The sequence below is a fragment of the Centroberyx gerrardi genome, chromosome 19 (genome assembly GCF_048128805.1).
Source record: "Centroberyx gerrardi isolate f3 chromosome 19, fCenGer3.hap1.cur.20231027, whole genome shotgun sequence".
NCBI lineage: Eukaryota > Metazoa > Chordata > Actinopteri > Beryciformes > Berycidae > Centroberyx > Centroberyx gerrardi.
This window is the reverse complement of record NC_136015.1, coordinates 20665640-20732109: the sequence shown is the minus strand read 5'-3', so window position 1 is coordinate 20732109 and position 66470 is coordinate 20665640. Positions and strand designations below refer to the sequence as shown.

Below are 66470 nucleotides of genomic sequence, written 5' to 3'. Positions count from 1 at the left end.
GGACAGGTTGCCAAGCAACAGGTGGCCAGCCTGGACTCCAACGAGCCAATCCTGGGCTTTCGAGCAACCAATGAGAGACTGTTCGTCCTGACCTCCAGTAACCTCTTTGTTTTAAAGGTCAACAATAATTAGATTTGGGACTAGTTTTAATATTTCTTCTCCTTCCCCTCCATGAGCTCGACCATTCCAAAATGAAGATCTGTTATCCGGAATAATAACTCTCTTCCACTTGTGTAATTATGTGCTGCATCGGTCTGTACTGAGTTGTGTGTTGAGTTCTCATCATGTTTTCACTTCTTGTGTTACGATACATGTGTGTCCATATGTGCGGTGACACTAAGAAATAAGAAACCATATTCTGAATGTGACAGATAAATGATAAATAATGTTAATTTGTGCAGAATTTTCCCAGGAAATCCAATAAGAAATGAATGTAATGTAAATTCTCAAATAAAACCAATCCAGCAAACCACATCTTTGCATAAATGATTTAATTCAGCACATTAGGCCAGGCATTCTTAAGAATCATTCATTTAGCTGATAGTTGTTGACATTATACCAGGTGTTTCAAAGGTAAGTATACTTTTTTATATAGGCATCGTTAGTACTCACTGTATTATTAAGTATTAAGTGTTTCCAGGTGCACCTATTATTTATGACTACTGAATTGTTTTGTTAAAATGACTGAATGAATAAGTTGAACATGACTAAAATTATACAGCTTTGTTTTTCATTATGATGATTATTGTATTATACCTACTTTTAAAACACAATATGGCTTATAAGCACATTTGTTTATTTGTTTATTAGTTTATTATTAGGATCCCCATCAGCTGTTGGGGCATGCAGTCCACAGAGAAAGGAGAGAACGGACAAAAGAAAAATTAAAATATCACAATTGGCAAAAGGTGAAACTAAAAAAGAAGAAAGAAGGAAAACAGAACGGAAAGCACATGCTGATGAGTAGTTCTGTTGGATGGCTGGTTGGACTGATGCTCGGTTGTAGCATTGTGTCAGATGGTCAGTGGAAAGTGAAAAAAAGCCCAGTAAGGAAATCCCTCTCCTTGGCTCATTTTGCAATCATCACAGTGGAAGCATGAAAAAAAAAGAGAACATTAATTTCCATAAATTTACATGAGGACATTCCACACAGCCTCCTCCTGGAGGATTTAGCCTCAATCTTGGATGGATTTTTTGGACTTGAAGCCTAAAAATTCAATCAATTCACAATTTTTTTTACTTGCACTTTTCTTGTTTAGCTTTGTTGGATGAATGAATGTTGAAATGGAAATACTAAACTGCTAATATAAGCTGAGGAAGGTGTCAAACTTATGGCACTTAATGGCTTTGCAAGTATGATATTAGACCAATACACAGGGTTTGATGTAATTTTGCCTTGTGCCATTAAACTAGGGTCAATGCCTATGTAGAAATCTGGGTTTGGTGATGGAGAAAAGTTACGTTTTAAACTTCCGTATGTTTCTTCTAGCATCAAACATGAGAACAGCAAGCTTGGTTATACAGTTTGTGTTCACTATTGATCTCATCATCAGCAACACTCATTCTACTCAATACATTTTTCACGTCTTTGTGCTAAATTCAAAATCTCATCAGTAAACAAACGATTCTGCCTTGCTTGTTCAGCAGTGGCATTTTGTTTTTCCCTCATAAGAAAAAACCCTTTAAGAGCTTTTTCCCTCCTGAGAAACAAACACACTGTCCTGTAGATGGATGAGACACTAATGGACTCTCTTCTTTTTTGTAAAGAATGGCCAGTCCACTTCCTTTTTAATATTTCTTTCAGTGAAACAGAAGAAAAGCTGAGTGGGACACAAAGCAGAGGACACACAGGGTTGAAGGTTGTAACAGGATTAGATCCTCAGACAGCAGGAGTCTTAAACCCCGACACCGTCTCTGGCCACTACAATGTACAAATTAATTTAAATCAGTCCGTTTTCCTCTTTGAGCAAATGCAATGGTAAGTGGAACCCTGTCTGGTAAAAACGGCGAGTGATATTCTGAAATAACAGAAGGATTGTTGCTCCAATTTGAAATTTCCAGCATTACATGAACTGCAGCACACAAGGCATATTCTCTTGATATTCCTTTTGCAGTATAACTTATACTGAGAAAACTCATAAATATGAGTCACGGTTAATGTTTCTGGCAGTCTGGGGGTTTGATTGGGTTGACAATTCAACAGTTCTCGTTAGCTGGGCAATTTTGTGAAGACTCTGTCTGTGTTTGGTGTTCTCAGCTCCATCCAGTCCAAACAATTTCAGAGGCAATTTGCTTTCCTGTGCTGAGCCATGCTGTTGGTGATGGGTAATCACCCTTTTCTCTTGGCAGTCATTGTTTCGCTGAGGAAGATCTAGTTTCGCTCTCGGTTCTTATTTAATTATTGCTGTGCAATCGAATTGGCCTGCACTGCTTGTTTTTATTATCTGTACCAGCATCCCCAGATTAGTTGAAGGCCCGTCAGGCTCGCTGCTGCCTCTGAGGATCGGCTCTTTGTTTACTCAGACACAAAGCGCAGCGCGTCGCCGAGCCATCTGACCACAGAGAATTGGATAATGGTGGATAGTTATTGCTTCGGTTCTACATTTCCCAAACCTTCATATGGCTGCTGTCGGGTAAACACTTCATATCTTCAAAAAGTCCGCTTTTTGAGAACTTTATTAAAAGAGCGGTCTTTTCTAGATTGACAGACATGCATTTTTAAAATGTAATCAGCACTTTTGAATGGGTTTCATGGACTCTAGGGTCATGAAACCTGATCTAGCAAAAACTTCACCTGTTCTTCTGCGACAGCAGCGATATGTAGCCAATATAACCAATATTTCTATTTTCTTAATTGTGATGAGAACTGAGCAGCTGTAATGGTTTTTGTTTTGAATAAACAATTAGTTTGTGATTAGAGCTCAACATGTTAACGATTGCTCATGATGAGACAGCTTTCTTTCTGCAGGATTAATTGCACCATTTAAATGACTGAAGTAAAAATACGCACAACTTTCTCTAGTAAAAGATGGTGCAGGCACAATTAACCATTATTTGGTTGATTGCCCATTCTTTGGTAATGAATAGAATTTCTCCCTCATGGGATCACACACAGTGTAATTAGACACTGTGTGTGCAATACCTGATTTACAAGGAAGAGGTGCTTTTACAGCTTGGCCTTTATCTCTCTCACAGGCTCCAATGTGTCCTGTGAGCTGAGCTGCTGCTGCTGCTGTGGAGTTTCACTTGTCTCACAACTTTTTAAACAAGCGTCTTGAAGCAAGGCAGATCATTAGTATCAAGAAAAAGACACTTGAATGAAGAAAACTCTCGAAACAAGTTGATTTTCATTGACAGATTCATGGAAGTTTTGAGTTTAGAGATGTAAAATTTATTTATATGTAATTTTGGTTTGAGTTACTCTAGTGAGGATGTTTGTTTCCTCTCAGACTGATGGACGTTGGTAATATGTTGGAAACAAAGTAAAAACTGACCTTTATTTTGATTTATGATGGGTTCTGAAAGTTGCATGAAGTTTATTTCCCATCCATCTTTAATTCAAACTCCAAAAATCTCAGTGAATAATAAGATATGGCCAGATGCATTCTGGTTCGAGGGCTTTAAAGCACTTGGCTTCAGTCTTGTAACTGTATGGCATGAAAGAAGTGTAGTTTTCCTGTACAGATGTTGGAGAAAAGAAGCTTTCTCTGAGCATCCTGCTGCTGGAGTTTTCACATGATTGTGATGACAAGGTGACTCCCATATCAACAGCCACTCCACACTGCGCATCTCCTCCGTGCATAATTATTCATAAAAGCTGCGGCTGCTCCCTTGTTGCAGGCGAGCTGTAATTACACCGCGCTCGACTCTGTAGCTGTGTTGAACCCAGCGGCCGTAATGAGCGTTACCTTCTCATTATCACAGAACAACCGGCTTTTTATTGTGCTGAAACACATTCACTTCGGAGTTAATGAGCCAGAAAATCAGTTTCTTATTCCTACCTTTCTGCGTCTGCCTCCGCTGCAGCTCTACCTGCACCCATGTGACTTTCTCTGCTTCATCCTCCTCTTTCATTTTCTCTCTCTCGGACTGTTTCATGCTCTCTCTTTCTGTCTGTCGCTCTCTCTCTCAACCTTACTCTTCGTTCTTCAGTGTAATGCTTTGCACTTTGTCTGTTTTGGCATTTGATGAAGCTAAATTCAGGAGTTGATTTACTATTAATGCAATTACATATTGTGATCCTACTTCCCATGAAGGCCCTTATATGATACTGGATCTAAGTCAAGGTCTGAATCCACAGATAGCCTGCTAACTGTATCCTGTCATGGAGGAACATTATTTAAAGCAGTAATCCACAAGATTCTTGTTTTTTTTTCCATTTTGGTGACGTCTGTGGTGCTCAGCGCTCATTGCTGTGGTGTTTCTGCACTGCACTTCCCACAGATCACCTGTCAATCAAACAGTGTGTCCAGTACTCTTTTCCTTTTCTGTTGATGAAGTTTGAGTTTCTGTCCTAGTGGTGGCTGGGCTGCTCTGCTGTATGATGGTTAATGGAATTGTTTTTTTTTTTTTTCTTATTCGTACGCCAGATATAGTGTAGCTACTGCACATGGGTCGTGGGAAATCATCAAACACAGTAACGTTAGCTTCTGTTTATTCTAAGCTTGCAATCTCCAACTGAAGCTAACATGATACTAAATGCTTTCTGAAAAGCAGCCTGAGTCATATCTACAAACAGAACAAGCGCCTGTAGCTTCTGTTTATGCTAAACTTGTAATCGCCAACTGAAGCTAACGTTAGAGTAGCTATAACAATACTGCTGTATGTCTGTAGCGAGTGTGAGCCACTCCTCCAGGCCAAGGCGGTCTCACGGCAGTTCGTGAAATAGTCACGAAAATGTTATCTATCGATTCATGTACATGGACACGATTTTGCCATTTTTTTTGTGTGAAATGAACACGACCTAAAAAACGTGCCTCCACCACGACCTGAATTACGTTCCTCCACCACGAATTTGAAAACGGAAGTTTAGGCAAATAAAACAACTTGGTTAAGGTTAGAATGGTTTGGTCATGGTTAAATAAGAAAATTTAAATGTGGCTTACGGTTGAAATGTACTTTGAACACGCTGGGAATCAAAGCCCAGTCGTCGGCATCGAAGGCAAACGTATACGTCCATCCACCACCGTTTTATTTCAATATCACACTACTTCAGTCCCGACTGACAGGCACGAAAGGTACTTCCAATTGAAATACATTAGTTTGAAAGTCGTTCTGAGTGTCACGCAAAAAATGGCAAAATCGTGTCCATGTACACGAATCAATAGATTCAATTTCGTGACTATTTCACGAGCTGCCGTGAGACCGGGTTGTCCAGGCATGTGCACTTCAAAATGTTAAAGAGCAGGCAGGGCAACGGCAACATGTTAAACATCAAGGCAGTGCATGATGCTGAGCCTATATGGCCCAGCCTGAAAATAGATTTTTTTTTTTTAAATAAGAATTTAATACGGTGCAAGGTATGTTGCATGCTAAATACAGTCTCAGTGGCCTTTAAAATCTACACAGCAGGATAGAGATCAATACCACAACAACATAGAACACATCAAATCTTTACAAGTGGTGTTGTTACAAGTCCTTGGAAATACATTGGCATTGATTGATATCTCACACACACGCACACACACACACACACACACGGGGTATGGCCTCAAGGCTTTTTGTTAGAGCTGAATTAAAAAAAAGAAAAAAGAAATTGTTGCAGGTCGATGATGTTTGGATCAGTTCTTGTTTGCAGAGCACAATTGACGTCTGCAGACACAATAGTTTACCTGCGTTATATGTTTGCTTTTCTTGGGATTTATTTATTAAAAGTGCTAAGTTGGCCTAAACACAAGTGAGTCACAAGCTACTAGTGAGCATTATTACAGGCAGGGTGAAGGAGAGGAGAGGTTCGCTGTACCTGTGAGGCTGGGAGACCATGGCAGTGGTATAATATGGTGTAAGACAGACCTACAGTGGGCAGATCGGTATCTGTGGACGGAGATGTGGATACAGGAAGGGAAGGCTAGCATCAAAGCGTTACTTACACTCCAGAGAAATTGTATTAACCTGTTTAAAATTCCAGTCACAGAGTCTCGTCCTGGCAGTAGCATTAAATTAGCTGAAAATGTTCTCCGAGTTTATACGGCCGATACTGTAGGCGGTATGATGACAGAATCTGCATTTATTAGGTTATTTATGTCGTCATGTACGCTGTCAAGGTAAATGCCATGTAAGGAATTAGCTAATTTGAATGCATATGCGTGTTACTGTTAGGTCTAATGTATGCTGATGAGAACTGTGGTTTACACATTTCCATACTAAATGCCAGAAAATTTTCATACCATCAAAGTGCAGGTTAGTGAGCTGGTTAAATGGCTTTTTAACTTCAAACTTATCTTAGTGGGAATTTATTGGTTATATTGTCAAAGGCGCTGTATGTGAAAACCAACAAAACAGCTTATGGCATCTAACATATGGCAACAATTCATAATATCCAGCTTCACCCATGTCAGTCAACGGACAGATATTGTCTGGGTAAATAAACAATATAATAAGATAACAGCACTCAGTGAAGATTTCTTTTCCTTCTTCTTAAGGTTAAGGTTAACCTATTCCTGCCCCCCCCCCCGTCCCTCCTCCTTTAAGCCCTCTATAGATAAATGACTGTTTGCTTTCAGTCTCATATCTGTGTGTTTTTTTTTTTTTCTTTATCCACAGAATGTCAAAGAAATTTAATTTCAGGAACACAGGATTTGCCCTTTTTATCCTTCGCCCTCCTGTCATTTGGCTTGATGCTGCTTCCTGCTTTGTGTGGAGGAGGAAGAACAGACAGCTAATGGAAACAGAGCAGATGAAGAGAATTTTCCTTCGTGAGCCAATATATAAAACAGAAAAGAAAGATTGTCTTCCCTAAATGTGCACTGCTGTGCTCAGAAATACAAAATTGCACTGCGAGCTGTAATTTCAGAACCAACTTTATTTGGAACGTAAAATTTACAAATTAACAATTTCCAGATAACCATCAAGTGTATTCACAGAATCACATTCACTTTAAAAAGCAAGCAACAGTTTCCAAATAGTACATCACAAAATAATATTGACTCTGTATTGGTTTTAATGGGCAACCATGAAAGCAACAGCTCCATAAAAATATACAGTTAGCCTCTCCGTTACACCTGACGAACAAAACAGTTACATAACATCACTTTTCATACGTACACAGGGAACGGACACACAAGAAGGCATGAATCTACTAAAAGTTTACATCGGTACAATCATTAAATAAAAGCTGCAGCTATTACTCCACATTCCACATATTCCACATATTGAATGAAACCCTGTCAGAGGCGATTACAGAGCGAGAACTTTATCTTCCTCCGCCGTGGCTGCTGCACCAATTATGTTCCTTGCGTGGCGGGCGGCGCTCAGAAATTCACCAACAGCCATTGATCTGGCAGTAAACGCCACACAACATCAGTATATCTAAACATAGCATGTCCAACCAGCCATGTTCACCGGCTCGCTGAAAGGCTCGCTGAACTAAAAGCGGACGAGCGAAGCGATGGTTTGATTAAATCCACGGCACACGTGATACAGCACACTGACCAAAACCATCATGTCACTCTTGCCACAGCATGGAGGGGAATACTGAGCACTGGGAAGTTATAGTGCAGCACTTTAAATTTATGAACATATTTCATAGGTTACACTTAAATCTCTGTAACAATATATACAGTCTTTCATATTGGAAAATACTGAGGTTTGCAACCAGGGTCATTGCTCAAACTTTAAGAGTGATGGTTGATGGTGCAACTGCAAAAAACATCCATCTTAACAAGTCAGTTAGTCTCATATTCAGCCTTCAAATCTTATTTTTCTTAAACCAAGAGGAGAGATAACTCCACTTGTTTCCAATGCAGCTTCACTTGTTTCAGGAATTTTCTAGAAATAAGTGTCAGTATCTTGAAGCAAGTGAGAATAAGGCAGATCACTGCACTGCTATCAAGACAAAATTCTTAAAACAAGTTGATTTGCATTGGAAACAAGTGGAATTATCTAACGCCATTGGCAGAATTCTTCACTTTTTTTGAGAAAAGTACGATTTTAGTACTCAATAATAGACTAAATGACTCGTTAAGATGGAGATTTTTTGCAGTGTGGCGGGGGAATTACAACAATCAAAACTTTTGTGTGGCCCTTTCTGAAATAAAGTTACAAAGTGCTTTACATACTTTACTACAGCAGTATAACCACCACCGATCCTTCCTCCACATACAGTTACATCAAGACCTTATAGAGGTGAGCCCCTCTCTCCACAGTGAACAGCACAGTGTGTCTTGGCTCTCACATTGTGCTGGAGGCCATGCATGTCCTTCACAGAGAGAATACAGGCTGTTTATCACTGAGGGTTCAGGTGGGACTCGATGTTCACCCTGTAAAGGACTGCCTGCCTCAACGCAGCAGGAGCCAGGATCGCTTAAGGCAACACATACAGTTATTAAAGCTGCACAAGGCAACAGTTTTATGTTAAAATACACCTGTCTAATCAGCCTAAATCACAGATGGGGGGGCTGCAGCAGAGAAGAGAGTCCCATGCTTCTGGATTGAGACGTTGTAGATTTGCAGCATTTCCCCAAATTAAATTCTGGTGTCGGGTATGAACACTTCTCCGCCTACAGGATGTGACAAATCAGGATGTGACAAATCGAAACTTAGAAACAAAACGCAGCGCTCCGTCCAGAGAAAGCTGGACTCACCAACGTTAGATCTTTTCCGCTCTCGTTTCTTTGGTTTCCTTTGGTTTAAAGCATCACAGGTCGGCTGGGTTGGTAAACATGAGCGTGCTGTGTGCAGTTTACTGACGTCACCTTACAGGATTTCTGGGCATTGAAGGTTTTCAGACAGTTATCTCTCACTGCCATTTGGAGGAACCGACATATGAAGTTGCCTGGTGCAGCTTTAAAGAGAAGAAATGAGTCTCCACTAGATTGACACTCAGCTTCAGCAGATACTCAAAGTTGTGTACTTGGAATTGGCGATGGAGAAGTGGGAACGACTCATGTTCAGTATCTTATATGCTCAGGTCCCAGACAGCAGCTTTGTGATGAGACGGTCCTTACTGCCGCCGTCGTTTGTGTATTTACAACGTCTTGGATCATTCTTGTTGACGAAGAGCACGTTTGGCTCCGGGACTCAAACACTACCATCATGCATCAGTGGCAGTAATCGCTGTGTTTACATGTCAAGGACTGCAGCCTGGCTGGGAAAAGGTCAGACAGCAGGCACTCAGGAAAAACACCATTCCACTTGACAGACTCCATTAAGCAGCAGTTCCCAACTCTTGAGTTCTAACAAGATACTGCACACTGACTCCTGCGACGGCCCCTCCGGCCCTCATGTCGACTCCTTCCCAGCCTGAAGCCTCGCTCTGCACTCAGGCGTCGCTGAACGTCACCTTCCCATAGACACAAGGGTCTGGGAACATCATCTTCTTGTCAGGCAGCAGCTCGTCCGTGACCGTGAGCTCCTCCAGCTCCGTGGTGAAGTGGTCGGTGCTCTCCACCAGAGACGTGTCCTTGACGGCGCTGTAGGTGAGCGCCACGCTGTAGGCGGCCGGCTTGTCCGAGCCCTTCCGCCCGCAGCGGCAGATCTTGCGGAAAGCGGCGCGGAACTTCTGGGACATGGCGTTGTAGATGACCGGGTTGATGGCGCTGTTGAGGTAGATGCAGCTGCGGCAGAAGAGCAGGAACCAGCTGTCCAGGTAGGCCCGGTCCAGGAAGGAGTTGACCACCACTAAGGTGCGGTACGGCATCCACAGCATGGCGAACAGGATCACCACCACCGCCAGCATCTTGGTCACCTGCAGGGCCACAGGGGGAAATATGGCAGCTTTCATCGCAGTAAAGCTGCAGTAAAGCTCTCATGGCAGCACTTGTGGCAATAAAACCAGCCAGATCAATAATCTTAAACAAATAAATAATAGCAATAATTACAGATAGAGATCTAAACCTGCCATAGTGTATGGGGGAGCAGGATTGAAAGATTTTCCAACATGCATTTCAGTTCTTACTCTCTTGACTTCACATGGAAATCCATACGGACAATCAATTTTTTTATCAATAGCGAGGGAGTGTTGGCCATTTGTAATCTCAGATGTCAAAGAACCTTTAAGATGACGTAATGTAATTCTCAGAAGTTACTTGTTCAAAACTGTAATTTACAATTCTTAACCTGTTCTCCCTGGAAAATGAGGAACTGCAAAACAAAGGGTTACCCAAGAGTTTTATATTGTGTTTGTAGCCTGACCATGTAAATGTTCATTTCAACAAACCATTTATTCTAGCATTGATTTTTTAAACATTTTCTTGAATCAAGTGTCATTTCCATGACATTAGCGGAGTGATCTGCTTTGTTCTGCCTTGTTTCAAGACATTTCTAGTGAAACTGCGCTGGAAACAAGTGGCATTATCTCACCATTGGCAGAATTTTCCCTTTGTTTTAAGAAAAATAGGAGACTAAATGAAGATGGACATTTTTGCAGTGGGAGTCAGGGCAGCTGTGGGATGAGAGTCTAACACATTTTTGGCATAAAGAATGGTCGAGTGTGGTTGTGCCAGGCTCTCTCTCTCTCTCTCTCTCTCTCTCTCTCTCTCTCTCTCACACACACACACACACACACACACACACACACACTCACTCACTCACTCACTCACTCACTCACTCACTCACTCACTCACACACGCACACACACACCTGTCTGCGGGAGGTCGCAGTGGAGCTGGAGTGGCGAGAGTTTTTACAACTTGTCTTATTAGCCGCCATGTTGCCGTGTCCGTTTTTCTTCTTGTCCTTATGGTCGGATGGCAGCGGGTTGAGGAAGAGGATTCTGGCGATCAGTCCATACAGGATCGCAGAGAGCAGCAGTGGCAAAACAAAAAAGATGCCGAAATCAAAAAAGTAAATGGGCAGATAAAAGTGCCTGGGCACTTTGTAGCCGCAGGTGACGATGGTGACGTTGTCGTACACCAGCTCCTGGATGTCTGACAGGTAGAACCACATCACGCAGTACAGCGAGGTAAACACCCAAACAAACAAAATGATTTTCTTCGCCCTGGACAGCGTGCACAGAAACTGAGCTTTTATGGGATGGCAAATGGCGATGTATCTTTCTATGGTGAAAGCGGTTATGGAGCAAGACGAGGCGTTGATTCCCAGATACTGAAAGTAGGTGATGCAGAGGCAGCCGTAGTGTCCAAACACCCAAGATCCAAAGATACTGTCCGTTATACTCGGCAGACCAGCCGCTGTCAGCACCATCAGATCTGCCACAGCCAAACTCACAAGGTAGCAGTTGGTGGGAGTCCTCATGTGTTTGGTGGTGAGCACCACCAAGATGACCATCACGTTGCCAACGATCCCTAAGGCGCATATCAAGAAAAGCAATAAACTACTTAACACTTTGTATTGGATGCTGTGGTCCATCCAAGTCCCCAAAGTGTTGTTCAGTTCTTGAGCTGTAGTGAAGTTTTCCATCTTGGAAAAAAAAAACGCTGTATCGGAGGAGAACAGCGACTTCAGAGTGTGCGTTTAGCTTCCCGACGCATCGACCAGGTTTTACGCACGACGGAAGCGGCGACTCTAGCAGTTCTACAGGTCTGAAAAAGTGTGTGTCGCTGTCAAATGCCTCGAAACTGTATCCAGACGCGTGCTATGCATTAAACCGACACAAAATACCAAAGTGCTGGTCGTACACTCGCATAATACCCCGATAATTCATGGTCAAGTGGTGCGTAAAAGTGATGCGTCGCCGTGTTCTCGTCAGAATAAACTGTCTCTCGGACAGATAGCGGTTTTGATCCTTCTCTTATGGCACGAGCTCTCATTACGCATGCGAGCTGATCAGCCCATCATTGCCTTTTCCAGCTCAGACTTCGCTGTAAACAAAACTAGTTGCTCAAACGATAAAAAACTACTAAACTATCTGTGTTGTCTACCTGTTGTTAGATATAATCTGCTGGTAACATTTTTTTGCAGATTAATTACAAATACACTACAGAGAATGGCAAATAAATGTTACTGCTGAGCCTAAAGATGATTCATTTCCACTTGCAACTAGTCTGAGTCTTTCCTATTCTGTTAGTTAATTCATTTAGGTCTAACTCGGGTCTTACTTACGTCTTAGATCTTACTTTTATCTTGATTGTTGATCCGAATGTTCAAAGTGACTTTAGCCTAAATGCCAGAATTTGTGTGTTTTTACAGAGCGGTTAACCTCCGGTGCTTCCATCAGTCTGAAGTCTGGACCATCTCAACTCAACAGGCAACCACCTTTAATATACTTAATGGAAAGAACTGCAGGCTCTGCTATAAGATGAAGCTGATCGATATAACTGAACCTTTTATTTGTAGGTGTGTAGAACAACTCAAGGTTGACATATGGAGTCTATAGGATGCTTTGGAAGATTGCGCAGTAACCTAAAGGCAGTTTTGCAGTAACTCAACTGCAAATGTCATCAAGTAATCTTTTTTTTCTTTTTTCTTTTTTTTTTCTCAACAGTTGAATTTTTCTTACTCTATTCCCTGGTCATTGCTGATGCATGAAATCGTGGCAGCAAGCTGAGGTCAGGGAGGCGATTCCTGCTGGCAAGTGTTGGAGCCAAGTGCCCATATGGTCACTACATAGCCTAGAGAATGGCATGATGGGAAAATGGGAAAATGGTTGGTTTTGCCAACTGCAATTAAGATACTGAAGAGGGTTTCGTTTGTAATAAATAAGAATCAAAATTAGTTAAGAAAAGGGTTTAGTTTGTAAGAAAAAATAATTAAAATCAGTTAAGATTCGTTGTCAACAGGTAATTTGTTTTGCATTTTGTGATTTCCTTGCTTTCAATTATGTATAAGGATAACACATTGCGTTCATGTTATACCCTCAGGCCTTACATGTGTCGATAACATTTAACCTTACAATGGCTTTACTCCAGTGTATTAACCTGTGTTAATCTATGAGAAAGTATTGTGAGTATGCAATAAATCTGTGTACGTACTGACTGAAAATCTCCCCAAAACATAATATACTTACAACAACACAAAGTAAGTACAAACTTAAACATAAAAATATATATAAGATATATATATAAGAATTCCAGCACCTGACATCTGTGCTGCTGATGTGATGTACCAGCACTGCCTGTTATGTTCTTTACTGAAATAATTTAACGTGTCTCACTGAATTCTAAGGTGATAGGTTATTACATATGAGGTGACACATTATATTATTTGCCAGCAGAAAATAAAGCCAATAAACCAATAAACACAGTAAGGCTATTGCAAAGTGAACCATTCAGTGAGTAACAGACACAGATCTGCACTGTAACCTGCTTCCACTGCCATGCTGTCCTTTATGCATCTAACATGGGAATTTGCAGTTGCCTGTTCTCCACACAACACTGTGGAGGTGGGAAATCTCTCTCCTCCACACCAACTGTGCACATGCTACAGGAACTGAATGGTGACGATCACGCCAACACTTGACTTTATTCATGTGATTGTGTTATGAGCTTTGAGGTTGCCAGCAGTCCATTCTGAGCAACAGGTGGACCAGGGCTGCAGGGAATTACATAACGACGCCCCCTTTCTCCCTCGTCTCCCGTGCTCACACAGCCATGAAGAAGAAAGACTCGGCTTTCAGCTCAAGTGCCTTCATCCCTCTTTTCATCTGCTTTCTGATGACACAAATTATACACAAGCACTCAGCCTGGGTAAAAATTAAGTTTTTGCAAATAATAACATTTGTTTTAACGTGCTGAGAGCATCCAATCGGTCGGTTTACTGCATCAGGGCAATTCAGAGTGAGTTGGCAATCACAAAGAATAAGTATGCAAAGTTACTGTAGTTAACTGTAAATATTATTTTTGCACTACTGCATACATTTGTACTCTGTTTATATAATCTCACTCAGCATCCTGCACTGATGCCACATTAATGATGTCATTGTATGTGTATATATTGTCGTATCTGCATATATATGAATGTATGTGTATGTCTTAGCGTGGTATGGAAGTATACGTGTGGGGAAGGTGTTAGTGTTATGTATGTATTTTAACTTTTAACCCAAGTCAAATTCCTTTGTTTGTGTTGCATACTTGGCCAATAAAGCCTGATTCTGCTTTCAGTGTTTTTTCTGGCACATTTCTGTCTATTGTGCTCAATTTGCCAAGCAGGTTAAGACAAACACTGAGAATTATTTGCACATATTATTTGATACAAGTCTTGAACCAAGGTTTATTCTAACCTAGATTCGCTGATCTGAGTTCAGGGTTAACTATCCTTACTTTGGAGTGGGATTCATCTCTACTTTGGGATTCATCTCTACTTAACAATATGGATTTTAGAGCTTGTGCAGAGAGAAAAGCTCCTGTAGTTTCCTCAAAACAGCTGAAAACACCTTCTTTTCAAATTGTTTACGTTGCAGTATTCATGTTGATTCACAAGGGGAATAATTGGAGTTTCTTGGTCTTATGATGTCCAACTCCTGTGTCGGTGTCCTTGTGTGATTACATGGTGATGCTTCAGATCGCAGCAGCAGAGCCAGACAGGAGGAGCGATCATGAGAGGTAAATTACTGAAAGAGTTTTACTGCCACCCTAAGGACAAACCGCACCAGCACCAAAGCTGAGAGGAGAAACTGCTGAGAGGAAACCCCAGATCAGAATTAACACAAACCATTTCCACGATCTTAAACAGTTCATTTTAAATTTTAATATTTAACACTCTCTCCATAAGCTTGAATCCAAATCTGTAATATCAAGAGACACTTGTTTGCTAATATGTAATGTAGGTGTGATCTTTTACATAGTAATGTTTCATAGTTATGTTAATGAATCTATATCAGATAATTTACCCATATCCTTCAATAATACAGTAAATAAAACAGTAAATAAAATAAAACAGAGTAGGGGAGAGCGGGGCAAGTTGTCACGTGGGTAAGTTGTCTCAGTGGCTTTATTTCTGAAACGAAATATTTTAGAGCCAAAAGTCCAATTACAAAAATGTTTACTTTCTTAATAAGAGGTTACAACAGCCAAACACTCTAACATAAGAGCAATTTCTATACCTGAAATTAAATAATGAAAATCTTAGTGTTTTTCTTCTCATTTTTTTTCTTATAAAGGAATCAAAATAATTCCTACAGGCAGAATGTCAGTGACAACTAGACCTTTCCTAAAAAGCATGTTGCTTGATTTGACAGATGCCATTTGATTTAAAGTTAAAATGATTTAAGTAGGGCATCCTGGTGCTGTAGTTGACTAAGGCGTGACCCAGGTATCCACAACGTCCTGAGTTTGAATCTCTCTCTCTCTCTCTCTCTCTCTCTCCCATCCGTCCTGTTTCTCTCCACTGTAAAACCATCAAATAACGGCAAAAAAGAATCCTTAAAAACCCTATAAGTAGTTCACGCCGGAAAAGAACAGGAGCACAGGATGACCCACAATATATATGACCTTTTTTTTTTTTTTTTTTTTTTAAAAAGGAGAGCAGGCAGTCCACTCCTGCACCTTTACTATATTTTATTCTATATTTAGAAAGCGGGAAAGAGGCGAGGGAGACGGAGCAGAGGGAACACAGGGGAGAGGAAAGCTCCGGCTGGTTTCGATCCGAGGCCAGTAGGGGGGGAAACATATGGTTCCAGAGCCGTAGGACCTCAACTCTGTCTGGGCTCACAGTTCATAACCTTTGACAGTAAAAAAAAAACCCTCTTATTTCCACTGTGATCCTCAAACATTCAACACCGGCAAAAACACTGCCGGTTCTATTTCAATTTGGACAGAAATAATAGCATAATAGATAGCAGCACAGGGAAGATAATGACATAGCGCGCTGTATTCTATGCAGTTATATGTCTCATGAATATGAATTGACTAAGCTTGATGATGTGTGTGCCTATGATATATCGATGTGCCTATATCTGCTCCAAAAGAGCCACAAACCGTACAGTATGGCCATTCCTTTGAGTTACTACTGCCATTATACAGTGTGCACAGCAATTGTACACATAAGCTTACTCCTATATTGTACACTAGATCAAAATAAGTGTTTGTAAGTAAAAAAAAAATATTGCTTCTTTTTTTTTTCTTTTTTTGCAAAAGCAAGCAGTGAATTTTCCCAGTCATATGTGTAATAACTCAGCAAAGGCATAACAGTACTTTAAAATGTAAAATGACCCTTGACCGTTTTGATTTACCGATACGGTGGCAGGCCATTTCACGAGGAAATCAGTCCAAGCCAACTGAGACCCATAGGGCTGTCAGCCTCACACACACACACACACACACACACACACACACACACACACACACACACACACACACACACACACACACACACACTACAGACCCATGACTCAAGGTCAGCCATAAAGAAGCTGCCCGCTGCTCAGACCCTGACCCCGCTCAATTAATGGTAAACACACTGTGGGGTCCAGTCCATAACCCCGGTGACAGAAAACATTACTCTAGTTATAAGACAGCACTCCATCTCTGTCACACACACACACACACACACACACACACACACAGGGGCGGTGGTAGCCTAAAGGTTAGAGAAGCATGATTGTGAGCAGAACAACAGCAGAAGACACTGAGGTTGAGCACAGCAGCTTCCTGGTGTGACTGTGTGTAACTATGTGGACGTGAAGCAGAGCAGCAAAAAGTTGAGGTTCAAAAAAATATATGGGGGGGGGGGGGGGGGGGTGGGATACAGGTAACTGAGTAGCCAGGACCCCAGACTGAAGGAGGAGCCCTAAAGTGTCTGGACTAAAATGCCTTTTATGGTTCTCAAGTGCAAATTTATAAATATTTTATACTTTTATTTCACACTGCTCGGGTTTTGAAACAGGGTTTCAGGGTGAAATCTACAAAACTGCAATCAAATATAACTTTACTGTTATCTGAGAAAAACTGAAACAAGCAGGAATAAAACTTGGCTCAGTTTTTCCTATACAAAATGTTTTGATATTGTTGGCTATGTCTATTGTTTTTTGTGTGTTGTATTGCATTGTACTGTATTTTATTTATTGTATTGTGTCACAATTTAACCAACCTGTGAAGCCAAAGGCAAATTTCCACTGTGGTGGACAATAAAGTTCTATTCTATTCTATTCTATTCTATTCAAACAAAATTGTCCTACAGATTTTGAACAGGGGACTACAGGTGAAAGTTCTGACAGCTGATTTGCGCTTTCAAGGTAGCAACCAAAATCCAGAATTTAAATTAGGAATGTGTCCAGTAATTAATTGGTAAATGAATGTGTGGAGGTGTGTTTGAGTTGTGGATGGGTAGATACACTGTAGATGGTTTTTTTTAAAGATTTATTTTCAGGCATTTTATGCTTTATTGGACAGAGATAGTGAGAGAGACAGGAAGGTATGGGAGAGAGAGAGGGGAGGACATGCAGCAAATGACCGTGGGCCCCAGATTCAAACCTGGTCGCTGCGGGAAGGAGGTTAGCCCCAAATACACTGTAGATGTTTGCCATAGTTGGAGTAATGTTGGTGTGGGGATGAGAGGGAAGCAGAGGGGGGCCCAGACACACTGCCTACAGGCCCCATAATGCCTAGCTCCGCCCCTGCTGTCAGGGCACATTCATATGTTTGTCTGATGGCTGTGGCAAATACCTGTATTATGATTTAGCTGGCTGAACCTCATCCAAAATATCCTTTAAGTTTGCAATTGTGCTGAGTGTGAGGAGAGAGAGAGAGAGAGAGAGAGAGAGAGAGAGAGAGAAAGCACACGACTCAGCTCAGCTTAGTACCGAAACTTGAGTCAGCTCTTACGCCCCGTGCCTCTGGTTAGCGACCACAGGGTGAGCAGGAGGCAGCAGGCACACACCATCCAGAAGACGAGTGTGTATCCTCTGCTGCTGCTGAGTCCGGTCTTCCTCCTCCCTCCCTCCCTGCTAAAAGGCCGCCCGCCCGCCCGCCCGCCTCGGTCGTGTCTGTCCTCTGTGTTTAGCAGCACCACTCCTGTGTCCTAGACTAACCTTGGACTGGCGTCTTTGGCTGCTGCTGCTGCTGGCTTCCCATTAGCTATTCTTAGCTTTACCCGCGCTCTTATTTCACAGCAGATCCATCAGTGTAAAATGCCACACTTCGCCGAATGGCGTAAATAAAACGCTGGGCCTGCTGGTTGGGAGCATCACTAGGGGAAATGACAAATCACTTCACATCATAAACAACGGCGCAGTGGTGTTTCTCGACAAATATCTTACGGAAATACTCCGGCGGAAGCATTTCCTCGCACTGTGACGGAGCAGGACATTTCTCTCTCAGCAGTTACTTTTAATTCCACCGCAGCCCTTTTCCTAAACCTTATTAAACAAACTCCTCAAGAACACTTTCTTATTTACTGCAGTGGCCTGGGGATGTGCAGGGGGAGGGAGCATCACACACACACACACACACACACACACACAGACAGACAGACACACACACACACACAGACACACACACAGGCAGGCAGTGCCCATTACTGCACCAGTATTGGACTGTTGGCCCTGAGAAGCTCCATTGGACTAACTGCTTCAGTGCTTTGCTCAAGGGCACTGACTGGTGGTGGTTCCTGCAGGAGGAGAGAGTTTATTATTTCACTTCCCCGCCCAGATCTTCTGCTTTTTTTTTTATCAGATAACTACAGAGATACTTTCATCCCTTTGTTTGTTCACCTCTTTGCTTGTTTGTCCTCTCCAGGGCAACAAACTTTATCTGCTGATATTAACTTTTCATGCAGAATTGTTTAAAGTACAATGAACTTTATACACGCTGTGCTATAAATAAGTCTGTCCTGATTAAGATGTGATTATACATTACACTAATCAACCAATGTCTCTTCCTCAACCTCCAGCTGAATGTTGGCATGTGGAACATGCTGTGTGCCATGCTTAACACTGGCCTGCTGCCAGTGCTCTGCTGTGTGTGTGTGTGTGTGTGTGTGTGTGTGTGTGTGTGTTATGGAAGTATGCTTGAGTCTTTTTGGCATGGCACTGTCATTTGTGAATAATAGGCTGCTATAGGCAGGCCAGCCAAAAGCTGTGGGAGTTTTAGTTTCAGTGTGGCAGCGTTGGCTTCATGATGTGCCAGCATTTTAACAGTTAAAGCCTAAAACAGAATGAGATAATAGAATCTCTATAGTGGAGAAAGGTTGAATCGTATTGTAGTTTGTTTACATTCATTTCAGGTTCCAATAATTAGCTCTATAATAATGTTATATCATGATATTGATGATATTGTATGCTTATGTTTTGGATGCACTTTTATCAAACTGCATCTTTGCAGTTCTGACTGTTCTATTGTTTTTAATGATCAGTCACTTGGTGAATGAATGACTGGATGAATTAATTAATCGGTCAATCAATCATTCAATCAATAAATGCATTAATGAATCAGTCAACCCACCAAACAACAGCACAATGTCAAATTCTGATAGTGAAGGAAAGTAAGTATTTTGTTAGAGTTTCACACATACAGATTATCTGCAGAGGCTAATGGACATTTCCAGAATGTGAATGAATGAATGAATGAATGAATGAATCAATCAACTCACCAAACAATAGCAGGATGTCAAATTCCGATAGTGAAGGAAAGTAAGAGATTTTGTTAAAGAGCTTCACACATACAGACACATAGATACACTAATGAACAGTCCCAGCCTGTCAGTCTCTGCTGGTGGATCCACTGCAGCCTATAGGTTTCTATACTGTATGTTGCGATGTGCAGCTGTGCAATCTGTTGCTTTAAATCCTCTGTCACAAATGTTAACAACACCCTCAAGCCCGCCGCCATTGCTCTCTTTTCCCTCTCAAAAGGTCCTGACCACCAAATGTACAGCTAGCAGAGCGTATGCATATGCAGCACCCACAACCTTCTGGCCAGTAAACAGTAAATATGAACTTGAACGGTGGGCAGGAGCGCTGAGGCGGTTTGTAATTATGACCTTTGGCTACCTATAGCCTACATATATGCTCCAGTACGCTGAGATGTGCAGAGAAAGAGCAGATCATTCACAGCAGCTGGGGGGATTTCTATTTCCTATTTCCCTGCATTTCACTGGTGTCACTTGAAAACCTTGTAACTCCAGTTCGAGTGATTTTCATGTTTTAACTACAGCTGAAGGATTTGCTGCTCCTCTGTAGGTTGAGGAAATTATACAATAATTAGCGCTTATGAAATCCTTTCAAAACCCCATCGGATAAACTCTAAAATGCATTGCGGTCCATCTGAAAACAAGGCTGTTCTTGTTAGTTGACATTTCGGTAGATACAAGCACCCCCCCCCCCCCCAACAGCGGCTATATGGGATTTGACATGGTTTCGATTGAATATCAAAGTAGAGTTTTCCTCTGGCTGCATGATGCTCTGAAAATGGGCCAGTCAGAAAATTGATTTGCAAAACTGCTCTTTTAGAAAAAAAAAAGAAAAAAAAAAAGAGTAGAGTAGTATCCCTCCTCCTGCAATTAGACACGTTTCTTTCTTCCAGTTATATCATTGAAATATCATTATGCATATTATGTGATTAGGCTAATGATTCTTCTACTGAGCCTGACCTCTGACCTCCCTGAAGTGTGTGTGTGTGTGTGTGTGTTTGTGTGGGTGGAGGAGGAGGGGGGTGGCGATCATAAAAAAGGATTTCCCTACATGGATCAATACAGCATCACATTATTATTATTATACGTCCCTTTTGGCTATTTCACCCAAAAAATATGCCGATGCTCCGCTTTATCACGACAAACAATATAGTATTCCTAATCAGATTGCATAGTAATACCTGAGGTTTGAAATACGTCACTTGCTCGTACTCGGTTTCCCACAATGCTGAGTCTCCCGTCTCCTGCCTCTCTCTCTCTCTCATCTGATTATAGTGAATGTGCTGAGGGACACAGAACTTGGTTCAGTAATAAGCATACAAGGCGGTCGGTCTGCCGGAGCCCAATCCGTGGGAGGGGTCTGCCAAACCTTTCCCTCTAATTGACCAGGGAGCAGAAGCAGCCGGGGATGCGAGCAGCCGCAAACCGGGAAGGAGGTACTAAACAATCCGCTTTTATTCGGTAATGCCTACTGAAATATATATGCTGTAATTAGATTTATCAGCCGGTCGGATGATCACTTGAAACGAAAGTGTTTAGAAAAAGCATTTTGAGAGCTTGCAGAAGCCCAAAAGGAAAGAAAAGTGTTACTGCATGAGCAGCCGAGATGTTTAATTGTCTTGAATCTTACAGTATGGTAAATATCGAGGGAATTCAATTAAGAGAAGCTTAGCTGTACTTTAAAATGCTTGCGCTGCACCCAAGGGAGAGATGCGTATAGATTTAGACGGGTCCACCTTGTGCAAATACTTCACATATGTCAGTGAAGTGTCATGCAGCAATAAAAGCAATCCAAAGAATTAAAGTTGCATGGCTTAACGCAGGCTTTCGATAAGTTCATCAGTCACCTTGATTGTTTTCTGTCATTTTGCATGCTCCACTGACAGAGACGGACGCATGGGACTGACAAAAGGGGAAACCCAGCCCATATTCAAATGGCTGATCTCGAACTGTTTTACTTTGATCAACTGGGCGGCCGACCCGATCCGGACAACACCGCCCTGCTTTCAAATCACAATCAAAGTATCAACGAGATCAGCTGTTCCGTCGAAAAGTCACTTTGCGGCGCAGGCGGCGGTTCAGCGCCGCGGACAGAGAGCCGGAGCGCCCGGGCACCGGAGCAGGAGGCGGAGGAGGAGAGGGAAACATCTTTCACCTGCACACGGGAAGGAGATGATGATGTCCGGCTAATGCAGACAAGTCCACACCGGCAACTGTGCGACAACTGGAGTCCCAGCGAACTGTGCGAGGAAGAGGAGGAAGAGGAGGAGGAGGAGGAGGAGGTGGATGTGGAGATCCCGGAACTTTACATGCTGTCCGACGACGACCTCGCCTCTGACGGGTCGGGCAAGTCGGTGGATTACGGCTTCATAATCGCAGTCACTTGCCTGGTGACCGGCATTTCTCTGGTTGCCATCTCCTACACGGTCCCCAGGGACGTGAGAGCGGACCCGGACAACGTGTCGGCCCGGGAGATGGAGAAGCTGGAGCGGGAGAAGGCGAGGGTGGGGGCCCATCTGGACCGGTGCGTTATAGCGGGACTGTGCCTCCTCACCCTCGGGGGCGTGCTGCTCTCCACCCTGCTCATGATCTCCATGTGGAAGGGGGAGATGATCCGGAGGAGAGCCTTTGCCTATTCCAAACACGCAGCCAAGTTATATGGCTCAATCAATTTAAGAGCAGGCTCCAGCCCGACTCGGGGATCCTCCTCACATTTGTCAGCGGCCGATGAGGATTTAGAAGTGCTCAGTTGAATTTGTGGACATGACATGCAGAAAGACTCAGAAAAGTCCTCTGCAAATCCTGCCAATGCTGTCCTATAATCAGGGATGTAGTGGAGGAGAACTCGCCTTTTTATTTGCAGGATAGTTTAGGCAACTTTTTAGGTTGATATCAGTCTTTATAAGTTCATAATATAGCTACATCATGGAAATATATGAAAATATATTTATTTTCTTTAAGCTGGTGGTTGTTTGCCTTAAGATGATCACCCACTGGAGTTTATTTCCCTTTTTATTCACCACTACATCACTGCTTATAATGATGCTGGCACTGCTGCTACTTCAGTGAATTAATCTGTTTACATGCCAGTTCAGACTTGTATGTTAAAGGCCCTATAAAACAAAAAGGAACCAGGCGTGGCTTCATTGTAAAGATCTGTTGTGCTGCATTACATTTATGATCTTGTCAAACCAACACTCACTCCAGTGAATTGTTAAGGAGAGTAACTGATGAAAGCAGAGAGGAACTGGCTGAAACAACATTTGCATGATCAATGTTGAACTCCAAAGAAAAATTCTGTTGAATATAATTGTGACTTGCTGAAGAAATACTTGTATCTGCTCGGATTTGTTTGAAATGTGTCTCTGCAAATAGCGGGATAATAACATAGGAGGGGTAATTAGATTTTGTGGTTGAGCACCAACGTCGGGGACGCTCAGTTTACGCCAAATACACTCGGGGTTTGACAGCAGATGTTCAAAAGCACACACATACACAGAGGAGAGAGGGAGGGAGAGAGAGAGAGAGAGAGAGAGAGAGAGAGAGAAAATCAACAAACACCCTGGGGAGAAGCTCTCCTGGTAATTGCTGTTACTTAATTGCCTGAGGGAGGCCTGCAAATCATGCTAATCAGTGAAAAAAACAGGATTTTCAAAAGTCAAGTCTGTTTCTGTTGCTTATCCCCCCCCCAAAAAAATAACGACCCGTTCCGATTGACATATTGGAGTGGGGTTCTACTGTAAATGGGGTTTCAGAGAGGGAGGTGGCGGCTTGCCTCCTCACGCAGGAGATGCTGTGAATGAACAATTGTATCCCCTGCTTACGCTGTGCAGAACGCTGCGCTGTGCAGCTTCTGTGACTGGAAGTGCTTACTGCCAGCAGGATCACATTATCCTCCGTGTGACCTTCGCTCACTCTTACCTCGTAAATGTAATTAAATATGTGGAATTATCTGACCTCTTAATGAAATATTAAGTGGACTTCTCGTGTTGGTCTGTCCTCATTTGATGGGTTGCTAATGATATGGAATGATGGTTTACATCTTGAGAGAGGAGAGGGAAGAGCTGTTGTGCGTCTTCCTCGGATACACATGAGTTATTATGTGACGAAGTGTTGTAATTTATTCTTTTGTTGTACCCACATTCCCTCAGCCTGCCTCGTCTACCTCTATTTCAGTTAGTGATTTCCTACATCTCCCAGAATGCCTTTCGACAAACCCCCCCCAGAGAACGGGCGTGAACTTGTTGCATTCGGTACCTGGAGGTGGAGAGAGCAGAAGCAAGAATGATAGCGATAGCATAGTAAGAGCAAGAGAGCTTTTTCCAGTGGAGAAAAAGCTGGAGAGGCAATATGTTTCATGGCTGCATTGCATTCTGGTCTATTGAGTCTGCTGTTGGTGGAGAAATTGGTCTCTCTTCCTCTTCCGTGATGGATTTCTCCCTGTATGATTGTTGAAGAAGCTCTTGCTCTTTGATTCTGAGGGACTGACACCAAAACTTTACATTTATCGTTGATGTTTTAGATTGTTGAACATTTTTCAGCTATCAAACTCCATTATAATTGCTGGAAATATCTCAACACGACGTCACATTGTCTATGTTTGGTCCATAAACACACCTCCAAACAACAAAACAGGCCCAGAAATACAATGTACATCACCTGTTTTTTAAGGTGAGATTTTCCCCTTTAATGGAAGTGAAGGTGTGGATGAAAAGGGTTAAAGCGCCCTGTTCTTCTACAGGGATTATTAGTCATGTAAAGGGGCTGGGACACTGCAGCAGCTTAATTGGTGTCTGTGTTTGTTTTGCCAGGGGACTCTCCCAGACACAAAATCAAACTTGTAATAAAAAATGACACACTCACACCCACACACACACCGCCAAAGCACCAAAGAAAATCCCACGCGCATACACACACACACACACACACACACACACACACACAGCGTCAGTCGCCTGGCTCACACACACAGTCACTCAATTTGTTCTCTCACAGAAACACGCAGCAGAGACACAGACGGACAGACACACACACACTCACAGTCACTCAACTGGTTCTCTCACAGACAGACAGCACACACACATACACATACACACTCTTAGCCTGCAGCCCCCCCCCCCCACCCTTCCCATGAATGGAGTTAGTCAGAGTAATCAGTCAGGGCAGCTGGCAGCAGGAAATGGAATTGGATTGCTGCGAGGGTCACTGGGGGTCAAGAGGCGGGGAGTAGCCGCAGACACCGGGGACCAGGAAGTGGAAACGCATCGCGGAGATGCTTTACATCAACATCTGACAACCACTTATCATCCGCTGTCATAACCGCTCATCATCGGCGGACTGGGTAACAGAAAACCAACCTGGAGAGAAACAGCAGACAGCAAAAAAACCTGCAATCCTATCTGCTAGAATCATGAAACCAACAAAATGCTGCTCTGGTTTAATATCTTATTGCACAATCTTAACTACTTTGTTCTGTTGGCTTGATAAATTAGGAGTAAGATCATGTCTCCAGGTTTGAAATGCCTCTCTTGAACTATAGCCTCAAGTTAATGACTTATTCAATAATGATTCTCGTTACTCAGATTGTTGCATAGCAACAGCAGGCAGACTCAGTCACAGCACCAAGAAAGAAGTGACTAAAGAGAGCTTTGGCTAAGAAAAAGGGAGAAGTAGAGGAACAACTTGGAAATAAAATTACCCTCCACATCATTCGTCAGCTTTATTCATTCAGCTCAGAGATTTTAAACCGAATCCAGCACAAGCTGACATTTTATTTAAAAAAACAGAATTCCCATTGCCTTTCATGCTCTCTGCCAGGAGGCTTTAAGAGCTGAAACATATTTGTTGAGGCAGATATACCTGTAGGCTGCATCTTAACTTGGTACACTGGGGTGGAGAAAAGTCAACTATCTGAAGGTGTTCACAGATCGGTTCAGTTTAAGCGCTGAAACGTCTTTGCTGAACTTGATATAACCCTTAAACTCGGTATATACCGCTGAGGGGAAGCATCAACTGCGCTGTAGGTGCCGGCATTCACTGATCCTGCTCTCCAGGTGCATCTATTGACTGCTGCTATCATGTTATTCCTTTGTTTGTGGTGATTAAGTGAACCACCTGCTGTAGGTTGAACAGCGCCCACATACTCCTGTCCCTTTTTTCGCCATCGCTGTCCTGGGAGAAATACAGAAAGGACACCATAACCATAGAAACGGGGTCAGCCTGTTGCTACGGAGAAATGCCTGTGTGCCACGCTGAGGCTCTACTTGTAAGGGAGTTAAAGATGCTTTTTCTGTTTTTTTCCCAGTGTGGTGGCTGTCATGGTGTGTGTGAAAACTTGTACACATTCCCTGTATTATACATGGTATAAAGGGGCTTTGAGCTGCACAACTCATTTGAGCAGACGTGTCAGCCGCTGTCGCAATATGCCTGCTGTAGAAAATTCTCTTTTACAAAAAAACCCGAGAGAGAGATAGAAAACACTTTCTCTGCAGACCTCCAGTCTGTTGAGATCAAACATAATTTCTACAGTACCGATCCCTGGAATGCTGAAGCAACTGCTTACAGCAGTTTTTCGCTGTAGCACAGCATTTTCATCTTTAGCTCTTTTATGCATACCACAGACATCTTCTCTTGAGAAAAATCTCAGTAGGGCTACCTGGTTGAAAAAAGGTAAATATATATATATATATAAAAAAGTTCATGAAAATCCCCATCATCAGCTGTTGTGGGGATCTGCAGCCACCAACAGTGTTCAGACTATAATTCTGACTCAGTTGCATTCATCTGAATCCCCATTGTAAATATCATTCTTCTACATACATAAACCACAGAGATAATAGCTGTGATTTTAGGAACAGGGTCATAAATTATAGAGAACTTGGTACAAACATCCTTATGCTGTGCACATCCAAACCTACTGATCAGACTTGTGCATTCAAAGCAAGTAAACAAGCTGTGACTAATTGCTAGATGTAGGTATTGTGCTGATTGTGTTTGTATATTAGACTGGTTTTTGAGAGGAGAGTCAGAAAAGAAAGCCAGAAATGCTCAAACGCTTTGAATGACCACAGATCTTCAGGGATTCTGTGGTGAAAAGTTCATGAATATGGAGGTACACGTAATAAAAAGCGTAAATGTTTTACCAAAGTACCAAAATATCACTGAAAATAACTGATGAACCCCCTTAAAATTCCTCTTAAGTAGCTTCAAAACATATTTTTACATCATATCATACATATTCTGTATCTGCTCTTTCATTGAAGCTATAGCTGCTTATATTGAGTGAAATATTCAAACCCAACATGTCATTTTTTTATGGCTGCACCATCTAGATGTCTTGTGCATCATTTTCTATGCACTTCCATGTAATTCAACATGGCATATTTGGTATCTTTAGAAACCTTGGGATCTTGACTAGAAGTTAAAATAAAGTTCTGTAGGTTTGAACACAGCTTGGCAGCGCAACATGCATCTGTAATGATGGACCCACCGGTGGGACTGGCAGGGTGGAAGAGGCTTTTACAGCATGAATCAGGTTGATAGGATTGTTCTGGATACAAGAAGTGGGATGTTAATGTGTAAAGTTGGATATAGTATGTCATGTTTATACCAGGGCCTTTCCCATTTCCTCAGTTTCTTAAATCTCAAGACTTACTTTAAGCTGCCGCAGAGTGGATCACTCAAGTCTCAGATATACACTGACTGGAAATACAGATTCATCAAGATGGGACACTCAAGCATATGCAAGCATCTATCTGAGAAAAAAATCATACAGACCTCTCAATCTGTAATTCTAGTGAATGGGTAATTCAGCACTTCGGGGGTGAGGTGGGTGGGGTGGGGTGGGGTAGAATTAATCTCACAGCAGGACAGTTTTGCTTACCTTGCCTCTGATTTATGCTGCAATTTACTCTGCGTGCCGGGCTCCCATGTCTGTGCAGATACCTGGGCGAGAACATAAGAGCTTTCTACAGAATACTAATTCAATTGAAGTTGTCCTTATAAGACTGAGGCTAAATCTTCAGGAGAGTTTGATTTCGTCCCCCCCGGTAGCAGAGTGTGACTCAGTGGAGACTCGCTTAGTGACAGACAGAAACAAAAGCCTTGGAGGGTTTACAGACAGTCGCAGCCTTTATTTGGAGTGAATCAATTGAGTGCAATCTCTTAGCATCAACCACTGTAAGAGGCTTTTTTTCATAACCATTGATTGCTTTTATTCTGTTTGTGCCGGTCTATCAGAATCAATATTCTTATATTCCCGACTGAAGAATTCTAGAAAGTCCTGAGGTTTTCTTTTCATGTGCTGCAGCTACAGTAGGTACAATTACCGAGAAGTCTATACTTTTTGCCCTGGTGCTTTGGAGTCTGCTATTAAACATCGACTGCACCCCTCCTCCCACCAGAGAAGAGGCTGCAAGCAAGCAAGCATTTACAGAGAGCTAAACATGCATCAAATAAAATTTAATAGGCTACTGGAAGGCATTTATAATTGGTTGCACCTACTGCTTGGTACAGCAGCTGCAAGGGTTAATGTGTTCACAGATGGGCAAAAAACACTCAATCAAAATGTTTCAAATTTCGAATACTTGCATATCAAATGTATAACAATACATTACAAAATACTGATATCAAGTATATATGTATTTAATTAAATATATAAATAACTTATATTTTCAAAATACAAAAAAATACAATAAAAAATGAATTCCAGCATCCTTTTGACTTATTTTGGAAAGTTGGCTAATGCAAGATTACTATTTACAGTTCAAATATTTCAGTAATGTTTTTCTCACAGTAAATACTTAAACAACTCCAAACAAATAGAATTTTTATGAGCATTATAACTTAGGTAAAGAGTAGCTTATCAATGATAAATCATTAGCCTGCTGTGATAGTGATTTTCATTGCCAAAGTTGGTGACTTGTCTGTGTGGAATGTGTTATATATTGTAAAACGAACTGTTCCTGTTAAGAGATACTGCTCTCCCGCGGCTTCTGACTAAACCAAATTGGGGCTAAACATGCTAACTAGCTAGCTAGGTGCTTCCAGATAGCAGCAGGTTGCACCCAAAATGCTAAGCTGAGGTAATTCTTTCTTGAGGGACTATAGCCTTTGCCTTTTCTGGCCTGTCTCTTGACCAATTAGCTATTACATATGCACAGACAACACAAAAAAGTGGGATTGACAAATACCAAGAGTCGACCCTCACTGCACTGTTGCAGTTGAAGAATCGACTCGTTTGGGGTCGACCCTCCATATAGCGACACACCTTGTTTGATTGTTTTCTCCATCCTCTAATGTCATGCTCAGTTGATTTTAGCCCAGTGTGCAGTACTTGAAATACAAATTGCAGTAAATATGTGCATGTTTTTCACCTGACAGGCAGATAGACAGACAGGCTTACTTTAGGACATTTACTGAGCTGTGCAGATCTGCAGGCTCAGGACGGGTCAAGTGAGTCATGAGCTTGTCACTGACTTGTCTTGACAACATGTCCATCACTGAGCTGCAGCCAAAGCAAAGTGTGCAAAGTCTGGATTTGATAGCACCTATTTTATTTGACAGAAATCTGATCTATTTTATAAAGTGCTGTATTTTGTATTCTGAAATATAACAAATATTCCTTCCAAAAGTATCTTGATACAAATTGCATCTTTTTCTTTAACTTCAGCCAAATACAAATTACAAAATACACAATCTAATTAAGTAAATGAGTAAAAGTAAACACGTATTTCCCCATACATTTAATTTAAACACTGCCCATCTTTGAATATATTCACATTCAGCTCATTATAATGTCTTACTATATAAGCAGAGGCAGAAACTGGGGTCTGATTGAATGAAGTTGTGCCTCAGTTATTGTGTCTTTTGAACAGAGGCCTTGACGAAGCGCTCCAGGCTACAAATCCAGAAAAAAGCAGCTCTTTGTTGTTGTTCCAGCTTGTATGCCCAAACCCCACATGTTCTCTAGGTGCATTATGCCACCTGCCACTCAAACCTCATCAAAACAAGCTGATTCAAGTGATCCTACATCATGTACAGACAGACAGCAAGTGATGTAAAAATATATGTGCTTAACAACACTGCACTTTCTCTCTTTCTCCTCCTATAGACGCCACAGAAAATAATGAGCATGCATACTGAGCAGGGAACTTCACAGACCTTCCTCTGTCCCAGGTTTCTGCCTTTGAATCCCTTGCAATGCAGATGATCATGTCCTCTTCCCTCTGATGTGCTTTGTCTTGCAGCGTAATTAGCAAAATGTATATTATATATTAGTACATATGTATATAATATCAGCCCAGTCACAATTCATTCCCCTGCTGCATATTCCATATAGGATGATTTCTGTCAAGTTTATCGGAGTAATTAGCAGAGTTGTTTGTTTATTGCAGAGATGTCAACAAGCTTTATTTTGATTTGTTGGCTTCTCCCTCGGGCCATATTCAGATAGAGAAATATAAATTCCTTGTGAAGGCTTAATTTGTAGTTGGTTATTTTGGCCTTTTCATTGCATTGTTTACAAAGTCTGCCCTATAAATGGTGACGCAGTTGTGCCTGTCTCTTCCCTTTCACATGTAATGTGCATATAGGTGTTTATGATGGGAAAAAATTGCCTATATCTGTAAAAAATGTATACTATACTTGGAAAATGAAACACAAGGGATGCACTGGACCATCTTCAAATTCTTAATAATGAATCTGAAGCTGTTTGTGTGGTTTAGATGTTTTTTATTTATTTTGGAGGATAAATCTAAAGATCTCAGCGGGGCATGAGACTTCAGAAAATTGGAGTGAAAGGTTAATATTAGAGAGAGACTGAGGGCTTAAAGCACGATGAGTAAGCCATTACATTAAGAAGGCAAGGCCCAAAATTCACTAAAAGCATCATTCAGACCTTCATTAAGCGCTGGTGTTTGATTTGGGTCTTAATGCATGCGCTCCTATCTGCACATTACAACCTTGAAGTTACAGCGTATACTGGGAAAGGAGCCTTAAGCAAGAATGCACACTCAGAGTAGAAATCTATGTAAATTAAGCTGCAATCGACAAAATACAGAAATAGGTGAAAACCAGCCCTACCCTGCAATAATATGAGCCTATATACCTATTGTCTTTATTAAGAAAAACACCCAATTACTCTCCAATATTAGTCTAATGTTCCACACACTTGAGTTGATATTTTGTGCATGCATCCAAGACCTGATGTAGGAATAATTTCCATTCTGGTGTACAGTATAAAACACTCTGCACCTCAGGCTACATCCACCGTATTCTACTCTTGTAGGAGTAAGTAGCAGAACTGGCAGCACAACTGTGAGAGAGACAGATATTAGAGATGCAGTTTCAGACATATTAGATTTTTAAGCACAAAATTGTCATCAAGCATATCATTAACTGTGCTCCCACTTTATAGACACATTATTTGTAAAGGAGGCACTCTCTGTGACTATAATTCTATCGCACAGTCGAGGCCATAGGTCTTTAATATGCAGTTTTTTCAGCCTTTTTTTTTCCATTGGATTACCTAGTATGCACAGACCCATTCAGGTTAATAGCGCCTTAACTTCACATAGACACATCTTGGAAGGGATAGCACAAGTTTAATTGGGTCATGAGTCGTGCGTCTGTGTGCATGTGTGTGTGTGTGTGTGTGTTGGTGGTAGTCAGGTTGGTGCAGGGCCATTCCCCGCCTCTGCTGATCTGGGATTAAAGCACTGAGAACTCGTTTTCCCACTCCTGAAGCACACGGTTCCCCTCACCTGCTCAATTGTAAAGGTAACTGACAAAGAAGACAGTACGTGAACTCTCACTTGACAGTTTGCTCAGTTCATTCATTGCCTCATCTGTCCTTCAGTTTCCACACAAGCTTTTCTGAGGAAGACAGTGGAGGTGACGGTGTGCTGTTGTTCAGATCTGCTGAGTACGAGTACGAGCCGCCCACGTTTCCAACACCGTTCCCAGCAACATGAGAGAGAGCTCTGCTTTTGTTGGTTTTAAGTCTATACTTGAAGTAAATACTCGGAGTAAACCGATAATGTGATTTGAATTCTTGCCATTAGAAATATTACGATCACCTTTTTAATGCATTTTTTTGTTCCACTGCAACTTTGTCTTTTTCCACCCTCACATACACACACTCATTAACACATGCTTATACACAAACACACACAATTTGTAGATTTGTTTGTGTATTTATATGTGTTACTGGGCTATTTTATTGTGTTAGTTATTGTAAATGTAGATTAATCTGAGCGTTGCCGTTTTGCTGTAAATCTGTGACTGTGAGACACAAAAGTTTCATTTTTGTTCGCTTCTTTATTCCTTCCCCTCTATTTTTTATGTATGTATTCTTTTTCATCACTCCACCTCTCTCTCTCTCTCTCACACACACTTTCTCTCTCACACCACAGGCGATCCTGGTTGTGCTCGTTCTGTCTCCTGCACTCTGCTGGTGATAACTTCTGCCTGTGGCTGAGTGAACCAGCCAAGCAATACACTGAGCCTTACTGACTAAAGTTTGATGTTTTCCATTTATACATACTTACATGCATAAACACATAGGCTACACACATAAACAGATACTGATACATACATACATTATCATTACCACATTCATTTTGAGACATTAGTATAATTAACAGCAGGGTTTATGGGAAATGTGGTCTTAATTTTGAGAAACACCAGCACTAACAATACCACTGGTGTGATAGAGGCGTCCAACTGCCTCGACCATAGTCTTATTTTTTTAAGTTAATTATACCAAGGTATCACAATTAATTTGACAATGATATATTGATGTTTAAAATGTTACACATAGCACCTTTAACACATGAATGCATACATACACACATACATCCGTGTGTACATACCTAATACACACATCGTAGACAAAGAAGACACACAAACATAGATGAGCTTCTGCTCCTTTTTAGCCTTGCTGTACTTTGAGCAGGTTTAAAATTGCACAACAATTTGTTCTGGGGAGAAGATCTACTGGGCAAAGTGTTTAGTTACTCTCCGTCCCGCCGCCTGGTGAGCTTGTTCAGAGAGGTAAGGTTCCAATCAATGTGACACTTGAGATATTATACCTAAAATTATTTTTGTTTATGTGCACAAAATGGCACGGCCATGTGTTACTCAGGCTGGAGAAAGACTGCAGCCTGTCCCAGACTCAAACCCCCGAGTCCTGCGCTTGACAGCATGAGAGACAGATTCTCTACCAAATTCAAGACGAGTTCAAAAGTGCACAGTTGAATTAGATGACAGACAGCATCTCATCCAGAGAAGTGACTTCAGCCAGTGTCTAGACTTACTTTTTATTTTTTGCCTTACATTATGTATTAGGCTGCATTCCAGTTTAGAGGACATCAAATCAGTCCATGATGCAAACGCTGGCAGGTAAAATCAAATAGTCTGTTTTCAATACTCAGTGTCTTTGAGGTCAATTTTGCAAGATGGAGTGCAACTGATCATTTACATCCTAGGTAGATTCTCTCTCTGCAGTGAAAGGCCAGAGAAAAAACTGGAGGGACTAACAGTCCTGCCATATGATTACTTAAAGTAAGGCTGCAGCACCCTGTTCAAAGATACTGACCAAATAACACGTGCCATTTACATCAGTGTTGGGGTCATTCATGAATTGAATGGAGAATGCATGAATTCCAATTCCAATTCCAAGAGTTGGAATTGGAATCAGAATGTCAGCCGGCTCTAAGGAAACAGAATTGAATTAAATAAAATAATTGAATTGAATAAAACTCCAGCGTGTCTTGACTTGCTAAACATTACAAAATTCTAACTAATCAAACAATCATAATGTATGTATTACATGTTATGCATCAAATACCACCTGAAAGGCAACTTTAACATTTTGTGATATTCAGTAGTGATAATATATAACACTATGTGTAATCTCAGATATGTGGTAAGAAAAAACAAACAAAAAGAAAACATTTAATTAAATTCAACTTCCTGAAATTCCAATTCTGTTCCCTGTAGGTTTTTTCAAAATTCCAATTCCTCAGTTGAATTGGAATTGATGAGTTCATTCATGAATCAACCCCAGCCCTGGTTTACACTCACAGCATGAACACACCTACAGAATATAACGGTTTTAGTGTAGGTTATGGACAGGCTTTAATATGGGACTGGGCAGTGTGAGAAAATGTCTTGCCACTGTTGCCTGGCGACCGCAGCACAGCCAGCACGCCTAACAAGCCACGCAGTTACAATCATCGCTAGTCTTGTTTCTGCGGGTAAAAAACATCATTCAACAGATTATAATAATGACGCCTTTGGAAACTGAATGTGAAGTTGACTTTCAGGGAGGGAGAGTCGCCTCGGGAAAGACTGTTATGTTCCTCCTGATATAAATTTACTGCCACAGTTTTATAGTCACAGCATGAAAATTCATTAGCTCTCATTTGTTCTGACACTTGCGCTGTGATCAATACGTAAAAGCACAGCGGTCGTACAGCAAGACATTGAATTTTAGTGATCATATTGTGTGCGTGTATTACATTTTTTTTTCATAGAACCATTATTCTTTATCAGTAATTCATCAAGGTGTACAGTTTCATTTTTTTTTTGTCCCTTGTGTTTTTATTATGTCCTTGGCTTTCTTCACTGAAGCTCTTCACATCCAGCTGGCTCTTGTTCCTATAAAAGAAGTTGTGGAAGGCAGCCAGCCCCCGAGATTGAGTCCTGGATGTGTCCTGTGATGTCACTGGCCCGGAGGATGGAGAGACAGAGAGAGAGAGAGAGGGGGAGATGGAGAGAGAGAGAGAGCTGGGGATGTGTGCAAGAGAGAACGACATATATTCCAGGCTGGGTTTTCAGTGTTGTAGTAAGGTATGAGTAAGCTCTTTCATAGTGATTTCATGTGGGAATTCATTGCCGACACACGTATCCAGAAACTGATGAAAATGTCTTCGCTCAACTGCGGCCTCTGAGAAAAAAAACACAGAGAACCGGAAAGTGATGAGAGGGCAGTTTTTTTTTAACAGCTACACAAGACAACCTATTTATCAGTTCCTTGACGTACTTTTATTTAACTCGTAAAGGCACGCACACATTCACACCCAGGCAGGAGCTGTCCAGCACAGCCACAGCCTGGGACACTGTTGTTGGTGTGTGTGTGTTTGCATGCTTGTACGCTTGTGCATGCATGTGTGTTGTGTGTGCATGAGTGCCTCGCTCCCCATCGACGGCCTGGACGGTGGAGGAGAAGGTGACCACGCACAGCCTGGAAGTTTAGCTATTTTAAAACTGCTTGTGTAAACCCACTGCTAAAAAAACCTGGGCTGGATCCCTCTCTCCCTCAAAACTATAGACCAATTTCCAAGTTACCTTTTATATCAAAAATTTTAGAAAAAACTGTGTCCAAGCAATTTCTCTCTGCACTGGAAAATAACAACATTTTTGAAAAGTTTCAATCTGGTTTCCGGAAGTATCACAGCACTGAGACTGCCCTGCTCAAGGTTACCAACGACCTTTTAATGGCTGCTGATGATGGCATGTGCTCCGTCCTTGTACTCCTGGACCTTAGCGCAGCCTTTGATACGATCGATCACAGCCTGTTAGATAGACTGAGGCACTGGGTGGGGATATCTGGTACAGCTTTAGAATGGTTTTCATCTTACCTGTCGAATAGGAGGTTCTGTGTCTCTGTGAACAACCATGTCTCTTCATTTTCTTCTGTTAAGTATGGTGTGCCTCAGGGGTCGGTTTTGGGACCAATTTTATTTTCTTTATACATGCTTCCCCTTGGGCACATTATTCATAGACATGGTGTCTCTTTTCATTTTTATGCTGATGATACGCAGATGTACCTGCCCGTCAGATCCACAGACCCTGGAATGCTGAGTTCACTTAATGACTGCCTTTGTGGTGTCAAAAGCTGGATGTCAAAAAATGTTCTTCAGCTGAACTCAAACAAAACAGAGATCCTTGTCATTGGGTCCCAACACATGGCAAAACAAATTCTGCCTTCGGCTGGTCCCCTATTGGATCATATCAAGCCCGTTACAAGGAATCTTGGCGTCTGGTTTGACAGTAATTTAAGTTTTGAGCAGCACACCACAAAGCTTGTGCAATCATGTTTTTATCATCTTAGAAATATTTCAAAAATACGATCTATCTTAACTTTTAAAGACACAGAGACCATTTTACACGCCTTCATCTCATCACGCCTGGATTACTGCAACAGCCTTTTTACTTGCCTGAACCAAAAATCTATTGATCGACTCCAGACTGTACAGAACTCAGCTGCCAGGCTTTTAACCAGAACCAAGAGACGTGATCACATCACTCCTGTTTTAGCCCCTTTACACTGGCTCCCAGTATGTTTTAGAATAGATTTTAAGATTTTACTGATTACTTTTAAGGCTCTTCATGGCCTCTCTCCCTGCTATATCTCTGACCTTTTAGTACCGTACGTGCCGGTACATACTTTGAGATCCTCGGGCAGAGGTCTTTTGTCTGTTCCAGAGTCCAGGCTGAAAACTAATGGGGACAGAGCGTTTGCAGTCAGGGCCCCGAGGCTCTGGAACGATCTGCCCGAGGAAATCCGGTCGGCTGAGTCAGTGATCTCCTTTAAGTCCCTTCTTAAAATATACTTTTATCGGAGAGCCTTTCCTGATTTTACTTGAGTTTTAATTTCCTTTGAACTGTCTTTTATTTCCTTTAAAAAATGTTTTCTTTTCCTATTCTTCTCTTTTCCTACACTGTATTGGTTTTTATACACCAAATTGTTTTTATCTGTTTTCTTTTAAAACCTAATGATTTTATGACTTGTCTGTTTTATTTTGCTGCCTTTGTGAAGCACTTTGTAACGTGGATTTTGAAAAGTGCTCTATAAATAAAGATTATTATTATTATTAGCTATGCAAACATTTAAAACAATCTCATTGGTTGAGTAAAACCTCAAGGGGGGAAGCCAAAGAACCACAGTTGTTCTAGCACACTATTAACTAACCAACTTCGGACTTAGGAGTTGCAGCAGATCTTGCAAGATTGCTGGAATACTGAAAAGATCACAGATCAAAAGTGAGTTCTCAGCTGTTTTTTTTTTTTTTTTTACAGAAAAAGGTGATGATCTGGTTCCTGGGAGTGAGTACAGCTTGGCCTCATCTACACCATCACCACCTTTCTTTTCATAGATACTAACTAATTATCAAGGAGAGAGTTGTTCTTTGGAAGGAAAGGTAATCTATATTTGTGCTTTATTTCAGGGTATTTAAATGAGCTTCTGGTGGAGGGGAACAGCCTCGCTGAACTGGCAAGAAAACTGTCATTTATTGGCTGTCTGTCAGGCGCAAGTATTTTTTCACATAAGCAGTCATAAACACGGTACATAACAATTAATCATTTCCATAAAGCTTAAAGGCAATTTCTGTTCTCCTTCATGCTGACTTCTCAGAATGAGAGTCGCTGAGCAGGGAGCTGTAAGGGAGCTGCAGGAAGACTGAAGGAAGGCGGAGACGACGACAAGGTCCACAGCACCTTCAGTATCGTCACGATCGATCGGCCCTAATGAGCCCGGCTCCAGCCTCCATTGCCCCGGCCAGGCGGCGATGGAAACTGTCCCCTCGACTCCTGCAAGCCTTGTGGCAAAGTGTGTGTTGTGCTTCTGTTGGTCTGGCACACTTCCTCTGCTGCCCTGGCTTCCCTCTCCAGAGACACCTGTGTGAGGACAGTGAACTCTTATTCACCCCCAGAGTTTGCCACTGAGTTTCTGAAGATGTTTGAGGAGCCTGCAGAGAGACTTCCTCAAAACCTGCCCTGCTCTCTTCTGTCCTGCTGATGCCCTTCCTCGGCTGTCCCAGCAACAGTGTTGAGTGGTACCGTAGCTTCATTCCTCCTTCCAGTTCAAGTTCAAATTCAAGTATATTTATTCTACTTATTCTACTTATACAAGACAAACACAAGGAAGCAGAAGAAAGCATAAGACACACAATAGCAAATTTTAGCAAGACATATAGCCAGCCTGCCTATTCTACATGGCCTAACCTACCCGGCAACACCAGGCTTAGACCCTCAAAACATACAAGGAAAAACTTACAAGAAATCCTTAAATGGGAAAAAAACATGGAAGAAACCTTTGGTAATGACATGAGAAAAGAGATGAGGCAGAGAGAGGCAAGAGCGATCCAGGCTTCTACCATCAGCCTGGATCTGGATACGAACAAAGCGTGATCAGCAGAGGCGGGGACTTGAGTCACATGACTTTGACTCGAGTCACAGTTTTAATTGCTTGAGACTTAACTTGATGCATGAAGAGAATATTTAGACTTGACTTGACTCGGGTTCTGGTGACTTGGGACTTGACTCTGACTTGTACTTTGATGACTTGAAAAGGTTTGACAAAAGATCTTGTGTTTATGTAAATGACTCAGATTGAAAGTGATGAGATTTGTTCCAGCAGACGACTGAATTTAAATTCTGTTTTCTGAATTTGTATGGAATGATTGAATTTATTGAAGTTGAAACTGATTATAGAAATCAAACTCATGATGCTCTTACCAAGTTTTTATCCTATTAAAACCATATTGCATTGAAAAGTCCTAGATATTTAGTTTTCTTTAAGATATTAAATTGATACTGGACTCTTGATTTGTTCTGACTTGACTTGGTGGTCTACATTCAGACTTGAGAATCGACTTGAGACTTGTGCCACAAGACTTGAGACTGTCTTGGGACTCGAGCAAAGCTGACTTGGTCACACCTCAGTGATAAAGTGCTGGATTCAAATGGTAATATATCACCGGCGAGCTGAGCTTTTGCTTTTTCCCTCTCAGTGACTGATGCTGTCAAAGTTCAGCATGCTGCCTCTCTGATCTGTTACCTGCCTGAATAAACTTCAGACCTGGAAGAGGACAAGAAAACAGCCAGACACTCAGCCAGGTCGGCCACATGTCAAAAGTGTTAAGAGTTCCCTTGTGTCCATATGTTTGACCTAAAATATTTTTGGTCGGTTTGAGACATTAATACCTTACTTCAGCATTTTCCGAAGCCATTTTTCAAACTGTGAAGCGTCGTTCCAGACGTTTCTTCATATTGATGTGGAGAGATGTTTGTGCTGTGTCATCGGATCTCCAGTATGGCATGAAGGACCAGTACTTTTCTTTGATGTGCGATGGCATGCCAACAACTTGACTACCACCAAGGGGAAAAAAAAGTTTTACCATTATGCTTGACTTGCCTGTCATTTCCAGCAGAAGATTCATATTAACACATGCAATGTTTTCATTACATGTGTACATAAAGCAGGTATAAAATATAAATGAAATGAACTGAAATGTGTAAAAGAACAGCATGTTCAATAGTTATTAATCTTCTGTCTGTCTGTCTATCCATCTACAGTATGTTTGTGTCCTCCTGTCTGTCTGTAGCTCTTGAAATAGCTGGGAAATAATGTAATAATCTGAACTAATCCACTGCTTGAGCTCTAAAACCAATTGTACATTTATAAGGCTGAAGTACTTACACAGGCACAGTGACATTTTCAGAGGTATTTTGTTTTCATTTTATAATGTTGCAGGTTCCCAAAAACATTTCCCAATCTAATAAATGAGAAAAGAAGAGCGGCCAGCACTGGATCAGCAAAGGCTTTCATTTAATCAACGACCACAGTGGCTGGTTTATTCAAGTATTTACTTTTTTTAATTTAACAAGGGACATTTTTAGAATAGATGGTTGTGGTAGATGGTTACACGATTAGCTACAATTACAGTCCTTTGCATTGGAAACCATCAGGCCAACCTACTTTTTCCAGATATGGACTTTAGTTACCTAATCATGTGCTTTTCTATAAGCCCGTCAAATGTCCTTATTTTCTAATGTAAATGTATCTGTCTGAGCCCTGGTTTGTGGGCATCACTCAGCAGCTTGTGTAGCAGTCAGATAAACAGTGATGTAGCGCTACGAGCTGACCAAACCCCTTCATGCAGCACCGGCAGCGCAGTGACAGAGACGAGCGTGCCTCTGTTGTGTCTGCGCTTGGTTTGTTTATAACGTTCGTGTTTGAAGCCTGCAAACATGGCGGACTACGATTTGACAACTAGGATAGCACATTTCCTGGACCGGCATTTGGTCTTTCCGCTGTTGGAGTTCCTATCTGTGAAAGAGGTACAACGTTGTTAGCATTGTATAACGCCAAAATATTACTTCGCTGTTTATCAGTGGACTTTAATACCTGAGAACACGACTTTAGCATTGATCCGCCACGGCCGAGCTAGCTAGCTAGCTAGCAGTAACGTTACCTAGTTTGCCAGTAAATAGCTACTGCTAAGTTCAGTTAACAATCTATAGTTATGGTGTAGCTTAACTATAATTATATAATCAATAGCCGACGGCGAATCTGAAAGACTACTGACAATTATGTATTTTTCCAGGGCTTCTTGTCTAGTTGATGTTGTCCTGCGTCTTATCCTGTAGCCTCTTTTAACTGACTGTATTGGGCGACTAAACATTCATATGTACTCCTGTAGTATGTTCAAACGGCAACTAAATATCTTGAAACTTTCCATTTCTTTAACTCTAACAGATCTACAATGAAAAGGAACTTCTTCAGGGAAAGCTGGATCTCCTCAGCGAGACAAACATGGTGGATTTCGCCATGGATGTGTACAAAAACCTGTATCCAGACAAGGAAATCCCACACTGTAAGAAGGCTTACACACCTGATAACAGTCTGTGTGTGTTTCACAGATATGTGATTGTGTCACACAAACTAGCCTTTCCATCTTGTAGCCACAGTGAAATCCCAACATTAACTGGCTACTTGAAATATTTTATCAGCCAAGCAAGATTTTTAGAACAGAATGGGAATCCATCGAGGAAGAGTAGATGTACCTTACTGTAATGATGAACAATTTACCAGAATTTTGCTGTTAGCTGCGATTAATTTTCCATCCAGTTTCCTAAACATAAAGGTACTACTGTTGTTGACCATTAGGGAAAGCTGTTTTTCCCTTAATTTAGACTTTACTACCACTCATGCAACAGCAGTATACTAATGAGAGAAAGTTTCCACTCTCAGCCTTGAGGGAGAAGAGGACCACTGTGGTGGCCCAGCTGAAGCAGCTGCAGTCGGAGACGGAGCCCATTGTTAAGATGTTTGAAGACCCAGAGACGACGCGGCAGATGCAGTCCACCAGGTCAGATCAACACATCTTTCTCACATGCTTTGTTCATTCTGTCGTACACTGATGTTCAGTGACAGTTTTGAAAGTAGGTGAGTGTTAAAGGCTCATCTGACTGACTTTACATCATTTGATCCGTTGTTTTGTTTTTCCTCAGAGATGGGCGGATGCTGTTCGACTATCTGTCGGAGAAACACAATGTAAGTTGTGCAGTGTTAGGGTGCACTCACACTATTCTACTTTTTGTAGAAAAAGCGCTGCCTTCACTGCATTTTAATCTGAAAAGGCAGGTCGCTGGATGTGCATTTTGTTTCCATAACGACCAACTTCCACCATGGGCAAACACTATTATTGTCCAACTCTCACTCCCGAACACAGCCAATGTGCTCCTTACTGACTCTTTATGTTGAGAGCGACAATGACTACCAACGTCTCTACTGGTACTTTCCATTTTCATTCTAGTTGTGTTTGTTGTCGCAAACTGTCAGTGGCCTAGGTGCAGTAAAATGCCAATTCATCTTCCTTGTAATTAGTCAGTTCACAAAAAAGCAGTCCACCTCATGTGCACTCCTATTAAAACTAGACTTTTCGCAACTGTGCTCAGCGCCTTCTCACAGCAGCCACTGTCCATTAAGTCTAATGTAAAAAAAAGTGCTGACAGTATGAAAAAAGGTTGATTAGTGTGAACACTCTTAGGATGTAGACCTCTAACATCCACTTTCATTATAACCGCTTATATCTAACCTAGCGTTTTATAACTGACCCTTTATCAGCCAAATTGCAGGTAGAATAGGCAAACCTCCCAGTCACTAACAAACTTTTTTTACCCTTGTTGCATGTGCTTCTTAGTTATTTGAGTTCCTTATGCTCTTGTTTCTCATTTCTCAGTTCCGCCAAGAGTACCTGGACACGCTGTACAGGTATGCCAAGTTCCAGTATGAGTGTGGTAACTACTCTGGGGCTGCAGAGTACCTCTACTTTTTCCGTGTGCTGGTAAGAGTAACTACTCACATTAGAATATTACAGCAAGCTCTGTACAAGCCACATTGAATTGAATAGTCTGTTCTTCAAATTACATTGTAGTGTGTGCACTGTCACTTTTGCTCACTGTCATCTGATTAAGATTAAGAGACTGAGTTTGTTACTCTTGTCTCAGGTTCCCTCAACAGACAGAAATGCCTTGAGCTCTTTGTGGGGGAAGCTGGCCTCTGAGATCCTGATGCAGAACTGGGAGGCGGCCATGGAGGACCTCACTCGACTAAGGGAGACTATTGATAACAATGTAAGGGACAAATACTTAAGAAAACCCAATAAGCTTGTATTTTATATTTTGCAGGTTTATTTACAGATGTAATCACAACAGTATTTGGTAGATTTAGAGTAGTTATACACGGAAAAGTAAGAAGATAGATCCAACAATATTGTACTGAAACTCACAATTTTCTGATACAACTAATAGACTTAGTCACCAGAAAACATCCTCTAACAGTCCTTTTTATTTGGGAGGTAGGAAATCACATGACAATGAGATTGAAACTCAAGGCATCTTGAGTACAATCAAATAAAATTGCCATTTATTGAGGGACCCAGATGAAGCCCTATATGGAGTGCATTTTTTTAGGTCATTTGCCCCAATAAATAAGTTTTATTGGCAAAACCAGAGCCTTAGTATGCCTGTTTTTAAAATTAAATTCTAACCATGATGGTTAAAGAGTACTGGTCTCGCATGAAACCCGCTCCTTTGGACATTTGTCTACAATTGTGCATGAAAACACTCCTTGAACGTTTGTCTGTGTAGTTATCACAGGTATTATTTTCTGAAAAGCCTGCTACATTTTATAACATTCTTTTCTTCTTCTTCTTCCCTTTTTTTTTCTTTTATATCACTCTTTCCTTCCTCTCCCCTCCAGTCGGTGAGCTCCCCTCTCCAGTCTCTCCAGCAGAGAACGTGGCTCATCCACTGGTCCCTGTTTGTGTTCTTCAACCATCCTAAAGGCAGGGACAACATCATCGAGCTCTTCCTCTACCAGCCTCAGTAAGTGGTTTTTAGTTGTTTTTTTTTAATACACTGAGGGCTTTACATTGACATTTTATATGTTCAGCTATAGGCCTTTAGAAGACACTCTCATCCTCTTACAATGAGTGAACAGGTAGGCCTTCAGTGTCTCGCTCAAGGACATAAGGCTGTTGTATGGACACCCTGCTGCTGTATTGTTGGTTTGATGTTTTTTCTTTTTTTTCCTGAAGGTATCCTGAGTCCTATTTATTTGGAAGTTGTGGCGCATAAATTTAAGGGGTTTGGCGTGCAAAAAAATTAAAGGGTTTGTAGCAAATTAAACAGTATTTAATTGCATGAATACAAGTTTTATCAGCACAGCTTGTGTGTGTGGAAAATGCACTCCCTTTCTTTTGAAGAAGGACAGATGGTATCCAAAGGCCGTTGTGATGGCAACTAATGATGATGCGACTGTATGCTGCCTTGTGTATTTTCCAGGTACCTGAATGCGATCCAGACAATGTGCCCACACATCCTGCGCTACCTTACAACTGCAGTCATCACCAACAAAGACGTACGCAAACGGAGGCAAGTGCTCAAGGACTTGGTGAAAGTCATTCAACAGGTAAGATTAATAAATGCTGGCGAAATAATCATCATGTTGAGTGCCTTAAGGAATTAGTCAAACCTTGAATAGTGGTTGCTCTCTCACTTCCCCAGGAGTCATACACATACAAGGACCCGATCACAGAGTTTGTGGAATGTCTCTATGTGAACTTTGACTTCGACAGCGCCCAGAAGAAACTGAGGGAGTGTGAGTCGGTAAGAGTAACTTCCAAAAGTTTTCTACTTCACTGTGCCCGCCTGACAGTGTGTGTTTGTCATGGCGCATAGGCCTAAATCGCCCCATAAAAGTTTGCCTCTCCTGGGACTGAGGGGTAATATGAAGCTTCCCTTAGCTATGGTGCTCTGATCTCCTGAGTCCTAGGCATTTAACTTAGCAGCTATTCAGCCTGAGCAAATCCATGTCTGCCCTGATTTGCTGGCTCTTACTTTTATTCAGTTTGATTTTCAAAGCGGAACAGCTGTCAGATTTGGGGCTCGGTTGCCTTCTCTTTAGAAACCCTTGACTGCAGTTTTGTAGTTGTGCTCTGGGACCACTTTGCACATACTCCATGCACTCATCAATTGGCTTTTACCCTTTGTGTATAAATTATGCAGTGCTTGTCAAGGCACAACAATCAACAATCCTGTCACTGAGTGTGAGCATAATAATGGAAGCATGAACATAGTTCATTAAGTCATTCCATAGTCAAAGGCTTTGTTGACTCTTAATGGTCAGGGGTGATTTATTTACAGGATTTATTTACAGGGTTTTTGTTCATCTTTCCCCTAGAGATCGAAATAATTCTAATTGAAACAAACAAAGATTCTTACTTTAAACTTCATCATTTGAAGTTTTTTTCCCATTTGGAACAGTGTTTCCTGGAATAAAATTCCTCTAATTTAAAAGGAAAACTGTTCATTAAATAGTTTGAAAAGCATGGTAATGATGTCAGCAATGGGCCTGGCTTGTCTTGATGACAAGCTATGAAAGCTATTAAACTAATTGAGTATTTATGTGTGATTTTATTACGACACCTTAGGCTGTGTATACCACTGCGAAGCATTCAATGATTGGATTTCTTGTACAATAAAAGCTCCTTGTGGAATAATGGCACCTCATCGCTTTTTGAAATTCCAGACACTAATGTATTCACAAATTTAAGCTGTTCTGGAGATTTGAGGTGGCCAAACATCCCATTTGATGTTTCTCTGTGATCGCTGCTGTGTAAAACGCAGACACAGACGTCATTTGATAATCTCCCACAAATACTCAATTGGGCTCGTGTCTGGTGATAGCTTCCATGGTTCATGTCGGGTGATAGTCTGGTCCCATGTTCTTCTTTAGCATCAGCACAATCACAATTACTTGAATCACCAAGTCAGACAGAACAGGGATTTGCCCGGGTGACACTGGTGCAGAGACATATTAACATGTTTTAGTATTACAGTACATATTGACAGAGACCGTGTGAAACATACTATGGAATATAGAATATACATATCACTCTACAAGTAAAATATTCCAAGTTTTATAGCTGTGTGCATTAGCGTCATCATCATGTTTTTTTATGGGACATTATGTCGTCTTTGTGTAGACACATTCTTGTGAACACAGGAACAATACGTGATAGAAACTTTGTACTTACACGACAGGTTCCCCCTGTAGAGCAGACGACCTGATTAGGCTTTGGAGCACCTTGCTGCATAAATTTGCATGTTAATGAGGAAAAAAACATATTTTCTGATGTTTAATGTATCATGGTGATTATGATGCGTGCCTCCTGGATGACAAAACCCCCATTTGGAAACAAATACAAGGCAGTATGAAGATAATCAATTGCGAGGTTAGATGGCATTTAACTTGACCTTTTTAGGTTTAAGGAAATGCAGCCAGAAAGACGAGAGAAAACACCCAAACTGATGAGGTGCCTGCAAACCTCGTGTGATTTGTAACATCTTATTAATATCCACGAGTGCTTTGGCAACACAAGTATACTTGTCATGCCAATAAAACCATTCTGATTCATACGATTTAAAATTATAGCTACACACTCATAACTCTGATATTGAATGATTTTATTATTACATATGTTTTCAAGAGGGAAATGCACTCCATGCTGGTACAGAGCTACAAGAACTATTTACTGTGATTTTCCATGATACCTCCTGATGTGAATGTGAATGCTTGTTTGGTGAATAAAATTGACAATTTTGTCTTTTTTTTTTTACCCTCCAGGTTCTTGTGAATGACTTCTTTCTGGTTGCTTGTCTTGAGGACTTCATCGAGAATGCCCGTCTCTTCATCTTCGAGACCTTTTGTCGCATTCATCAGTGTATCAGCATCGGGTACAGCGGCCTTGAAAGGGGCTTACTTGTCAGAGCCATTGTGCGCATTGTCTTTCTTTTTTTTGTGTGGAGGCACGGTTGCTTTAGAGGATGAGTAAAAGTGATGAATTGATTTTTTCTTTTTTTTTAACTTCTAGACCTGCACAGTTCATGTTCCGGAGCAATATTACTTCTCAATGCTCCCCAATTTTAGATGTTATTCATGCCCTCCCAGTTTTTCAAGTACTAAACAGTGAACTGTGAAAAGGGTACTTTCGCAGACTTTGGTTTCTCCCTGAGGATATTTACTTAACTGAATTGCCCTCCCCTCCCTCCTTCCCTCCCTCCTTCCCTTTCTCCGCTCAGCATGCTGGCAGACAAGCTCAACATGACGCCTGAGGAGGCGGAGAGGTGGATCGTCAACCTCATCCGTAACGCCAGACTTGACGCTAAGATCGACTCTAAACTGGTGAGACTCTGCATTCACTTCACTGAGATCCACCTTCAGTAAGATGAGCTTCAAATCGCTCAGCCTAGCATACACAGCCAAGCCACATCACTTTGACTACTCATTTGGATAGTAATGTTGCCGTTTGTTTATTTTGTTGCTGTCAGACGGGACAGGACAGAAAATCACCTATCTCCACAAGTGCATTTTTCAGGAATTAATGTGGCATTAATAAATGGTATTGCTTTTAACAGTTCCCATGAGCCTAATGGTTGTGAAACATATTTAAAACACCATGTAAATAACTGTGTTCAATTTGAAAGTCTAAGGAAAAATAAAATGTGGCTGCAGCTGTAGCATACTTTAGCCTCAACACTCAGTCCTTCACGCACATCCAAGCCTGTCAGGATTTAAGCCAGTGGTGAACTACTTTTCAAATAAATAAACGTCTTTTGAATTTATCCTTTAGGGTCACGTGGTGATGGGCAACAACGCGGTGTCGCCGTACCAGCAGGTGATCGAGAAGGCCAAGAGCCTCTCCTTCCGCAGCCAGATGTTGGCGATGAACATCGAGAAGAAGCAGGCCCACAGCAACAGAAACGAGGTACGCCGGGCCCGAAATATCGCACAGGGATGCAAACTTATCACCTTTAGGCAATATTGGCTGTTGGGGGCGGGCTTTTTCAGAATGAGGATATAAACATTTGTTATGTACAATGTTATCGACCTGCTTGTTATTCAATCAATTGATGAGTCGAGAAAAAGATCATCACTCGGATGACCTTTTCAGAATCAGAGCCGTTATCTTTATGAACAACTAATAACAGAATAATAGCAGATTAGTTCAATCAGTAGGATTTTAGTGAACCAAGATGTTATGAGTTTATTATATTTGTTTTCAATGTTTTTTTTTCATGCAACTGTTAATTCATTGATAATTTTAGGCATTTTTCTGGTATCATATCAATTTATACAAATATGCAAAGGTCTTTGAATAACACTGGATCTAAAGGGGCCATTTTTCATGTTTGCACTGATTTGCAGGATAAAAATGTAGAAAAGACAGACATTTTTACAGAGTGTGTCCCATCATCCTCACTCCGCCCGGTCACCTGTCATATACAGTAGACGTTTAACACTATCCTTTGTGATGCTGCCCTCTGATGGAGTTGAGGGAAAATACTCCTTTTCAGATGACTCACATTCATTCATCTTCCCACTTTGATGATAACAATAATTGTAAAGTAACATGACAGCAACATTATTTAAGGAGTTTGTCTTCAAAACACCGCATTCCATTCTGGGGGAAAATTCATTACCTAAAGTTGAATTGCCTACATCCCTAAAATACAGAAGCATCCATCATTTTATCAGAGAGAGAGAGAGATTCTATCTTTAAAAGGTGCCATAATTTGTATTTTTGTCCCATCAATCATTTTGTAAGAGCGGCTGACACGTTTTTTCAGTTGTTGGATATCTAAATTTGGAACAAAACTCTTCTTTTGTTGCCTTTTATAATGTATTTTGAGCCAAGATGCTCTAATGGCTCTTCTGTTGTTTTGCTTGTTTCCTTTTCCCCCAGACACCAAACTGGGCAGCTCAAGACACTGGCTTCTACTAAACTACAGATCAGGATGAAGAGGATGAACACGGCTCTTGGGGAGTTATTGAGACTTTATATTGGATTCATTAATTTATTTGTTTAGCTGCTTTTCTCATTGAACTGCCACTTTACTTCTTCACAACTGTCACTCATGTCCATGGGTGATGTTTCTCACAGATGAAACAGGACTTTTACATTAAGTGGACACTATTTTTGTATTCTGGTTTTACAGTTTTAACATTATTTCTGCTGTGATCACATTAATTTATGTCTGAGGTCAAAGTGTGAATTTTAATTACTGATTCAGTCTGTGAGATTAACCATCCAACCACAAATGTCACATGTCAACAGTAAAATAAAGCATACTTTCACCTCTTTCCTTGCTGTATCCAATTTGAAACTTTTCTATTAATTCACCACACTAGATGGCACTATTGACTTTGTTTCTCCCCTGCCTGCAGAAAGCTGTAGTGTTTTACAAACCAACATTCCTGTCAGTTTTACCACACTGCAGTTTCTACCACTGAGCATAAATTTAATCTGTGTAGGTCCGTTGTAAAAGCAAGGACATAAAGATGCAAGTCGATAAATAAATGAAACTAAATAACATTCTGAGAGTAGACAAACTTAATTTGGTCCTCCTGGGCTGCAGCCAGACGGCCACTTTTGGGAAGAACTTGGAAATGTCATACTGCCGTTGGTATGGAAACCAAATGGGACGGAAAGCATTGGGACAGTGAGTCACAGGAGACAGGATGTGCATCAGTTACACACTTGGGCCACTTTCAAGTATACTGAAAAAAAATATACATGCAACAATTTCAAAGATTTAGTTACACTATATAAACAATAATTGTGCACAAGTTTTGAGAGAAATAAACTTTTCGTGGATGGGGTATGTTAGTTCAGCTAATGACACATGGGACCAAAACTTTACATGTTGCATTTATATTTTTTGCTCGGTATACATTGAGCTTGCGTGTGTAGCATTATGCATTGTAACCATGTCAGTTAAGGCTTATGCTGGTGCCATCAATGCTTTGTCAACCACGCCTTATTTGTGAATATTGAATTAGACTGCACACTGCCAACTCCATATCAGCGTATCATAAGTAAATATTTAACTTGTTTAAAAGTGCTGGTGAAACCAGTCTACGTTAAGTAGTTACACGTTACACATTATTATAGTAGCATTCAACCTTAAGGATCAGAATTTACTTTAAACCAGTTGGGTGAGCAGGTTTGGTCCAGTATAACATGCTCTGTTTCTATCTCACTTTTTTTTTTAGACTGTCTATGAAATGTGTTTATTGTCATTTTGTCTGCAACTAAATGTGCGGCTGCTGTTTGGTGTTAAAACGAGATCCTTGATCTCAATGGGACTAACCTGGATAATTAAAAAGGGTTAAAATAGATGAACTTTAAAGGAATGACAGGCAGCTCCTCCACAAACACCTTCCAGACGATCTGCAGTTGTCTGTCTGCTTGGAGATGCCGGCACCTCTCTCGATACACAAATTACTGCTGGCAGGTGTTCAAGTACAGAGGGGAAAGTGCCCCAGGTGCATTTCTGAGTCGCCCCTTACTATTACATGCTCTTATATGTGTGTGTGTGTGTGTGTGTGTGTGTGCCTGTACGAGGATTCCTTCAGATGTTCACCTTGGGAGTGGCCGACGGTTATTCCATTTGCTGTAACTCCTAGCCACTCCTCCTCCACCGAGATGTTTCCCTTATGCACACACACACACACACTCACACACTTTTCCAGGACTCAGTAAATTACAATACACACATACACACACACACACAGGCACACACACACACACACACAGAGCTGACGTGGGCTGAGGTCTGAGGGCTCCTTCTGGAACAGCTGGTACCCATCTGTGGCTGCCGTTGCTGTTGCTGCTGCGTCTTCCTGCTGTTGCAGGCGCTGAGGCTGGCCTGAGAGGACCCAAACCGGCCCGCAGGATCCCATTCATGCTGCAGGCACACACGGGGAAGCAGACTGACAAGACAGCAAGGCTCTACTGGTGACAAGCAGACTCCAGCATGGACACCCTGACAGCCTGGGCCCTCACTAACCCGGCTGCGGCCCGGCTCCTCTGGGTCTTGGTCCTGGTCCTGGCCACCCTCCTGGTCTGGCTCTTCTTCTTCTGCTGCTACACCAGGAACCACAGCTCCTCTCCCTCCATGGAGAGGTACCTGGCAGGTAGGTGGGCCCTCGATTCCCTCCCTGTGCGTCTCTGGAGGCCTGCGATAGGCTTACAACAACCGGACTGATGCAGCTAACTGTGAAGGTTTAGCTTCAAGTCTTTCTCGGCTTCACTGGGAGGAACATTCAGTTTTTTTCCCTCCGAGTCCAGTAATTGTAAATTGTTAGGGTTTCGTTGCCAAGACTGCCATTTCCACATTTTTCAGAAATTGCCAGCCCTTGTTGGCTCCGCCTGCATTTTGTGGTTGGAGCTGGTCCGATTTGCTGTTTAAATGTACTTTTAGCTATCTGAAAGGATACAATGAGGCTTTCATACTCTACGGTGCAATAAAACATGGGTATTTTTAGGATTCTGCTCTAAACCTTCACAGGCATACTTTCCCATCTGAATAAGAATGTGGAGTTACATTTTACTGTTGTTCCACAGTCCACACTGTGAGCTTAATGACACGTTTTAAATTTGACATGATGTGATGTCATGGTTCAACTACTCCTGCCTCGCTACAGTGATTTGCAGAGTCATGGTAACCTGCATGTTAATACTTGCAGCATGTGGATGGTGGCAGTGTACAGTGACTCAGGACCCCTCTGTCTCTGTCATCTGTTGTACAGTTCACATGACTGTTGAATCAGAGCTGCTTTTAAATCATTTCATGAACAAACAGTTGCATTGATGATATTGTTATATCATCAACATGATGTGCGATAACATGATGTGCTTATACTGTACTTTTAGCTGTTGTGGCACATTTTGTATTTGGGAGATGTGGGGGGCGTCAAACTATTTCCCAGCTTCTAAAATAATGTTTGTTTGTTTCCATACAGTTATGGTGAAGCATTCCAAATCAAAAGCTTCAAGTCAGGTGAGTAAATCAATCACATAAGATAGACTCTGTTATGTGCAACTTCTTAAGAGGTATATGCTATCAAATGTCAACACATGTTATGCCTTAAATTCTCATCCTGGGTAACCATGGTGCCGTTTTAGAAGAGTAAAATCTACTTTTATCAGCGTTACATAAGTGTTTCTCTGTGTAGCAGCCTGCAGTGCCTCCTTCAGACTTCAGAGGTCTCTGTTCACTTGCACATTTTCCAGTCTTCATCCAGTGGGCCAACTGATAAGATGATAAACAACACAAACCCAGCCAGTCTGACGAGTTCATTATTATTGAGCTATTCAAAGCACTATCATTCAGGACTATTATGATTAAGACATTATGAAATCAAGATACTCACATGGCTCTATCTGAAAGCTTCTGACACAAAGTAAACTAGTAATGTCTTCACACATTAAAGGGACCACACTTTTACACCACAATTCAAATGTTCCTATATCAATAAAGATATTTGATCAAGGTTGTTAAGTCAATTTGTTTGAGCAGCTGAATCTAAGAAGTCCATTCATTTTTACAGGCACATTGAGATTGGATCAACAAATCACTACTGGATTTGGTCTTGATTGGCACTTCTTCCTAAGCAAGAGCTAAATTCTCTGGCTTTCAGTAAACCGGCCGTGCAGAATTTGAATTTTCTGGAATGCCTCCATAAAAGCAGGTTAGCAGCGTTTAAATAGGTCAGGCTCAGACTGTCTGCAAATCATAGTCAAGCTTTGAGAATGTTCCCAATGTGTGAATTTATTCTTCAAAAACCCTATTAACTGAAATTACTAATCTGTGACCTTTTCATATACGTAAATGTCCATTTTGCACCTCAGCATCGCCAGCTGGTATGACACAGCAGTGATTCAACCTTTAAACAGCTCATGAAAGCTTTTACATTTGCTGCCCTAAACACCTGGTGTCTGGTAGCTCTTTCATGGGAAAAATCCACTGGCGTGCAGGAAGTGATGTGTTTTACATTGATGCGTCTCTGGCAAGAGCAACAGCGCTTTGTTTGGAATAAATAGAAGAAGAACTGGGTCGTTAGCATGAGCACAGTATCTGTACAGCAGGTCTCTCTGAAGGACCGTCTCCAGCTTGGGTTCCCAAAATGAAAGTTCTCCCCTTTCGTCCCATCACTAGAGGAAATGGTTTATATCATTCCCACGCAGTCTGTGTAATACAATACAACCTCTCAGCAGCCGCAGCATTATCTAGTGTCAATTCCATTACTAAGTATACTACAAGTGAGCTCATGTTGTACTCTATCTATAACTGTCCTGGCCTCGCACAATGTGTTTTGGCACAGCCAGTGAGTGTTGTTATAGAGTGGAGAGGCACTGTGCAGCCATTGTGTGTGATAAGCGGGAGAGGCTCTGTGAGACGGGTCCAGCCCCGGCCATGAAGCGAGAGTCTTTGTCTGTGTGGCAGCGGCGGGCCAACAAGGCTTCACTTCCTTCTCCTGCACCAAGTGGGAGGACCGAGAGACGAGCCAAGCTGGTTCTCCTCTCTCTCTCTCTCTCTCTCTCTCTCTCTCTCTGTCTCTCTGGAGAACAGAGCTGCACACATCCATCCACCCCTGTAACGCAGGGACCGTCGGTTATCAGGCTTTCAACCTCTGTGCTGAAAAAGGCCTTTGTGTTGAAAATCATAATAAGCAGTGGTGAATGAATGTATGCATTTGTTTTACAGTCTTGGAGAACTATGGGTCTTCTTGCGGCTAATGCTAACTATCAGCAGAGGCTCGGAGCATAGAGAAAGTACTTCAGGGCCAATGGTGAAGGTTGGGGGGGCTCTTAGAGTAAATAGCAGCTCCCACTTACTTAATAACTATAGAAAATAACATCATCAACAGTCAGTTAGAGGCAGAGGGTCCATTAAAATTCCTCTATCGGTGCCCATCATGACCTGACTCTGCTGGAGGTTCAGAGTTTACAGTAGAGTGATGAATGGGTTTTTGCTATTGCTGAATTCCTCGGCTGAATGACCTCACATTCCTATATGTCACAGTATCAGATGTGAATGATTTCATTATGATTGCTGGTGTTTTTCCACAGCTGAATGAATGACAGCCTTGTTTCGTTTTTGACAATGAAACTCATGCACTCTACACTACATTATAGCATATGATGGATGATACGATCATTCAATTCAAAATATTGATCTCTTAATTTCTGGTCCCATTGGGTCTAATGGCTGTATGACTGACAGTTCAACCCACCTGCCTGCTGAGAGAAAGTGTTGACTTACAAAAACAGACACTATAAATATACACTCACCGGCCACTTCATTAGGTACATCTGTTCAACTGCTTGTTAACACAAATATCTAATCAGCCAATCACGTGGCAGCAACTCAATGCATTTAGGCATGTAGATATGGTCAAGACGATCCAAGCATCAGAATGGGGAAGGAAGGTGATTTAAGTGACTTTGAACGTGGTTTGAACATGGTTGTTGGTGCCAGACGGGGTGGTTTGAGTAATTCAGAAACTGCTGATCTACTGGGATTTTCACGCACAACCATCTCTAGGGTTTACAGAGAATGGTCCGAAAAAGAGAAAATATCCAGTGAGCGGCAGTTCTCTGGGCGAAAATGCCTTGTTGATGGCAGAGGTCAGAGGAGAACGGCCAGACTGGTTCGAGCTGATAGAAAGGCGACAGTAACTCAGATAACCTCTTTACAACTGTGGTGAGCAGAAAAGCATCCCAGAATGCAACACGTCGAACCTTGAGGCAGACGTCACTTTGGTAGCCGGTTGACACTGAGCTGAAAGCTGATACCTACCCAGTATTACTAAGGTGTACCTAATGAAGTGGCCAGTGAGTGTATATGAAGAATCCTGTTCTAAAGGAATAATAATAATTTCCTTTGTGTTGTTTGTCAATCAAATATAGTTTGTTAATTAAAATACTACATCTACTACGCTAATGAGAATAATGAATTTCCAAACTGCTTTTGAAACATTGTGTACTAAAATCATTACCAGAAGTTTGTCATTTAACATCTTAAAATATCAAGGATCTACACTGTAAGAGCATTTATCATTTTGTCAGCTAAGAACCTAGGTTACCTCCTTTCAAAAGTTCCACAATTTGTATTAATTCTTTTGTTATGGATCATTTCCAAGAGAGGATATCTCACTTTGGAGCAAAACTTCCATCTGATGTTGTGGCTATACTCGTCTTCAGGGATTTTCAATTCAGGGAAAACAACGTGAAAAACAAAACCCCATTTGTTTATCTGACAGCACTAATCACAATCAATGGCCTCTGAATAAGCATGTCTTTGTCCGGCCCAGTCACAGCATGCCAGATATCAAAAGAGTGTTTTCCGATGGTGAGATCTACAATTAGAGAGAAGCCTTCCCTCTGAGCAAACTTTTAGAAATGAACCTTCATTTGACTCAGGTACAAAAACACCTCGAACCTCGGTGGGATTATGTCAATATTACAGTGATTCAGTGATACAGTTTTTCCCCCAAAACTTCTGTCTTGTCAGGGTGGAAAAGCCTCTGAAACATCATTTAGACCATCATGTGACACTAAAACTCTCCATTGAAACCCAGACTAATAGGATTCTTTTAGGCATTTTTAAAGCAAGATGACCCGCCCCACCTGTTCAATGCTAGGGAAAACTCTTCTATGATTGTATGAATACTGATTTAGGTGAAATGACTGAAGCCACCGTGTCATTTACAGCGCAAGAAAAAGCCCAAAGACAAACAAGCTGCTTGCGTCCAGCTGGAGGAAGCGGTGGCGGTGGCGGTGGCGGAGGAGCGTGTGCCCTCTGGACAGGAACCACCAGGTCCTGCAGCGAGGAAAAGGAAAAGACGGACGCTGAAAGCCGGGGTGGAAACTGTGACTGCAGAAACCACACGAAAGGTGAGGAATATTTCTCCGCTGTGTGTCATGGAAGGCCTCATTTCCTGGCACTTCAGGACCGTTTCTCCACTTAGTTTCATGAGTTGGTGTTTGGATCTTTTTGAAGGATTTGAAAGACTTGAACGCATCCTCTTTTTTCAACAATACCATACTTAATAATCGTGCAGTTACACACAGTCGTACCTGGGAGCCCAAGAGGAAATACGCAGCAAATCTGCCAGTGTTCATAAGTGTTGATGATGTAGCTCTAGGGCAGCTGTTCAAAAAAGTGTTAAATTAACTCTGATGTGAGCTGACTTTTAGACTCTCGAGTTTAATTAAAACTGATGATTTTGAAGCACACACAGAGCCTGGAGAGGGTTTGAGGTTGTCCCCAGAAAACATGGGGGATAGTTTAATTTGACAAGTATTTCATTCACTTCGTTATGATGGATGTGGGCTTATATAAGCACTGGCATAGTGTTGATTTTTACACTCTCACAGTTCAATTAACACTTACAGTTTGGCTGTTGGACTATCTAAGTCCACTTCTGTCACCTTTAGGCTGCAGCTGTCCCATTCTGTTACTCCAACACCTGCAGTCCTCCTGATAGCAACACAACACACATCCCACTGTTAGTAACTGTTGATTTTTCAGTGGCAACTATTTGGCATTTGCAAGTTGTTTGTCCACTCATAGAGCTGATCTGGCTCTGAAGTGGCTGTTCAAAACTATATCAATGTGTTAAATTAACTCTGATGGATATAGACAAACACTGGCATATAGTTGATTTTTACACTCACAGAGTTAAATTACCACTGACGATTTTGCTGTGAAACTTAATACAAAGTCTTGTGGTATTTCTATATGTAAATGTTTTTAACAAATGTTTTCTTTTGTTACTGCTGCTGCTGTTGTTGTTGTTGTTTCTCAGCACCACTGAAACTAAGGGGCTTCCCTCAATGTGTTTCTGAGGTTTAAATAAATGTTCAATCAATCAATATCTCTATATATCAAGACATTTGTTTCTAGATTAGTAGCTATGTTGTAACATGTGTGAACTGGCTCTTTCTTATGACGGAGTGTCCAGATGGATGGATCACAGCCAGGATGAGCAGAGGTTTCACATCTGCAGTGTTTCACGTCTTTGAATCCTTTGCGTGAGTCTTTCCTGGAGCATCCTTCGCTCTTCACCGAGCTCCTGGTTGACGATGTTGGTTGATGTGAATGAGCCTTCAGCACAATGGGGGCAAAGCTGGCACAGACACTGGCATTCAGCACTGATGGCACGCATAGTTTATGAATACAAGGGTGGGCACAGAGCTGGAGAGAGCCAGCACCCCCCCCACCTCTCCTCTCCTTGCTCATTGGTCCATTCTACAAGTGGGAGACTAATGTAGTAGGGCGACACAAACAAGCAATCTACCATTATTAGCATGTTGTGGGCCACGTATCTTCATTATGTAATGGCTCAGCATGCCAATTTTCACTTCAGAACAACTTTGTCCACATGGGGCAATTTAAAGGATGCAGTTAAAAGGAAAAAAACAACATTAAAAACAAGACATAGAACAAACGCATCACATGAGATTACCAGATTAACAGTTCATTTGCATATTTCTACTATAAAAGTGCAGGCAGGGGTTAGCAGTCACATTAGCAATGTGTTGAACATTGGCATTAACAGTCACTAAGGGCTGTAGTTATTTGGTAATACTTGAATTTTGATTGGTATGTTTTGTTTTGTCTGTCAGAATCATAATCACTGTAATCGCCATGTACAATACATGTACAGGAATTTCATTTAGTCAGCCAAACCTGTGTGGGACAACACACCTATCTGTGTGACTTTTTAACACAACATAGGCTCTGTCTGGGTGGAGTGCAGTTCTGAGATATTGAGCATCAAACATTTGACAAACCAACCGGCAAAACTGTACTTTCTATCTTTTTAAATATTTAACCGTAAAAAAAAAAAGAAGCTCATGATATGTTGTTATAGCTTGTTTTTGAAAAGTAACACAAATGTGTGTTGTCCCGAAGATGTGATAATGAAATGATAAATGCTTTTTAAGAGTGTATGTTATCACAGCAGACCATCTGTTTCCACATGCCAGACAGATGCTGAGCTCAGCAGAAGTGTGCAGGCCTCTGTAACCATCTCTATGTCTGTAACAAACTCCTCAAGGTTTCCCCTTCAACACTGTCATCTCCCCACACTCAGATTTGCAGCTCTACCTTAAATCACATCTAACAACAATAAACTTCTCAAATGTAATCAAACATGCGCTTAATTGTGGCCTAATGTGTAATAAAACCCTGCCTTACACGCTGCAATAAATCTGATCTGAGCTCAGTTTTCACATGCGCACCGAGCATGCAATCAGATCTCTGCTCTCATCTTCATCCTCCTGCGTGCCTGCCGTTTGCCATTTAGCAACAAATCTGGCCGTGCCGTTGTTAACAGGAAGGTATGCCCGCAGACAGACAGGCAGCAGCTCCGGTCTGGTCTGAGCTGCAGAGAGAGCAGATTCCTCATCCCGGTTTGTCTTCCAGCCTGGTTCAGACCGGGTCCCAAACCCGGGATACCGCAGGACGCAGGCGCGAGTTGCGCTGCGGCTGATGGCTCTCTAACTTTCAGCGGATCTGAGTGGGACGAGTCCGCCGACATCGCCACCGCAAGACACGGATTTTAAAACTGTTTACCCGGGATAAGAAAACAGCGATCATTCGGGGATTTTTGGCGTGAGTAAACCGGGGATGCGGATCGTATTTTGTGTTTCAGCCTTGCCGCAGCACCGATGCGGATAATGACACGATTTTCTTCCACAAACCTGCAGATTAGAAATAATTTGAGGTGCCGATACAGTGAGGATGCTGGCATTATCACCTTACATTACGCCTTATCATCATCATACTCTTGTTAATCCACCTGTCAAACAGCAGGTGCAGCGGACTGAGCTGATCTCGGGTCAGGTGATAACAGCATCATATACAGTACTGTCGGCAAGGTCGCGCCTGGACGGGTGTGTTTGAGAGGGGAAGTTTTCTTGAAAATGGTCCAAACGCCTGTCCTGACAGCTTGATCTGTAAACAGCTGATGAAGAGCAGATCCAGACCTAAAGAAGCCCATCACTTGTCACACAGATAAGGGTGGGGGGGGGCTTTAACATCAGCTGTCTGTGGGATTCAGCCACTGCCAGCACACTGTACTTACTTTTCTTCTTCGTTCCTCTGAAGTCCTGAGAGTTTCAGGAGCATGCTCTTTAATGCTGCTCTTGTTGCTTGGTAACTGTACAGACTATCCTGATGCTTTCAGCTTGCTTGGCTGCGGGCCAAACAGGAAAGCAGTGCCACTCTGAATAGTAATAGCTTATTTAGGGACATTATGATGGAAGTGATTAGAGATGTTTACTGTGTGTACTCCCATCTCTCCATCAAGGACTCTGCTATTTGTTTCAGTTGAAGCGGTGGGTTCCTTTGATGCTGTAGGTGCATCTAACTACTGAGTACTGCTATCACCATGCAGTACAGTATTCCTAATGATTAATTCACAAACTGCCTCAGACTTACAGTTTGCAGGCTTACTGACTACAGGATACAGGAACAAGGATTCCTGGGTCAGTGATAACTTTCAGTAGCAGGACTGTACCTTGAGGCAATCTTGACGTCTCTCCCTGTTCGCAGTGTGTGGTGCGGCCCTATGAATTTTTAATGTGATTCCCTTAGAGCTACGGAGCTCTAACCTTTCCAAAAAAAAAAAGTCTGCTTCAATATGCATTTTGCTGAAGTATTCATTCAGTTTTGAATTATTCTCTTTTATAGTGTAAGGAAGGCTGAATCCAAACTGAATCCTAGGAATAGGTGTGAGCCTGGAGGGGATGGGGCATCTCTCAGCAGCAGTATTAGTTGCTGACCAGCCAATACTGTGACACTAATACTGTGTCAGAGATAATGGTGGGCAAAAGCCTATGTTATCATCTGAATAGGTCAGTGAACCACTACAGCAGAGTATATGCATTACGGCTCGACTTTCAGAGGCCAAACGCTGCTATTAGTTTGTCGTGTGTGTGTATATTGCATGGTATGATAAGCTGGAGACAGGAGAAAGTTTCCTAGGAAGGAAAACTTCAAGTAGGCTGAGTAGCAATGTGCTATGTCATGTGCAATGTGTTTTAATTCCCTCTTCCTCAAGTAGTAATTTGCCTTTTCCCATACTGTCATTGTACAGTAAATATGGATTTGCTCTGAATTGAGCTGCCTCATTAAATAAAGGTTTAGTAAAGAAATAAAAGAAATAAAAAATGATATAGCACCACAGTCATGACCAGTAAAGAGACAGATATAAGCTCTAGTCGTATCATAGTATGTGAACTCTAGCTGATGCACTATACGCGTAGTTACCCGTGGGACCGAGGTCCTGTCTGCTCCCGTCCAATCAGAGCGGCTGTAGCGGTGCAGCCAGCGCCCCTGTGGAGAGCAGCCTGTGCGCTGGATGGTGACTCAGCTGAAAAGGAGGCTGGTAACGTGGTGGAGCTGACGCTGTGCATCAGCAACACCTACCCTGCCCCTCACAGCGGTGCTCTGAAAGAGACAGTGCTCCAGGTTTTGGGTGAAAAATATCCCATCAGACAGCAGCTTGAGCTCTGGGCTGCAGCGCTGAGCTTTTCGCCCGGCTGCTAAAAATAGATCAGATAAATGAAGAGTTCTGCTCCATAATGAGGCTTCAACCATTTACAAAAAAGAAGTGACACTTTCTCTTACTGTAGAACATGATTGTTGACATGAAAGTAAAACTCATTTTGGATAAATGTTCAACTTTGTAGCTATTTTAAGACCTTTGCCTACCAAATAATAACATCTTTTAGAGCGGTGGTTCTCAGCCACATGCCATGGAGATTATGGAAAAATATGCAAATTTCCAATCAAGCACTGCAGCAGCTGATTTCACTAGTTCCTCTTCTCTGTTTGAAGGTGTGAAAATCAGATTTTTCATCTAAATACAGCATTTTGGAATGAAATCTAAATGAAACGTGTTTTATGTGGTTTGTTTACTAATATATGGCAGCAGTGTTGGAACTGATAGAGAATAGATTGATTTTGATTTTGATTAATGTACACACTTGTAACAGAGACACTTTTCTATCTTTTGTGGACAAAGCTATTCTGCTCTGCTCTGTTCTCTTCTTTTATGTTGAGGGCTTCTGTAACTCCATGTTTGTCATTCTCTCTCCGCTGGGTCCATCCAGACCATGGAGGAGCCGAGGGACAAGCCCAAGCGGAGGCCTCTGGTCCGGGCCGCGTCGGAGGAAAGCTCCTGTGATCTGAGTTCGATAAGTTGCTCTCCGTCCCCAGGAGACACGCTGCCCTGGAACCTGCCCAAACACCACCGCATCAAGCGCTCCAAGTCGGCCTCCGGAGACGTGCTGGACCCGGCGGAGAGGGCCGTCATCCGCATCGCAGGTAGGGAGTTGAGGTGTTTACATGGATGCAGGGCTCGATGTAGGCCTGAAACATTCACCAATACACAGGATTTGATGTTGCAGTCCTTCTGGGCCAAAATCCAGGGTGAGCATTCATACAGAAGCCCAATTTAGAAGTCAAAAGAATGATGCACTAACCCACAAATGGTGACTATATAGATCAGGCTATGCTGTCATGAATCTACAGGACCATCAGACAGGCAGCACCATTCACCAGCCGCCTAATCTAAATGTTACAGGGTTGTGTGTTGGAGTGCGGGCATCACAGGTGTTTCATTGAATTTTGCCCACAAGTTACACCTCCAGAAGGCTCAGTGATGTTTCTGGCATCCCAGAATGCCCTTCCTCCCAACATCCACTCTCAACATCAAACACAGCTAAAATCACCTACATAACCATGTACCCACGCTCAAGCTTATCCCTAGTTCCCAGCATGACTCAGTAATTTTATACCTCGCTATATTGATCTCAACAACAACAACCTAATGGGACAGATGATCCTGCTGGCTTGAAACAGCCGACTGAACAGTTCAGTTGTATCAGCTAAATTGTATCAGCAAACAATTATAAGAAGAGCTGAGAGCAGTGTATCACTCCGGCTACCATATCTATACTATGATATGACTTATAACTCTTTTTTAAACATAAGATAAATATTCATATTTTTTCATGCTTCATCTGCATTTAAGTAAGATAGATTTTGGACCTCATATCCTTTCTTTTCAGCCAGAGCAGCCATGCTACTTGCAACCACCATGTCAGCTAGCATGCTACAAACACACATTAGCTAACAATCCAATATGCTAAGAAAAGGCCTGAAACTCTAAGTGCACCCTGCTTGAGCCTGAAATGATTTGACTTGTCCATTTCCAAACAGCTGATATATCCTTTCTTTTCAACCAGAACAACCATGCAAACACTGTGTCAGCTAGCAGGCTACAAACACACAGACGCTAACAAGCCAACATATCAACATGCAAAGAGAAAGCCTAAATTTGTCCCAACCTCTCTAATTCCAAACTAATTCTGAGTGATGCAACTTTTTTATGAATAAGTTTCTGATTGCAAATAGCTGCTGTTTTTCAACAATATTTTTGAACCTGTATTTTAACTGAACAAAATCCCAGGTCAGATCAGGTCAGGTCAGGTCAGGTCAGATCAGATCAGGTCCCATGCAGTTCAAGGATAAATGTCCAGCTCTGCTGTACCATAGATGCAAACACACACCTCTTCAGAGACTCTTAGGCAGTAGGAAGAGATGCTTAAGTAATTTAAACCGCTTGTTATAGAATATAATGACCCTGACATTTATAATAGGGATACATTATGTCGCCAGGTTATTAACATCTCTCATTATGCTCATTCATTTCCCTCGGGGGAGTATCAACCTGCCGGAGTGTCTCTCTATCCGTCAGAGAGTCTCTGGGTCTGCAGCTCCTGGTGACTGTCTGACTACTGAAGCAGAGCTGAGATGATACTGTGTGACTTGCTGCTTCAGCACTTACTGTACTGTGGTGTTGAGTTCAGATTGTCTCTTCGGACCACAAACAACAACACCAACCTTTTTCTCCCCCCCCCTGCCTTGTTCTCTGTGGTATTGATCTGGTGGGGTGGGGTCCTGAGACTGCAGCAGTGTTGTGTGACTGGATATTGTCTCTGCATACACAGCAACAGCAGGATTGTGTATCTCTAATCACTGCTGCAGAGATGACTGATATGGGCCACACTTTAGGGAAGATAAAGAGATATCTGGGAAATCTATTTCTGGCTATTGAAATGTTCGCTGAAATGTGTTTCTCTTGATTTACTGCTATTGTTATTGTCATGACTAGCGCTTCTAAACATAAGCAGCATGCCAGCACCAGGGTCAGAATAGCTGTATTGGATAACGACTGCTTTAATGTTGTCCCGTTGGATCGCTGCCATAATGGCCCCGGTCCGATTCATTAGCCTTGTGACAGACATACAAGGCTGGAGTTGCAGCTTTAACTCACAACAAATGGAGACAGGACCATTTGTTATCAGGCTGCAGACAGTTGGAGAGACACTCAGTGTTGGCCGACGCTAAATAACAAGTCAATAATGGTGTTGCTGGGATTTTCTAGCTTGCTAACATACATGTTTATTCACCAGATAGCTGTAACTCTTCACAATTCCTACACAGAGTATAATACAGAGTGAAAAACAAACAAGCGCTAGTGAAAAAATAACAAGAAAACAGTAATCCCCCATTACAAAAGAGTGAGAGTTGTATGTAAAAAATTTAAATATCACATCTCTGTCCAATGAAACCAATACAATGATGCAGTTTAATTAATAGTCTAAAGAGTTTATGATTTACTAATCTAGTCTCCTCATTGGTTAATTTATTCTGGGTAGGTGTGTCTTTGCAGTCCTCCTCCACAGTGTGCCCTCTCACCTCTCACACTCCCATAGTGCCTCTTGTCCTGCAGGAGTCTGGCCAAAGAGCGTACACAAGTGGGAGGCTTGACAGGAATTACAAGCCTTCAGAGCGTTTGCAGGTCTGTTTAGAGGTAGTTCATAAGGGTGAAGGGTCATCGGTCCACAATATATAAACTATACCTTACAAAGAAGTCACATTTGAAAACCCATTGAATTCCAAGTTCAATGGGTTGGTTTTCATATGTGACCAACTTTTCTCACATTGTATTCTAACATCACGTTTTTGCTTCAGATGTAAAAATTTCAATTTCTAGATTATGTATTTTTTTTTACACATGTGAACCTTTTTTTTCACATTTTCACCTGCTATTAGATATGTCAATATTTGTTCGCATGTGAAAACTTAATTTCACATGCAAAGAGACAATTCACAGGTGACAATGGGAAATTTCACATGTTCACAAAAAATGTGTCCAAAAAGCACATGTGCTTTGAATTCACATGTGGATTTTCACATGTGGAATTTTTGTAAGGGCTTCCTAAGGAATATCTAGGATTTCCCTCATTTGCATGATGCATGTTTATTATCTTTTTTACTCTGACTCCTGACTAGACAGTCCAAGCTCAGCCCAGGTCGATCATAAGTCCCGCCCTTTACATGAATATTTATGCACTACATGTAGACTAAGGAGTCCAGACCTAACTTGCATCCCCACCTTGCATCCTCAAGGTGGGAGTCTTGCCTGTCAGTCTTGCTTGCCATCTTGGCTCCTGCCTGTCAGAGGTTTGAAGGACTGCACTCGGTCTTGTTACGTAACCCTTCAGCTCTGCCATGTCCTCCACTTTGCCAATTCCTGTTATGCCTGGCATGTGAGGCATATGTCCTTGGAGAAATGGATATGTTCTCAACAGCCTACTTTTTTTTCCATAGGTTGTGATTAGATAATAACTCAGAAGCAGCTGAGCAGTGCTGGTATAGTTAACATGATCATATAATATTGTGGTCTGATATCAAAAAAGATAGAGTTGGTCAGATCCAGGCGACTGAAACATATTCTCTTTATAGGGGTTTCTATTCATTCTTAGTCAGCGATATGGCACGACTCATGCTGTTTCATCCCTGATAGTGTCGGGGAGGGGGGGCGATGTTATTGTGGTACCAGTGGATCCTTATCCAAATTTCAGCCACATTGCTGACGGGTGTTTGACTTCACCAAGCATAGAATAGAGGGTGGCTGTGAGATAGGGCTGGGCGATAATTCAATATTATCGTTTATCGTCTTTCAGTGGAATCATATCGTGATGATATGAAGATATTTTAATATCGTGACACACATTTCTGCTGTCTAAATTGATGATGACAAGCAAATTTTACTTAAAAACTCTGATAAAATGAGGTATGGTAGGAATATTATTTGAATATTTCTGTTTTGATTGACATCACACCTAACATTACCATTTGCTTCAATGAGATGAACATTAATTTGATTATTTAACGTGATTTTACATACATGAACCATATCGTGATATATATTGATATAGAGAAAAATCCTTATGATTATCATGATATTGATTTCAACCATATCGCCCAGCCCTACTGTGAGACAGGATGAGGACGGATCAGAAAATTGCCATATCTTCTCTTCTATTTGCACTGAAATTGCTTGTGTCTTCTTGTTTTTGTAATTATTTTTTAAAGATATGTTTCTAGCTGTTCTCCCTGGCTTTGATATCCTTACGTAGCACTTTCTTGTCATACATGATCGTTCTATAGGGACACAAGAATATTTATTATAAATATTGTCAGGCTGCTGTGGCTTTGAACCTATTGGTTGCTTATAATGTTGGTGATTTAGGAATTTAAGCTTGTTCAACTGTTGCACTCGTAGCTTGTTTCTCTGTATAAAAGCGAAAGCCATATGCTTAAAATGCAAATGTAAAGTGTACAGAAATGTTTCATACTTTTCGTGCTTGTTATTTTGTTATATTAACATATGGTTGAATAAGTCTTTAGCTCTGCTGACACGGCTTACAAGTGCGTGCTGTTTTCAAGGAACTCTGCTTGTAACAAAGTCAGGTAAATTATTCAGGACTACTTTCAGCACGGATCTTTGTGCACAGACTTTTTCTCAGAACATTCTGAATTCTGATCAATTATTTATTTAAAGTTTCAAATACTTCACAGGAGCTACATCACAGCATACAGAGGTGGCTGCCTGGTTTCATTAGTGTTAACACAGACGCTCTTCACCTCAGGTACTCAGGTTCAGTTGTCCAGAGAAAAGTTTTGGAGACCATGCTTGACCTCTGAGTAAACATCCAAAATGCATTGAAAAGCTTGGGAAATGATTCAAATGTTTTATTTTTTCCATAATAGACAATAGAGGCGCTACAGAGTGTTTTGGTTCTTTTTGGATTCCTCTTTTTTTGGATGTGTTTATTTCACAGCAAAGTTTGTTCCCCAAAGCTTTATTCCTGTCACTTAAGAGGAAGTGTTTCAGACTAATGCAGATTGCCTCAGTGCTTCCAGTGTCTGACTCAGTGTTAGCAGTGCTACATGTCCGGTTTAAAATGAGTTAAAAAGCAGCTCACAGGCTTTGGAATAGCGTTTACCTCTGTGATCAAACTCATCCATACTGATGCTGGTCTGTGTTGGAAAGGTGATTCTGTTGTGTTCACAAACCAAGACAGATGGGTTTGTGCAATATACACACAGGACACTAGAGGACAGTATCCAGAGATACATGTGCACCTTTCTCACTTCAGCTGCCAGAGAAGCTGCTACATCCCTCTGTTTTTAGTTCCTGATCCTATTCTCAATGCAAAGTGTACCTGCTAACAGTGTATCTGATGTGTGTGTAAATGATATGTTAACCTATCTAATTAGTATTCAGGCTGCCAACTTGCTAACCCAAGTAAGGTCTTATAAAACACAAATGAGTGAATATACAGGAACAATCAGTGAATAGCGAGGGGGAGGCTGTATCCTTCCTCAGATGTGTTGTTTGACCCTCCCTCCCTGTTTGTTTTTTTTTTGTTTTTTTTCAATGAGAGCACAAATTAGTGCCACAGCCAGGGCAGACAGCATGCAGTTACTGATGCATTATGGGAGGGCTGGTTGGCACCGCAGTCAGTCATGGGGGCCGAAGCCAGACGTGCAACAAAGAGAGACAAAAGTGAGGCTTGTCCTGTCCGAGAGACACCATCCGGTGGCCAGCAATGAGAAAACAGTGGGCAGTTTTAACACCCGTACAGACAGACAGACAGACAGACAGACAGACAGAGAGAGAGAGAGAGACAGAGAGAGAGAGACAGAGAGAGAGAGACAGAGAGAGAGAGAGAGAGAGAGAAATTCAAAAATCAAAATTTGACCATGTCCATTAAGTTCACCTGCCAAAGCCTGTTAATCAAACAGTGTCTCCAGTGCTGTGGCATCCCTTTCCTTGGATTTTGGGATTCATGTCAAAGCCCCAAAAAACCTCCAAAACATGTGACTGTGTGGTCTTATTCTGTGAAATATTAGAGCTCCACTTTAGAATTACTGTATGCTTGTTGTATTTTTTCATCTGTGACTCTCCAAACAGTTACGGTATCAGCCCAGCAGATCTGTTTATATGAAAATAGCTGAGGATTAATGTGGATATGTTCCAAGAGCTTTGGTGACTTTTGTGTTGTTCAGATTCAATTAAAATCTCAATTTAGAGATATGTTCATCTTTTATATGAAAGATATACTTGTTGGAGATTGATAATTATCTCAGAATTTCAGAGGAAAATGGAGTAGGTGCTGATGTGAACAGTGAGGATTTTTTCCATGGGGACA

General features: G+C 41.7%; 4 protein-coding genes across 4 annotated transcripts in view; 3 read left to right on the top strand and 1 right to left on the bottom strand.

Annotated features, from left to right (window-relative positions):
• Positions 1 to 464, top strand: part of nudcd1 (NudC domain containing 1) — a 26171-nt gene extending 25707 nt beyond the window's left edge. Inside the window, exon 10 of the mRNA XM_078290414.1 lies at positions 1 to 464. This exon is cut by the window's left edge and continues 158 nt beyond it. Coding sequence (XP_078146540.1) covers positions 1 to 132 — 132 coding nt within the window. The 3' untranslated portion in view covers positions 133 to 464.
• A 9014-nt stretch (positions 465 to 9478) lies between these two features.
• trhrb (thyrotropin-releasing hormone receptor b) lies at positions 9479 to 11577 on the bottom strand. The gene is made up of 2 exons (XM_071895013.2): positions 10798 to 11577; positions 9479 to 9904 (listed from the first exon to the last, which is right to left on the bottom strand). The coding sequence occupies exons 1-2, from the start codon at positions 11575 to 11577 to the stop codon at positions 9479 to 9481; spliced, it is 1206 nt and encodes a 401-aa protein (XP_071751114.2).
• Positions 11578 to 21614: 10037 nt separating this feature from the next.
• LOC139908306 (transmembrane protein 74) lies at positions 21615 to 22433 on the top strand. The gene has a single exon (XM_071894949.2). It carries the CDS (start codon positions 21615 to 21617, stop codon positions 22431 to 22433), a length of 819 nt encoding a protein of 272 aa, XP_071751050.1.
• Positions 22434 to 39698: 17265 nt separating this feature from the next.
• Positions 39699 to 48196, top strand: eif3eb (eukaryotic translation initiation factor 3, subunit E, b). The gene is made up of 13 exons (XM_071894966.2): positions 39699 to 39810; positions 40229 to 40346; positions 40724 to 40841; positions 40984 to 41026; positions 41715 to 41819; positions 41983 to 42108; positions 42737 to 42861; positions 43321 to 43447; positions 43543 to 43644; positions 45665 to 45774; positions 46120 to 46222; positions 46671 to 46805; positions 47784 to 48196. Exons 1-13 carry the CDS (start codon positions 39721 to 39723, stop codon positions 47820 to 47822), a joined length of 1341 nt encoding a protein of 446 aa, XP_071751067.1. The 5' UTR covers positions 39699 to 39720; the 3' UTR covers positions 47823 to 48196.
• The last annotated feature ends 18274 nt before the right edge of the window (positions 48197 to 66470 follow it).

Bases quoted from the DNA above. Each gene is read 5' to 3' on its own strand.
- trhrb (XM_071895013.2), bottom strand. From the start codon at position 11,577: ATGGAAAACTTCACTACAGCTCAAGAACTGAACAACACTTTGGGGACT. The intron at 9,905-10,797 runs GTGTGTGTGTGC...GTGGCCCTGCAG, and splicing joins CTGCGACCTCCCGCAGACAG to GTGACCAAGATGCTGGCGGT.
- LOC139908306 (XM_071894949.2), top strand. From the start codon at position 21,615: ATGGCTGATCTCGAACTGTTTTACTTTGATCAACTGGGCGGCCGACCC.
- eif3eb (XM_071894966.2), top strand. From the start codon at position 39,721: ATGGCGGACTACGATTTGACAACTAGGATAGCACATTTCCTGGACCGG. The intron at 39,811-40,228 runs GTACAACGTTGT...TAACTCTAACAG, and splicing joins AGTTCCTATCTGTGAAAGAG to ATCTACAATGAAAAGGAACT. The intron at 43,645-45,664 runs GTAAGAGTAACT...TTTACCCTCCAG, and splicing joins AACTGAGGGAGTGTGAGTCG to GTTCTTGTGAATGACTTCTT.